Source organism: Callorhinchus milii, unplaced genomic scaffold (assembly GCF_018977255.1).
Source record: "Callorhinchus milii isolate IMCB2004 unplaced genomic scaffold, IMCB_Cmil_1.0 Scaffold3, whole genome shotgun sequence".
Taxonomy (NCBI): Eukaryota; Metazoa; Chordata; class Chondrichthyes; order Chimaeriformes; family Callorhinchidae; genus Callorhinchus; species Callorhinchus milii.
Window position 1 is genome coordinate 52,028,983 of NW_024704744.1, and position 67,925 is coordinate 52,096,907.

Sequence of the window (67,925 nt, forward strand, 5' to 3'; positions counted from 1 at the left end):
TGGTGGATCGCTTTACCAGGGGTAATAATTCCTTCAAATAAAATTGGTCACTCAATCCACGACTGTTTGTGGGACACTGCTGTGCGCAATTGGCTGCCAAAAATGCAAGGATTATTATTATTCTTTTATTATACTGAAATTGAAAACTCAGGTAAACTTACTGGGGCCTCCCTGCAAGGATAAATGCTTTGCGGTCACAACGATTTGTGATATCTCGGTTCTACTAAGATCTCGGATCAGAGCTCAGGTCCAGCAATCAGTATGATGCACAGGAAATTCCCATCAGATGGGACATCTCATCCGATGATCGATACCTCCAACAATGCAATGCATCACCAGGCCTGTATTGGAGTGTTAGCATGGACTGTATGGGTTCCAAATCCTGCGGTGAGAGGACTATCAACTGAGTGAATCTTTCACACAATGGCAAAATTGCCCCAAAGTTTCCATATCCCATCTGTTGAGCTATTGGAAGTGACAACAACAGTTGGCAATGGCAGAACAGGCATCCAATGCTGAAAGGGTTAAGTCACGGTCACCTCAAGGATGATCAGTACTTTTTTTTATTACAGTCAGACAAGGAGACCAAAAACAACTTTCATTTATACAGTTGTGGGAAAGAAAACTGCACGGTAAATGGCATGTCGATGCTGAAAAAAGCACCTTAAAATGCAAAGTACATCTTCTGCAGGGAGTCCATAGAAATGTACAACAACAACAATAACAACTTGGATTTATATAGCGCCCTCCACACCGGGCGGCGTCTCAGAGCGCTTCACAGTAACGGATCCCGGGACCGAGCCAGGGGGAGGGGGAGGAAGGTGACCAAAGGCGCGGTCGAAAAGAAAGGTCTTCAGCAGAGACCTGAAAATAGGAAGGGAGTCGAAGGCTTTTTTTTATGTCAGTCTTTACTCCTCCAAGAAGCATTCATCATAATCCAACTTCTGCTCTTTCCTGACATCCTCTACCCTCTACCAATACCCTTCCTTTGCATTTGCTTGTCCAATTTTATTTTAAATTCCCCAGTTGACTACTCTGACAGCCACCCCAGGCAAATTAATCCATATCATGACAAGCCTCTGAGAGTATAAGTTTTTTTCCAGACCTTACCGTTAACTCCTCTTGTCACAGTCTTAATTCAGGCCAATCTTAATTGACCTTCAAACCCCAGCAGAATGAGTTTTTCAAGATGAATTCTCGCAAACTCATTCACTTATCTCAAACCCTGCTGTCATTTCACCTCAATCTTTAATCAATTTACTGTGCCGTGATCGGCAATTTGTAATAGCAATTCATATTCAGTTGTAATTATAACAAACAAACCTCCTTGTACAGGGTCTTGACATTGCGCAGAAATTTGTTCAAGCAAGTCATAATCTGGGCACTATTAACAAGTATAAGAGAATAATTTTTCATTTTCATTTTTAATGTTTTCTCAAAGAGTATGTCATTTATCATAGAAAATCTACCAGCCAGACTATCTCCAGGGGGAACCCCAAAGGGAGTCAGTCAGGTTTTCATTAAAAAATAAATCGAGGGGATTAAAAATGTTTAATATTTTAAAAGCAGCGTTTACATGTTTACTTTACAAAAGTAAAGTATGTTATTCCACCCTTCCTTCCCCCCAAACATCTACATGCACATATTGGATTTTACATTCACATTATAATTTACATTTAAATAGCAGATTTCATGTCGGAAGGATGTCTCAGAGCAATTCACACCGCTGATTGGGAGCCAGAACTCAAGGGGAGGTGGATGGGGATGGAGCTGGGAGGTGTCTGAAAGCTCAATCAAAAAGATGGCAGAGAGAGCTGCTGGGCAGCAGGTCACAGAGTTAGGGTGGAATGACTTCGGGACCAAAACTGAAGATAATACTCTTAATATTCTAACAATTTATACAAGCATTGAATTCTTTGGTTTTATGTTCAGTGCCCCTATTTATAAAACATAGAATCCGATTAGCTTTCTTCACAATTTTGTTCATCTGATCACCTTAAGAAATGTTAATCCCAAGGTCTCCCCTCTTCTTTTTAAATTACCATTTAGCATATTCCTGCTCTCATTCTTCCTCTCAAAATGTATAACCTCACACTTATCTGCATATATTTCACCTCCCATCTCTGCCCAATCTACTCATCCATGTCCTCCTGTAGTTGCTGACAATCTTCTTAATTGTCAGCTTCACTCCCTACTTTGTGTCACCCTTTGAGCACCTCACCCTCTACTATCTCTCCTCTCTCTCCCTTACAATTCTCCTAGTTTACCGCCTCCCCAAACCTCCTGGCTACTTCCTCACTGATATCTACTCTCACCCCTGTCACTCTGCAGTGAATACCTGCTCATAATGAAAGATTTCAACCTCCACCTAAACTCCCCTTGCACCACCTCCTTGAATTTCACTGCCCTCCTCTCCTCCCTAAACCTCCATCCCATGTCCACTTCCATCCCACCCAGACTATCCACACCACCTTCTCCCTCCACCACGGCTCCTGCCACTCCCCCCTCCTTACACTCCTTTGCCCTCATTTCTCCCTCCTACCTCTCAACCACAATCACCTGCAGGAAGTTCACCACCCGATGCCTTGACACCCTCCCCACCCAACTGCTGGTACCCTCAACGCCCCCTCCTCGCCCCCCTGCTGGCCGACACAGTCAACCAGTTCTCTCTCTTCAGGCTCTGTTCCACTCCCACTGAAAACTACTGTTATCATGTCCCTCCTTACAAAAACCACCCTCAATCCCTCTAATCTCTCACACTACCATCCCATTTCCTGGAATACACTGTTGGACGTTAACTTCGGTCATGGTGTCCCTCCACTCCCTCGTTGAGCCTCTGCTGGTTTCCGCCCTGCCCACAGCACAGAGACAGCGCTTGTCAAAGTCACAAACGACGTCCTCTCTATCTGTGACCAGGGCAGCCAAAACCTTCGTGCATGCGTTTGTCACCTCCCGCCTGGATTACTCAAATGCACTCCTCGCCGGACTCCCCAGCTCCACCATTCAAAAAATTCAGTTCATTCAGTACTCTGCCGCTTGCATACTAACCCGGACCAAACCCTGTACCTGCATCTCACCAGTTCTGGCCAAGCTCCACTAGCTCCCCATCACCGAACAGATCGACTTCAAGATCCTCACACTTGTGTTCAAATCACTTCACTCTTTGTCACCTCCCAACCTCTCCGACCTCCTCACTTCCCAATCCAACGCCGGCACCTCTGCTCAACTGGCACCGGCCTCCTGCTTGTCCCTCGCACCCTCCGCTCTACCATTGGAGGCCACGCTTTCAGCCACTATGCTCTGAAACCTTGGGACACTCTCCCTCGATCCCTCCGCCTTTGCCTCTTCTCTCCCTTTTTCAAGTCTCACCTGAAAACCTTTGTTTTTGACCGTGTTTATGGTCACCTCTCCCCCCACCCCGTGAAGAGGGCGCTATATAAGTGCAAGTTGTTACTGTTGTCATCAGAAAACTATTTAAAAAAAACTTTAGCATATTTTTGAAAATTAACATTATCTGCCACACATGACTGTCTCCATTATAAATGCCATTCGCTTTGTTTGTGTACATTTAATAATAATAATCCTTGCATTTGATATAGCGCCTTATCACGTCATCGAGATGTCTCAAAGGGCTTCACAGAATGTAGTGTAAAGTGAATTGACGATATTTCGTGAGCGAAATGATACCAGTACGATCCTGGTGCCATTTCTTGAGCAGCTTGGGGTCGCCGCCGGACTGATTTACCAAACCCTTGTGTTGAGGTATGGTTTCTGGATCAATTCTCTTCGGCTGTGCCTTCTCAAATCACCTTCTGAAAACCTTCCTCTTTGACCGTGCTGACGGCACCTGACTTGGGGTCAGACTCCACCACTGTTACACACTCTGAGACACTACCATGAGTGGAGGGCGTTATATCAGTGCAAGTTGTTGTTAACGTTGTGCCAGTAGCACTGATTTTGTTGCCACTCAGTCACCACAGGGATGGGGTGAGGGAAACAGGTCGCCAACGGGTAGCAATCAGTGGTGGCCGACAGCTTTGGTTGCCCACAAAATAACTTAAATGTTTTCTGTTGGAACCTATGCTATTTTGTTGCTTCTTTGCTATTTTGTTGACCGTCACTGCCAGTGCCGGTCCCACACTGCGCTCTGGGAGTTGCAGTTTCTCAGGAGCGGCGGATGGACTACAAGACCCAGAGTGCACACACTGGATCTCCTCTCGTTTGCCGTTTCCTGTCGGGAAGCGGTACTCCTCGCAATGGGTTAGTCCGCGCGGGGCCCTCGCGAGTGCTACTATAGAGAGAGCGATAAGGAGGTCTTTATCAGTTTGTGGACGCCTCTGAGGGAATAGAGAGCAGGTGTCGGTGTAGGTGTCGGGGTCGGCCGGTGCCGGGGGGTACCTTGCAGGCATCTGAGTCTTCGCGGCTCCGTCCGGGCAGCAGCTGAGTGTCACTGGACTGGGCGGTGGGGGAAGGGTTGGGAGGTGAAGGTGGGGCTGACGAGGACATGTCCGTCGTTGACATTGTGTGGTATTTGGGGCTTTATTAAATTTAATTAAATGAAATTACAACGAGAAATCCTGAAGAGAGGCCCTCGAGTGCCAAAGGAAGCGGTAGTTGTGAGGTGTGTGGGCGCTGGTGTCCGGGCGGCCTCTCCCTGCGCGGCGCTGCGCGGCGCTGCTCTGCTCCGGCCTCGCGCCCTGTCCGTTAGGAGCAGTTGGAGCGCGGATTCCAGAAGCCCCGCGCGAGGCTCCTCCAACCGCCGTTCGAGAGCTGTGGCTCTGCCGCGGCAATGTGGTCAGGTTGGGCGGGTTCACGCCCGATGGGGCGGGTTTGTGCTGTGCGACGGAATATCGCTTTTTTTTTGGCAAACTTTTTAACTGTTTCATTTAAACCGCAAAACGTTTGTTGTCTTTCCCGTTTCTCATACAGTTTCAAAAGCATTAACTGAGTTGGCCACGTTGCTGCCCGCAAGCAGACGAGGCCTACTATTGGGCTACTTTGGGCTACAAACGTATTGCAGTCAGTCAGTCAGTCAGTCAGTCAACAACTTGCACTTCCATAGCGCCCTCCACTCAGTGTAGCGTCTCAGAGCGCCTAACAGTGCTGGAGCCTGACTCCGAGCCGGGGGGGAGGGGGGCGTAAGCCCGGCCCAACAGGAAAGTTTTCAGCCGGGACTTGAGAGAGGGGGCGCAAGGCGGGGGATTGAGGAGAGTGTCCCCGAGTTTCAGGGCGTAGTGGCTGAAAGCACAACCTCCGATGGTGGAGCAGATTGTGCTCTGAGGGACGAGCAGGAAGGCCGGTGCCAGTCCGGCAGAGGCGCTGGCAATGGTGGATTGGGGAGTGAGGAGGTAGGGAGGTGCCGGGAGTGAATGGATTTGAAACGGTCAGTCAGTTAGTCAGACTCGGTCTGTAGTGCTCTCGCCTCCGAGTCTCAATGTTTCAGGTTCAAGTATCCACAGTGTTGGGACTTTAAGTTCACGCAGTTTGGGCTGACACTCCAGTGTAGTGTCGGGAGGGGGAGAGAAAACACTGTTTGGTCACAGATGCCGTCCTTCCCATGAGACGTTAAACCGAGACCCCATCTGCCTGTTTCGAGTGAACAAGATCCCACGGCGCTACTCGAAACAGGAGTTTTCTCCCCCCGTGTCCTGGCTGACGATCCCTCCTTACATAAAAATGTCCTTCACTTCATGGCTGTTTGTGGGACATCGCAGTGTGCAAATTGTCTGACTTTGAGCTGTCCTTCCGACACGAAAGGCTCTATATTAAATGCAAGAATTATTATTATTATTGATAGGTAGAATAGGATTAAAATCTTTCTGGTTTGGAGTTCAATATAGAATCATTTGAGCCATAGACTGAAGGGCAGATACAAGACTGTATTGGAAATATAATGCAAAATTGTAATCCTAATAATTCTTGTATTTGATTTAGACTCTTTCACATCAGGAGGATGTCTCAAAAGTGCGTCACAGGATTTGCTATAAAGTGTAGTGAGCGTATACTTGACGGGCAAATACTGTCAAATACTTACTTTATTCCTCTTCACTGTGTTAGGGTCTCCTCTGAAATGCTGAATTAAAGCCAAGAGAAATTGGATGTATCGTTGCCAACATGCCATCAGTACGACAAGTTGTGAGCTGTATACAGAAACTTATTCTGTATGAAACCAGAGCAGTATGTATGACTTTACATGTTTGTTAATTTACTTGCATTCATGCGTCTTGTTTGCAATTTTCCAAAATTGGTTAATACTGTTTATTCATAGAGCAAATGATGAAGTTTTTCCATAAAAAGAATCCAAGCCTTTCACTTATATCACATCTGCAGCATTAGAGTTAAAATTGTCACATCTTTTTCAGCAAGGTGTTTGTAGCATTTGGGTACAGTAAAATAAATACTGTTGCTGGTATCATCTCTGGTACCTTGCTCAAGTGGTCATTCGTATTTTAGGGTGCAAAGGGTTAAGAGCTCAGTTTTTGTTTGGGTGAGTAAGGCTGCAGCAGCTCCTTTAACGGAGCACTTCCTTCTTGGTAAACCATTTCTTGCACAGAGTTTGTTCCTTTTGAGAATGCTTGATTGGGAATTATCTCTCTTTTAGAAGTGCCAAAGAGAGAACGTACAATACAGGAGACAGTGAGAGAACATTTTAATACAGAGTTTGAGAAGCAGCATGCAGGTAGTCTAGTGAGTTGAGTCCTGGTGATAGGAGCTAGATTGTACCTACAGATTTCAGCACATTGAGTTCTTAAGTTCAGCTGTGCCATTAAAGAGACGTACTTTCTTAAAGGAGAGATGGTAAATTCAAGGGTACTCTTTACCTCCTGCAAAGAATATGCCCTGTGTTCATCCCTCAGTATACCTTATGTTCTAATCTGAAGGTCTTTATGTACCATGGAACTGCACCATTACAAAATACTTAATATCAGAGTCAGAAAAGTGTCATTTGTGCTCTTTGTTTCTAATACTATCTTTCTCTCTTGCCCCTTCCCTACTTTTCTTCCATCACTATTGCTCCTACACGTTAGTACACCCTAAATATGGGCATTGTGGTGTCCTGCAGCTCAGTGGTTAGAGCATTCGCCTCGCAAGCAAGAGACCTGGGTTCGATTCCCGGCAGGGTAAAACGTTGTGCAAGTTTCCTTACTCCACACCCCTCTGTTTACCTAGCAGTCAGTAGGAACCCGGTTGATAAGTCGATTGGCAGATTGCTTTTTTGGGGGTGATAATTCCTTCAAAAAAATAATACTAATAAATTGGTCACTTCCATCCATGACTGTTTGTGGGACACTACTGTGTGCAATTGGCTGCACAAAATATACAGTCAATTCACTTTACAGTATATTCTGTGAAGCTCTTTGAGACATTTCGAAGATGTGAAAAGACGCTATATCAAATGCACTTATTATTATTATTGTGGGTCCTTGACTTGGTGGCATATTTGAGCCAGGAGTGTGAGTGAACCATGGCTGTTTTACTCAGGAAGAAAGATAAGGGGCAACCAATCAAAGTTTCTTCGCTGCATCTACAAGTGTTTTTCCTGGTGCAATATCTATCAGTAATTCTCATTTATCTTATGCAGTAGTGTTATAGCTGCACGCTTATGAGTTTAATTAAGTCACCAAACTGTTCTATTAGTTGAGTTCAGGTGTGTTCAAGCATCTGCATCTTATAAAAGTGTGTGTGATTCACAGTAAACATGATATTCCATATGTCATTATCGGAGAAGGGGTAGAGGAGGAGAAAGGAATTTTATTTTGAAGAAACAAATTACAATACAGTAGAGAAGTGACAATGTCTTTTCCTCGTGGTCACATTGTATAGGCAGCCATAATGTATATGAAGGAAAATGTCTTGTTAGACCCTCAACTATGCTTTCTACCCCACATCGGTGCCATGACCCGATCCGTGTTTTGCCATCTCCGCAACATAGCCCGGCTCCGCCATTGCCTCTCCCCTCAGGCCACCAAGACCATCATCCACACATTTATTACATCCAGGCTCGACTCCTCTAACTCTCTGTTTGTCAGCCTCCCAAACTCCTCCCTCCACAGGCTGCAGATCATCCAGAACTCTAGCGCCCGTGTCCTCCCGCACCATGGTCCGTGACCCTATCACCCCCATCCTCATCTGGCTCCACTGGCTCCCCATTCCTCAGAGGATAAATTTCAGAATCCTTGTCCTCGCCTTCAAAGCCCTACATGGCCTTGATCCTTCTTACCTCTGCGACCTGCTAACTCTACATCAACCTGTCCACTCCCTCTGCTCAGCAGGTTCCGGCCCACTCCATGTCCCCCGTGCCCTCAGTCACACTCCTATCCATACCCTCCCTGCCCCCCACTCCTCCTGATCCCAACCCCCTGCTCGGGTCCAAGTCCCTGACTGTCCAGCACCTTGGAACGTCCTCCCGACGTGAAAGGCGTGATACAGTTGTAATTTGCTGTGGTTTTCAAAGCTCCATTCATTCTCGTCTCCAGATATTGGATGATCAATACACTTTCTAACTGTGGTTTCCAATAAGTTACAGCCGGTGTTGAAAGACTTATTTTTTTAAAAAAAAGACAAGATCTTAAAAGGTTAAATACTTGAAGACAATTTGAGGTATGTTTGGGTGAATTGGAAATTAAATTCTAATTTTAAACTTATTTTTTCTTCATCAGCGATATTTCCTAGTTGGAAGCAATCATGCAGAAACCAAATATCGTGTTCTGAAAATAGACCGTACAGAGCCCAAGGACTTGGTGCTTATTGATGATGGAGTGAGTACAACAATAAGATGAATCTAGATTTTTTTATTATACAATTTATCTCACACTTGTTCATTGCTAAACTAGAATCACTTTCTGTAATTTTTTTTTATGACAGCTTTACGTATGCATTTGGTCTGATTGTGGAAAAGAGCTGAATTACAGTCTTAATGTCGAATCATTTAAATGCATAATTCAGCTTTGTGTAAATGTTATAGTGCCACTAAAAAATTAAATAATCACCCCTTTGATTTATAAATTTTCAAATCCTATTTAAATTCTCAATCTCTGCTAACCAACAATTTGGTCCAATGTAATATTGGTAAACAATGCCATGCATTACAAAGAAATTTCTAAAGAATGTACATCACGGAAACGGGCCACTGGTCCATGCCAGTGTTTATACTCCACACAACTTTTCACATATTCATTACTCCCTTCCATGCTTTCCTTTTCCCCTCTTTCTCATGTGAAGTTCTAGCTTTCTCATAACCATTCATTAATCCGTTCTGAAATGCAATTCTATGTTGTGCCATCAGTATACTGTACATGAGGAAATCCTGTGATTCTGAAAGAAGATGTGACTGACACTTTGTTTACTAATATAGACAGTCATAATGAAATGTAAGTTATGCTTAATGACATACTTTCCATTTATGATTCCAAGTGTGCAGTAAGCTATAGGAAATTAGCATTTGCTATTTTTGATCTGTAATGATTTGCATGCCACTTTCCTAACAAATAATAATCCGTATTTGATACAGTGCCTTATCACGTTGTTGAGATATATCAAAGCGCTTCATAGGGTCGGATCTGTATAAATCGTATATTCGCATAAGTCGTGCATGTGCCCAAGTCTCATTGAATTTCCTATTAAATCCACTTAAATTTATCTGCACTAGTGGTATAAACAATCGCGCAACTCATAACACGTCTACTGCACTTGCTGCTACCAAACTTACTGGCTGCTGGGTCAAAACTTTGTTTTGCTCAAATGGAACACCTCACGTGTGCACTCTAACCCTCTCTGCACTCTCCCTCTAGCAACCGTCACCACCGCAGAGTGGGGGGTTGGGGGAGCTGAGAGGAAAGAGTGTCACCTCATCACGTGGTGAAGGAACAACAACAACAAAATGACATTGTATAGCGCCTTTCATGTCGGGAGGACATCCCAAGTTGCTGGACAGACAGAGTTACAGACTCGAGCTGAGGGTGGGGGAGGGTGGAGGGCGGGAGATCGAAAGCACGGTCGAAGAGGAGGGTCTTGAAGGTGGCAAGGAAGGTGGCGAGACGGAGGGACTGCGGGTTGGAGTTCCAGAGTGCAGAGTGGCGGGAGGCCCGCCCGCCTATAGTGGGGCGAGCAAGGAAGTGGAGCAGGCCAGAACCCGCTGAGCGGAGGCAGCAAACAGGGTGGTAGGGGGTTAGGAGGTCGGAGAGGTAGGGGAGAGCAAGACCATGGAAGGCTTTGAAGGAGAGGTCCAGGATCTTGAACTGTATCCTCTGTGTGATGGGAAGTCAGTGGAGTTAGGCAAGGATATAATAATAATAATACTTGCATTTGATATAGCGCTTTTCATATCTTCTAGACGTCGCAAAGCGCTTCGCAGGATATACTGTGAGCGAAATGCAGCAGCCAAATTACGCACCGCAGTGTCCCACAAACAGTCATGGATTGAAGTGATCAATATAGTATTGTGTTTTTTTTCTTGAGGGATTATTATTACATTATAATATTATTATAATTTTTAATATAATATATAGTTATATTATAAGGATAGGGGTGATAGGGTTACAGAGCCTTGTTGTTGTTGTTCCTTCACCACATGATCAGGTGACACTCTTTCCTCTTGCTCCCCCAACCCCCCACCACTCTGCCGTGATGATGGTGATGTTACGGTCGTGAGAGGGAGGGCTCCCAACAGTTCGTGTCATGACTGGAGAATAGCCTCATAACTACAAGAGCAATGTTGTACTCGCTTTCCTCCATTCAGGTTTCCTCCAACTAACAACTGTGTAAGGTATAAGGCTACACATATCTCCCTTTACAACTGAAACAATCAAGTGGACTCTTACCATCCTCCTTAAATAATTCACACAGAAAAATACAATAAAATTGGGGAAGGCAACAGGAATATTCAAATAAAACATTTACAGATAATAAAAAAATAGGTTGAAAAATACATTAAAATTGTTGTTCCATGAAATGATGAGTCTGAAAATATTCATTTCTAAACTTTGCCTTAATGTCACCAGCCAGTTCAGTACAGTACAAGGGTATTTATGTATCATATTAAGTCATATAAAATCTGATTTTTGCATAACTTTGCATGTGTTGTATATGATTTGACGTATGCAAGTTTGACATAACTCATACTTTGTATAAGTCATATTAATTCTTAGGTCCCAACTGATATGACTTGTGTGCTGTGTACTGCACAGTGGATTGACTGTATTTTGGAGGTGAAACGTGGCACCCATTTTACACACAGCACTGTCCCACAAACAGCCATCGAGTGAGTGACCAAATTTATTTGGGAAATTGTTGTCCAAGACACCAGGAGAAACTCCCTTCTCTTTTCGAAGAGTGCCATGGGAATTTAAACGTCCACCTGAACAGACAGATGGGATCTCAGTTTAATGTCTCATCCGAAGTACGATACTTCTCAACAATGCAGCACACCCCCAGTGCTGTAAAATACCCAGCTATTCGTGCTTGGCTGAATCAATCCATATACTCATTTATAAATGAGTATAACCATTTTAAAATAGACTATTCTCTTGCCTCCAATTATTATAAGAATATTTCATATTTAATATTTCATGTAGATCAGCAAGCAAATGCTCAAATACCAAATTAATCTTGATGTTAAAAAATAAACTAATTATGAATATTATTTACTGGCTACTCTCAACCGCTTTCTGACTAGGTTATTGCATTGCGTGTGTAAATATATATATATATACTAAATTTAATGTATATACTATATACTACATATATACACTCTATGTAATGTAATTTATACTGCACCTTTATATTGATGCGGCATGTCTATTAAGAAACCCAAACTATCAATGCAGTGTATATCTCGATCTAGCAAAAGACTTGTGAACTTCAATGTTAGCTCATTCTTTCCTGAAATCCCTATAGCCTTGATGAGATGAATGACTGAGCACTAATTACTAGAATGCTGCATTACTTTTGGATGAAACACTTTTGTATAGGAAGTCAATCCATTTGTCACACCAAAACCAAAGTGTATTTTATGTGAATCTTATTCAGCAGCTATTTTAACTTGTTGATAATTGCTCATTTTGTTATGACACATTGTTTCATTATGAGGGTATGTTAGGTACAAATGTCAGCTACAATTAGACTAACCATTCTCTTGCTCTAACAAGTACATAATGTCAGGTGTAGCTACAAATTAGGTTCTAACATATGCATGTAATAATTAAATTGTATTTTGTAAACCATTTTAATTGTGAGTTCCAACATGATTCTTGTTAGCTATTTCATCTTTCTCTCTACTTGATGTTGACATTGAATGGAAGGATGTAAGAACATATTTTGGTTAAAAGTATTGTTTTATAATCCTTGCATACTGTTTATGAGTAATGCACATTTTTAAGGTAATATGACTGCAGGAATTGTCTTTCATGTTTTCAAATCTGTACGGTATATTGTGCATAATCCAGATGTCCATATTACCTGGTGTAATTGAGGTCCAGTTTTGCAGTTCTTATGGCTCATTCGATCAATGCTTAATGTGGTGCTAAGCCATAAAGATCAAGAAGACCTCAAGTTCAACCATTGCTTTGTGCTCAGCAAGAATTGTGTTACAATTGGGTTCACTGCTTCTTGAATAGGGAAATGGAAAAGAAGCAAGGGTTCCTGCTCCAGAAAATGTCAGCGGACCCATCTGTAAACTGCTTTGTGTGGATTTGATTTGGCTATGTTTCTTCTTGCTATGAAATTGCCTGCCAATACTGACTTAGTTATGCTGCTATATAAAGAATGATCATCATTTTCCTGTGCAACAGTATCTCAGCAAAAATCTATAAAAGTTTGTGTGTTTGGAATAAATACTGCCAATTTGTTTTGTTATAGTTGGACAGCTTTTTTTGTAAACTTTGGATTGCAAACAAATTCAGCATGATTCCTATTAACAAAGCTGGTTGCAAAGTGACAGTAAAATATTGCCATTACATTTTTTCTGCTTTAATTTGGTTCAGCATATATATAACCAGCAAGAGGTTCGGGATCTCTTGAGTCGCCTCGACATGGGAAATCGAACCAAGATTGGGCAGAAGGGATTATCTGGGCTTTCACGTGCTGTATCAGCTTTTGGCATTGTTGGTAAGAAGTTGGTCAGTTTTTCTAATAATTTTGCTTGCAAACTGCTCTATTACAGTTTGAGTTATAAATGTGAAACTTGCCAACAGAGCAATACGCCAACACAGTGATATCATCTCAGAGTCAGCAGAAGGCTTATTGTAATATGCCTAACATTTGTATTGGGCAAAGTTTTAGAAGCTATAATACAGGATAATATTAATAATCACTTGGAAAGACACTGTCTGGTTAAAGATGGTCAGCATGGATTTCTTAAATGCAAATCTTGCTCAACAAATCTAGTGGAGGTCTTTGACAAAATAATCTAGAGGAAAGAAGTAATACTGTGGTTATATATGGATTTTCAGAAGGATTTGATAAGGTGCCACGTGGAAGGCTTTTAAAAGACTACGGTGCATGTTATAATGGAAAGATAGCAGTTTGGATAGCAAGTTGATTAAAGGACAGGAAATGGAGGGTGGGAGTAAAGGTTTGTGACATTCTGATCATCTGTGATCAGGGCTCCCTCTGCCTCCTTTTCCTCCTCGACATCTCTGCCGCCTTCGACACTGTCAACCACTCCATCCTCATACACCGCCTCTCCTCTTTACTAATGTTCGTGGACCTGCCCTTGCCTGGTTCGATTCCTATCTCTCTCACTGCCTCTACTTTGTTGCTTCTAACGGTTTCTTTTCCAGCCCCCGCACTGTCACATCTGACATCCCCCAGGGCTCTGTCCTTGGCCCTCTCTTTAATATCTACACGCTCCCCCTTGATGACATCATCTGCAGACACGGGGTCAACTTCCATACGTATGCGGATGACACCCAACTCTATCTTTCTGCCTCCACCCTCAACTCCAGGACCACTGCTGTCCTGACAGACTGCCTGTCGGACATCAAGTCCTGGATGAGGGCAAACATCCTACAGTTGAATGTGAACAAGACTGAGGCCCTCCTGATTGGCTCACACCAGCGCCTCAGCACCTCAGGCTCCGGCAGCATCAACCTCCATGGTTGCACACTTCAACTCACCAACCAGTCAGGAACCAAGGTGTCTTGTTCCACCCTCAACTGTCTTTTCTTCCCCACATCCAAGCCATGACCTACTCTGCCTTCCCTCGCCTCCGTAACATCACCCGACTCCGCCATTACCTCACCCCTCAGGCCGCTGAAACTCTTGTTCATACCTTCATCACCTCCAGGCTCGACTGTGAAAATGCTCTGCTTGTCGGCCTTCCCAACTCCTCCCTCCACAGGCTGCAGATAATCCAGAATTCTGCAGCCCGTGTCCTCTCCCGCACCAAGCTCTGTGACCCCATTTCCCCCACTCTTGCCCGATTTCCATTGGCTCTCCATCCTTCAGAGGATCCAGTTCAAGATCCTGGTACTCACCTACAAAGCCCTCAATGGTCTCGTCCCCATTCTACCCCTGTGACCTCCTAACCCCCTACCAACCTGCTCACTCCCTCTGCTCAGCCGGCTCCGGCCTGCTCCACCATTGGCTGGAGAGCCTTCAGCCACTCTGCCCCCAACCTCTGGAACTTCATCCCCCAATCACTCTGCCTCTCCTCCTCCTTAGCCTCCTTCAAGTCCCGCCTCAAAACCCTCTTCTTCGACCATGCCATTGGTCACTTCCCATCCCCTCCCTTCTCCCCCCTGACCCCAGCTCGGGTCTGAAATGCTGTACACTGTCCAGTGCATTGGGACGTCCTCCCGACGTGAAAGGCGCTGTACAAATGTAATCTTATCGTTGTTCTTGTTGTTTTCTATTTGCTATGGAGAGATGTAAAACGTCGTGTCACCCAGGGATCTGTGTTGGAACTACTGCTTTTCTACACTACTTAGTTTGGATCAGCATAGAGCAGGAATTCAACTTGGAACTTTCTTGGTCTGTATAGTTTGGTACTGCACCAAGCCAACAAGGGCGTTCCAGTGAGCAAGTCCTTCACATGAATTTACTTTCTCTATTTTAAGTAAGTGTTGAATTCTCTCTCTTTCCACAGGGTTTGTAAGATTTTTAGAAGGTTACTATATAGTATTAATAACTAAGAGAAGAAAACTTGCAGATGTTGGTGGCCATTCAATCTACAAAATAGAAGATACCAACATCATTTACATTCCAAATGATTCTGTTCGAATTGCTCACCCAGATGAACCCAGGTAAGCAAATAATCTTTTTGTCCTAACTTGTAACATTATAAAATACATAATCTAAATTAGTTGCTTACCTTAAAAACTGAATCTGGACTATCAGAGCTCATGAATTCAGTGCACAAAGTCTTAAATTGTTCAGTCCAGTCATGTATCCTGTGGATTCAGACTCTGCTTCTGCACTGCCCACAGTACCGAGATTGCCTTGTACAATACTGTTGTCTCTCCTTTAAACTCCATATCCGTGCCTTGACCTGTTCAGCTTTCCCTCAACTCTGAAACATTGCTCGCCTCTGCCATTACCTCCTATTCGTGCTGCCGACACCGGTGTCCAGATTAGACTACGTCAACTCTCTGCTCACTTGACTTCCCAACCCTTTCACTCAACAAGTTGCGGATGAAGCAGAAATTGCAGGCCGATTCCAACCTTCAGCTCGGGTGTAAACCCTTAACTGTCAAGCTTCTTAGGTCATCCTACTGCCGTGAAAGATGCTATATAAATGTTAGGTTGCTGTTGTACACATCTATGAGATCCCCTCTTAGTCGTCTTCTCAAATGGTACAATTTGTTTAGAAATTCAGTTCAAATATTACAAATTTTACGGACCCGCAAAAACGTATTGACTGTATTAGTATTAAAAATTTAACTGTCAACTGTTCTAGGTATGTGAGAATCTTTCAGAGTGTGGATCTCTCCAGCAATTTTTATTTTAGGTAAGTGTTTACTTATACTAGTGTATGTTCAATAGTCTTTCTTAAACAATTAAGTATTACAAACAGTTCTGGAATTCCAATATCCTTCATGTTCCCAGAGGTAGGTTTATGTTTTGTCAACTGGACATGAGAACAATTTCTTTTCAGGATTTCTTAACTTTGGGAACACATTTGTTCCCCTTCCCACTCCATGTAAAGATTTTACTTATGTTTTTTTAAAAAAATTATACAAAAATCAGCTTGATTTGTAAATTCTTTGTTTCCTTGTTACCCAGTAATAGACCAAGGTACTGCTCTTGCAGCAGAGATGGATCTGATAACTGCTTGATGATCTGTCCCTTTTTCTGAAACTCTAGGATTCTATTTTACCATATCCAGTTTTGAAAAACAAAAACTGGAGTATACATTAGGATTATTAATCTTACTAAATTTAGAGAAAATTGAACCTGCTGTGAATCTCATTGCCATATAGAAGGTTACTTTGCTCTAGTAGTGGGTGTATGATTCTATATATAGCTCCAGAAGGTTTCTGTTGAATAAGAGAGCCTCAAATGAAAAGTCCATTAAGAACTTAAAGACTTTAACTCAAAAGTTCATTGAGATTTGTGGCAGAAACAAACTGCTTCCAGCAAACCTTACAACAATGATATAGGCAGAAATTATACCTGGGTCTAGATTTACAAATTGGCTGCTACGTTTGGCCACAAAAACACTTTACTTGCTTCATGTTCCTGTTCTGCCTGCCCTCCATCGATGGTGAGCTTTTCTGTCCCTATTCTCTGGAAGTCCATCCCAGAGTCCCTTCACCTTGCCGCTTCCTTCGCCTCCTTCAATGTCCGTCTCAAGACCTTTTTGACCACGTTTTCGGTCATCTTCCCACCACCATCTGTCCCGAATTTAACTGCCCCAGCTCCTGTTCAAACACTTGACTGTCCAGTGCCTCCAGATGTGCTCCCACTGTGAAAAGTGCTATATAAATGCAATTTATTGTTGTTGGATTTTTGGTGGTGGCTTCCTGTTATGAAAGGCACTGTACCAAATGTAAGAATTATTATAGATTATTATTACTAACTATTTAGTTTGTTTTTTAAAGCTTCCAGAATTTGGTAAATTGTTGAATTTGGTCTTAGCTTTGAAGCTGGTTTTCCATTCTTGAAAGAGCTTATATATTTCTTTGCATTTTTCAATGTAGGAATAATTTCTGCCTGTGAAGAGAAACTTTGATTTTCCTTTTCTTAGCTATAGCTATGACTTGACTCATTCCCTTCAATTCAATCTGAGGGTATTGAAGATGCCCAGTGAGAGGTTGAAAAGTGAAATCTTTCGGCAGGAGAGCTTTGATATCTTTGAAGATGAGGGCGTCACTACGCAGGATGGAACTAGTGAGCACTCAGTATATATTCTTGTAAATTTGTGATGCATTTATTTAGTCCATCAAAAGGCATTAGAAAATTATGGATCTGGTTGCGGTTCTTACAATGCGTTTTGCCCACAAAATATACAGTCAATTCGCTTCATCAAGATCTAGGACCAATAATTTACACTGGACTCTGTGCTGGGAGTTCCAAATGGAGCAATATGTTTGAGATGATGAAAGAGCTCATTTGAAAGGCCTTGGGAAAGTACATTTTGGGCTAAGAATATGTAATGGGATGCTCCTTTGGGCTACCAGAGAAAGACTAACCTTATTGCTACAATATACTATTTCAGCAAATACCATCAGTTCTCTTGAGTCTGGTCGAATCATTTTTTTAAAAAATGAAACAATAATATTAAGCCCATTAATAGTCATGTTATTCCATTTAAGACAGGTGTAAAATAACAGTGCTGGTGCAGTTTGAATTTCCCAAAATAAACGCAATAACATTGCCATTCTTATTGGCAAGTATAAATTATAACAAAGTGCATGGATTATGAAAAGAAACTGACCAATATCCTATTTTAAATCTTGCTGAGTACTTCAATAACGTGTTGCGTCTCTTAATACATTTTTAATATTTATCATTTCAGCTCCAAGTGTTCACTATGGCATTCGGAACGAGCCATACCTGAAATATGCTTGGAATGGTCACATCTTAGAAAATCTCAAAGACACCGTTCACCATGATTGGTTATTGTATATTATTCATGGCTTCTGTGGTCAATCAAGTATCCTTTGATGAGTACCTTGCATTACATTCATACAACCAAACTGATTTGAAAATATTTTGGATACTGGATTTGAAATGATATTCCTCTTTCATTTTTGGCCTCGTGGAAGCAAGGTTTCTCTAGAGTGGTCAACATGGTATTTCTAATTTATGTATAGGCAGTCATTCTGGTTAGAGTATAAAAACACCTCATTGTGATATATTTTGTCTTTGGACCATTCTAAGAACAATAACAGGTCAAAATTCAAGAGTTAGTATCATAGGATACTGCTATCACTTCTCTATGTTCAACCACAAAATACACAGATAGCACTTTATAATATATTCTGTGAAGAGCTATGAGACATCTCGACAGCATAATACGCTGTATGAAATGCAACGATTATATTATTTAAAGATCACATAAGGAAGTGATTAATTTAGCTTTAGAAGCAATGGCTCAACAAGTTGCTATTCTACAATATAATGTTAATAACTGTGTCACCTTAGCTCAGTTGGTTGGACTCTCACCCTTAAGTTTGTAGGTTCAAGCCCCATGTTAGGATTTTCAACTCAGTCTAGGCTGACACTCCAGTGTAGTTTTGGGGGAGCACAGTATTGTATTGTAATAAGGTCCTGTCCAATTAAGTTGGATGTTAAAGATCCCAGGATACCATTCAAAAAGAGAAGGGAGTTTCTCTTGGTAGCCAACAATCTTCTAAATAAATTAGTTATTCACTTCAAGGTTATTTAAAGGACCTGTTGTGTACAAATAGGTTGCCACATTTATACAGAGTTACATTTATACAGAGTTACTACACATGACTGAAAATATCTGTAAAGCTCTTTGACATGTTATAGGGTCATGAAATTCACAAATTATTATTATAAAACTAAAGATTAAAATATTCAAATTGTTTTTCTGCGACTTAACATGATCCGTCCTCCAGAACTGTTGATTTATGGTCGACCAGTTTACGTCACCTTGATAGCGAGAAGATCTAGCAAGTTTGCTGGAACCCGTTTCTTGAAGAGAGGTGCAAACTGTGAGGTAAATATTGGTTGTAGAAGTATTGTTTTACCACATGCAGGAAGTTGTGCCTTATGTACACTTCCAGTAATTGATTTGTGTGGAATTGTTTGTGCTGTAGCCCAACAGGTATCATCAGTACAAATCCACATGCAACCTCTTCATCTCCAAATAAGCTGCTGGATATAGGTAATAAAATTAAGACTGAATCCATGAACACGGTCCACTAAGTGACCAATTGAATTTGTGAGACATCACAATGCAGTTGTGAATAAAATGGGGCGGTATTGGATGGTCTTAATGTGAATATAGAGGTGGGGGAAAACAATCGAGGAAAAGGATCCAGTATACTAAGAAAATAAAAGCTTAAAAGTACTAGGGATTGGGTAATACAATTGGTTAAAGCAGGGTGGTCCAACTGGCAAACCAAGGGATGTTTTCATCAGCTCCACCCGCTCCCTCCCTGGCGAATCATCCTCATGGCAGCGGCAGGAGCAGGTGGTTGGGAGGATGCAGTTGGTACGGAGACCCAACTTTGCTTGCTTTCTCCTCAGCTTGGGAGGGGCTTCCTGACAGACTGCAGCAATGATCCAGCCTCATTATTTCCATTTCCCGTAGCTCAATGCACTGCAGTCTGTTAAGAATTCCTTCCTGAGCTGAGGGGAAGACAAGCGGCTCTCCGTATCATCTGTGTTCTTCCATCCACCAGTTCCTACCGCTACCAGATAGTGAGCTGGGCGGGTGATTGAGAGAAAGAGGGGAAGAGGGGGAGAAGCGAGAGTGTGATAGAAGGGAAGAGAGACCGTGACAGAGAGGGAGGAGAGAGAGAGTATGAGAGGGGAGTGTGAGAGAGGGGGAGTGAGAGTAATTGACAGAGAGAGTGTGTGTGAGAGGGGGAGGGAGAGTGATTGCAAGTGAGAGTACAACGGGGAGAGATGGAGAGAGACATCTGGCCCTCAGCAGCCAAAAGGTTGGACCACCCTGTGTTAAAGCATGCAGCCCTTCGCTCCTCGGACACAGTTTTGTTGCCAGCTCAGAGCGATGGCTAAACATTTCCTCTCTGTGCTTTATAAGACTTTGTTTGACAATTGAATCTTAATGAGGGCTTGAGAGGACAAATGATGAACTATTTCTGCTGGTAAGTGTTTTGAGGACAAGCGTGTATGAATTTAACATTGAAACTGGGTGCATGGAAGGGGAAGTTATCAACAATTTTAGTTACCCAGAAGGCTAACAGACAAGGGAGGGGGGTGAGGCGAAGGGATTCCAGGATGGAGTTCCAGAAGATGGGGGCAGAAAAGCTGAAGGCCCGACCACCAATGGTGGGGTGGGTATGGTGGGGACATGAAGCAGGCCAGTGCCCGCTGAGCGGAGGGAGTGGCCAGTTTGATATGGTGTTAATAGGTCGCAAGGAGGAGCAAGGCCGTGGGGGGTTTTAAAAGTGAGGACAAACTATTTTAGACTCGATCCTCCAAGGGATGGGGTGTCAGTGGAGCTGGGAGAGGATAGGGGTGATCGGTTCACGGAGCTTGGTACAGTAGAGACATAGGCTTCAGAGTTCTGCATTATCCGCAGCTTGTGGAGGGAAGATTTGGGAAGTCTTCCAAGTGGATAGTTAGTCTGGTCAAGCATGAACCTCAAGAATGAGGGTCTCCCCAGCCAGAGGTGGGGGAAGGCAGAATGGGTCATGGCACGGATGTGTGGTTTAAAGGACAGTTGAGCATCAAACAGGACACCAAGGTGGGTACAGACTCTGTGAGATATATAGTTTATAATTATATTATAAATGTAAACTAGCAAAAAATGAAATACATTGATCATACTTTTCACTCTGTTAGGGGGATGTGGCAAATGAAGTGGAGACTGAGCAGATAGTCCATGATGCCTCTATGACATCCTTTTCTGCTGGAAGCTACTCTTCCTACGTACAGGTTAGAGGTTCGGTCCCACTCTACTGGTCTCAGGACATTTCAACCATGATGCCCAAACCGCCTATTACATGTAAGATCTTAAGTAGGAAATTGTGTGTGTGTGTGTGTGTGTAGTAATAGTAATTGGAAACATAGTTCAAGCGGACGTAGTGAGTGCAACTACATTTTGTTTGTAAGTAATATCTATTTATCTCTATTTGGTTGTGTCAGCCTTGCTCATTGGATATCATTCTTACCTCTGACACAGAAGGTTGAGAGTTCAAGTCACAAATTTGAACCTCACTTGGGACTTGGAACTCATAACGTCTGGGTCAGGGAAGTCTCCCTCCCCCCAACTCCACCACTGTCAAGCGCTCTAGACGCTACTCTCCTTCCGACTCTCTCCCTCCCCTCTTTCAAAGCACACCAATACCTAATGCTTTGACCACACTTTCGGTGATTTTTTTCCCCTTTATAATAATAATAATCCTTGTATTTGATATAGCGCTTTTCATGACTTCTCGATGTCTCAGAGCGCTTCACAGAATAGACAAAAGTGAATTGACTATATATTTGTGGGCGAAACGCGGCAGCCAATTGCGCACAGCAGTGTCCCACAAACAGTCGTGGATTGAAAATGACCAATTTTATAAATGTTTTTTTTTGTTTTGGAGGGATTATAATCAGGTGTGTGGAGTAAGGAAACTTGCCCAAGGTTTGGTGCCCAGTGGGCAATATTGAGCGCTTTGAGACGTTCTTCCAACGAAAAAAAGGCGCTGTGCAATTTTCTGGAAGGGAAACACAAAACTGTATCTTATGCGGCCTCCGGCCCTCGGCACTCAAAAGTTGGACCACCCTGGTCTGGGCTGACATTCCAGTGCACTAGTGAGGGTATGCTGTTGTTGGAGATGCCGTCCTTCAGATGAGATGTTAAGCTATTGTCTGTCTGTTCAGATGGTCGTTAAACATCCCACAACACTATTCCTAAAGAGAAGGAAGTTTCTGCTGACGTGCAGGCAAACAGACCCCAAGAAAATTGGTAACAAAACATGTAGTCTCTCCACTTTACAATATATTCCATCAAGTGCTTTGAGATGCTCTCCCATCATGAAAGATGCTACACTAAATGCAAGGATTATTATTCTTTGTCTTGTATTACTGTCACTTCCTATCTCTATGCCTGTTCGTCTGTATGGCCTGAGTCTTGTAAATTCTCTTTCACTTGCCTTTTCCCATCTTTTCCTTTCTCTCTTGCACACTTTATAGCTCTGCTATTCCCCCTTCCGCGTGTTTGTGCTTTTAGCTCTCTTGCCTCAATCACAGTCACTCACACCTGTTTCCCACAGAACTATAACTTTAATTTTATCCTATAAAAAGTTTTGAGATTTTTCCTTTGCTGAAAGGCACTAGATAATCTAAGTTGGTTTTATGTTGCAGCAATTAAAAATAGGATGGCAAATAGTTAGCCACGAAATGATTTTATTGTTGACACCTTTTACTCTGCGTGGATACGCTTTAATCACAATAATTCACTGATTTAAACAACTTAACCTGTTATGTACAAACAGTAGATGATTATCATAAAAGACTATACAAATGCAAATTGTTGTTAATTATTATTATATTTCATACTTTACAATTAAGATGAGAATCTATTTCTTAGTCACCTTTTTCATTCTTGTGACTACAAAGCAGCAAAATCAAAGAGCAGAATGCTTCCGTACATAAATGCAAGTTGGTTTTATGTTGCAACTTAAATTGAACTGGTTTTACTTATATTAAGTAATGTTAATGAGCATCCCAGTATATCAGCGTATTTGTATCATTCTGTCCAATCATCCACCCTTAAGATACAGGTTTAGCGAGAAGAGTTTATTAGCTCGATATTTAACAAATGTCTTAGTTTTAACTGAGGAAGTTATAACTTCCCTAGATAGTAAGACGTAATTCACCAAGAGCATTCAGATATTCTTCATTGTTTGGATTAAATCTCAGGGCTTTTTCAAAGCATTCAACAGCCTCTTGCTTCTCCCCATCCAGCTGATGCATGGACCCAAGGAAACCAAAGGCAATGCTGTCTCTTGGATTTCTGGAGAGTCGTCTTTGCATTATCTTTTCCAAATTTTTGCAACATTTCTCTCTATCGTACGACTTGTATTGGACTTTCATTCCTTTCAAGAAAAAATCAGCAGCATTCAAATCATTTTTCTTGTGATGCATTTCAAATAAGCCAACCTTCAAAAACACCAATTGTTTATTTTCAGGACGGGTGTGTTCTAATTTAAGTAGGTTCATGTAGATGTCTTCAGCTTTGCGTTGTTCTTGATTCATTAAACACATTTCTGCGAAGTCCACTTGTGCAGGAATAAATGATTTTTTAGTAAAAATGCCTTTTCAAAATGGGACTTGCAGAGTTCAATCAATTCAGTTCTTGCTTCAAATTCAGCGTTCCTGATGCCTGGATATTTCATCAAATCAATTAACTTGACTCTATAACACAGACCTATCTGATGGTGGAGGAATGATGAGTCTGGTGTGATTGTCATTGCTCTCTTCAGGAGCTCCACAGCTTTATCTATGGCACGAGCTTTTCTTAAAAACTTTGCTGCATAGCGAATCACATATGGACGATTAGGAGAGATCTTCAGTGCCTTCTCAACTAATGTGAAGCCTTCATTTACTTCATTTACTTCTCTTAGTTTAAGAGCCAGTAGCACCATGGCTATGGAGTCATTTGGATCAAGTTCTAACACACGTCGTAATTGTGGTATTGCTTTACTCGGTGCGAGGTTCTCGGCAGTGCCAAGAAATGATTCCAGACGAAACAGAACAGTGGCATAACCCATGTTCCATTCAGTATCATCAGGATCTTCCTCCAGTGCCTTCAGAAAACATTCCTTTGCTTCTTCATAACATATTCCAGTACAATTTAGCAGTGCCCAGCCCTTCTCCCCATATATTTCAGGTGTCATTACTGAATGACGAGATGCATTAGGAAATAGTTTACAGATCCTCTCCAGCTTATCAAGATAGGTCTGGACATCTGTGAGCTGGTCCATGTAATAATATACCCAGGCATAGTTTCCATAGGTGATGATGCTTCTTCTTTCAAAATCATGTTCGTGATTCTTGCGCAGAATCTCTTCAGCTTTCTGTAAGGCTTCAAGCGCCTCTCCGTAATTGTCTTGGAGACAATTTATAAAAGCAAGATAGTTGTAAGGCATGGCTTGGTATTTTATGCCATCGATTATTAATTCTTCCAGTCTTTGCTTTGCATCGTCCAAGTCAAACATTTCCTTTTTAACAGACCATGTGAAGTGGCATTCAAGTTGAAGTAGTTTCTCTTTCAAAGAATCCTTCGATGTGTTGCTGGAAGAAAACAAAATATATCGAAATAATTGGATCTCTTTCACTTTACAATTCTGAGTAGTATTTTCCTGATGATCAGTTCAGTAAATAAACCTTCTGAGAGCTTTCGTTGGACTATATTGAGACTGAATATCACACATGAAAGAATAGTTTCCATTGTTTTTCAGTCTTGTTTTGGTCAACCAAGTGTCTCAAACATTCAAAAACTGATCACCTTGGTTCAGATCCTTCTGACAAAAATAGCTGGACAATTCCACATATGCATGCCACTTACTCATTATAAAATGTTTCTGGAATGGAATGCACTATCTCTCTCCCTGGAGGGACACATCCTGCTCATCTAATTCTGGAGAAGAGTGTATCTTGAGTCAGAAGATTGTGGCTTTGAGCCCCAGTCCCGGCTGCACTCCAGTGCAGGACAACGGGAGGGGGATCTGTCAGTTGGAAAACCAGGGACTTGTCGTAACAACTTGTGTTAACCAGTGCCAATCATGTAGGGTAATGTCTGAAAGCACATTACAGAGACATTGCCAGCAGGGAGACCGAGGGAAAGAAGAAGGTGATTGTAATCACAGATGAACAGGAAGGATTTCAGGAGAATTTAAAGGCTTGTCAGAAAATTTAAATTGGCAGCTCAATAAAACCAATGCCCCAGTGAGTTGTGTGCATTACACATGAACAAATTTGGTCTCTCATTGGAGGGTGCCTTGCTAAATAAATGGTTAGCACTTTAAATAGAATACATAGACTGTGGAACACCAAAACAGGCCATTTGCCCCAACTAGACCATCTTGGTGTTTATATTCCTCCACAGTCCACCTCTCCTAATCCTCTGTCCCTCTCCCATATACCCTTTGACCTTCTTCCTCATGTAATAATCCTTGCATGTGCCTTATCACATTGTCAATACATCTCAAGATGCTCCACAGGATATACAGTAAAATTCGCTTGAGGTGGGAAGATATTTTGTGCCAAACAAAGTAAATACATTTTATTGGATTCTGTGAGAGTAAAATATTTTAACTTTAACTACTCGGTTAGAATACTTGGTGTTCTGTTTGGTTAGTTAACATTGCTTCAAGTGAAACATCATTGTAACATATTATTTTACAGGGTCGACTGGACTCCCCTGCTGGGCGGTAACGGTATTTCAGTTAACCTTGGAAGCCTCTTAAGCCAAACAAAACGGCCATCCCTAATGTGTCCACCTTAATAGGTTCCACTGTAGTGTGAAGTGGATTTACTGTGTATTCTGCAGGCGAACAAGGCATATATATCAAGTTTTCTCTTACATGAATTGATGATGACAATAACAATTACATTTATATAGCGCCTTTCATGTCAGGAGGTTATCTCAAGGTGCTTGATAGTCCTCGTTTTAGATCCAGATTTTAGATAAAGATCTAGCAGCTCTAACTCGGTGATCTAAAATCAGCAGATATATAGATGTACACGAAACTTCAATGATTCAGTAATCATTCTCCCCAAATTTTGCAAACAAGGCATATATATCAAGGATATATATATCAAGTTCCCACAAACTCCACCATTTTCCACAAACAGCTTCTCCTCAAGCCCCCGCACAATCTCGTGCGGAGTTCCTCAGGGCTGTGTCCTTGGTCCCCTCCTTTTCAATATCTATAATCTTCTTGGTGACATCATCCGCAGACATGGGGTCAATTTCCACATTCATGCAGACGACACCCAACTCTATCTCTCCGCCTCCACATTTGACTCCAGGACCACTGCTGTCCTGACAGAATGTCTATCAGACATGAAATCCTGGATGAGAGTTAACATTCGACAGTTGAGCGGCAACAAGACCGAGGCTCTCCTGATTGACTCCCGTCAGCGCCTCCAAACCTCAGGCGCTGACAGCATCACCATTCAAGGATGCACACTCCACCGTACTAAGTCAGTCCGGAACCTTGGCATCTTGTTTGACCCTCAACTATCCTTTCTACCGCACATCTGTGCCATGAACTTCTCTGAATTCCCCCACCTCTGCAACATCGCCTGGCTTTGCTACTATCTCATGCCACAGGCCGCTGAGACCCTCAAACATGCATTGTAACATGCAGACTTGACTACGCAAACTCCCTGCATGTTGGCCTCCCCAACTCCTCCCTCCATGGGCTGCAGATCATCCAGAACTCTGCAGCTCATGTCCTCTCCCCCACAAGGCTCCGCGACCTTATCACCATCATCCTCAGTTATCAGTTATGATGACATTATCATCATCATCAGATACAGTTCAAGATCCTGGTCCTCACCTTCAACGTCCTCCATGGCCTTGCTCCCCCCTACCTCTGCAACCTCCTAACCCCCACCAACATGCCTGCTCCCCCTGCTCAGCGGTCCTGGCCTCCTTCACGTCACCTGCCCCACCATTGGCGGGCAGGCCTTCTGCCACTCTATCCCTACCCTCTGGACCTCCATCCCGCAGGAGCTCTGCCTCAATAGCTTCCTTCAAGACCCTTCTCAAGTCCCTCTTCTTTGACCCTGCCTTTGGTCACCTGCTTTCCCCCCCTGCCTCCAAATGTGGCAATTCAGCGTATCGTATCTGCGCTCGGTCTCAGAGGCAAGATGTATTTTCAATTCCATAACACTACCCTTTCCTGGTATTCCCTCAAGCTTCTAACCAGTTTACTTGCCTCTTCGTTCCATAAATAGTTTTGGATCTGTGAACATCATGTGTTTTCCCAGGAATTGAAAGTGAAACTGAGATCAGCTGAAACTGATGACACCGATGACTCAGGTCTAAATATCAGTGTCAGGGAGTGGCCTTTGTTAACAGTGATAAACAGTTTCTATTCCCAATTTACAGTTTAGTGTATCTCACTGAATCTCACGAACCTGCACACTATAGATATCTGTAATAGATATCTGTAATATAGAGTAATTGACTCTAGTGGCTTTTTTGAGCACAGAAAAAAATATTTAAATGCACATGAAACTTCAACGGTACATTTCTAGGAAAACAAAAAATTATGTTCACAGCAACAAATGCGGTCCCTCATTGTATGGTGCACTGCTAAATAAATGGTTAGCACTTTAAATAGAAATATATTGAGTGTAGAACACCAAACCAGGCCATTCATCTTAACTGAACCATGCAGGTGTTTATACTTCTCCACTGTCCATCTTGCCTAATCCTCTCGCCCTCTCGGTTTTCCCCCGTAATAATACTTGCATTTGGTATAGCGCCTTATCACATCGTCAAGACATCTCAAGGCACAGGATATCCTGTAAAGTGGATTGATGGACATACATTGTTTCCTCTTACATGAATTGATGATGACAGTAACATTTACACTTATATAATGCCTTTCATGTCAGGAGGATGTCTCAAGGTGCTTGGTAGTCCTGGTTTTAAATCCAGAATTTATAATAATAATGATAATTCTTGCATTTGATATAGTGCTTTATCACGTCTTCGAGATGTCTCAAACCGCTTTACAGAATATACTATAAAGTGAACTGACTGTATATTTTGTGGCCAAACGCGGCAGCTAATTGCACACAGCAGTGTCCCACAGGCAGTCGTGGATTGAAGTTTGAAGACTGGATTTCAGGGGAACAAGGAAATTGAAGGTTGAGAATAGACTTGTTTAGAAGCTTGATGGCTCAACTCTAGGATGACTGCTGTTTTGACTCTTGACACACTATATGTCAGACATTAGGTCCTCGATGATCCTTAACTTCCAACTAAATATCAACAAAACTAAAGCCATTTTACTCTCTCCTGCCAGCGCCTCCTGCAAATAACCCGAACAACGCACATACATCAAGTTTCCTCTTACATTAATTGATGATGACAGTAACATTTACAATTATATAATGCCTTTCACGTCAGGAGGATGTCTCAAGGTGCTTGTTAGTCCTGGTTTTAAATCCAGAATTTATAATAATAATGATAATTCTTACATTTGATATAGTGCTTTATCACGTCTTCGAGACATCTCAAACCGCTTTACAGAATATACTATAGAGTGAATTGACTGTATATTTGTGGGCAAAATTGCACACAGCAGTGTCCCACAAACAGTCGTGGATTGAAGTGACCAATTTTATTTATTTTTTTCTTGAGGGATTATTATCAGGCTTGTTACCAACACGTGGTAACGGTCTTCTGCATTTGTCCATCTTATCGAACCCTTTTATAATTGTAATCGTCTCTATATCAAGTATCAATTGCCTCAAATCAGATGGAAAAAGCTCTAACCTGTCCAGTCTATCTTGGTAGCTGCATCTTCTCATCACCAGTAACATTTTAGTGAAATTATGTTGAACTTTCTTCACTGCTACAATCTATATTCTGTCATATGGCAATTAAACTGCCGAAAGTACTCCAAATGTGGACTCGGTACTACACTCTGCAGATAACAAGTGCATGCTGTCCTGGCTACTTTTTCTGCCTTTTAACCAAATCTCAAGTGCATGCGACTAAGGAATCTCACCCACCTGCACACTGAGCACTACTGACAAATCTCATTTTCTGTGGATCTTTTTGACTTTGGTTCACAGGTATAAGGTATGTTTGTCCTCCCGTGATCATTCACCACCAAACAAGGAGCACAGTTGACAGAACTATTAAACATCGGTAATATAGAGTAATTGAACCTAGTGCTTTTTTGAGCGCAGAAAATATATAAATGCTCATGAACCTTCAGTGATAGCTTACCTCATTGTGCTGATATAGAGTTGTGAATGTGTGAATCCTTCTGCAACTTCAACGTGTGAATCCTTCTTCAACTATATGTTGAATTGTTTATCAAATAAGATGCGGTGATGTTTTCAGTCATAGGAATTTACAGAGCGGATGTGGCAATTCAGCTTATCGTATCTGCACTGGGTCTCAGAGCAAGGTGTACTTTCAACACTGTTCTTTCCCTGTATTCCCTCAAGCTTCTAACCAGTTTACTTGCCTCTTCCCTCCTTAAATAACTTGAGATCTGGCAGCATTACGTCATTTCCCAAGAATTGAAAGTGAAACTGAAACTGAGATCAGCTGGAACTGTTTACATCTATGGCTCAGATCTAAATATTGTTGTCAGAAATGCAGACAATGCTTCCAGTTGTGGAATTTATAGAGTACAGGTGGCAATTCAGCCTTTCATGTCTGCGCTGTGTCTCAGAGCAAGATATATTTTCAATCCCCCTTTAAATACTGTCCTTTAACTGTATCCCTTCAAGTTCTAAGCAGTTTACTTCGCTCTTAAATACTTTTAGATCTCAACATCATATGATTTCCCATAAAAGTGAAACTTAAATCAGCTGAACTGATCACATCTATGAAACTAAATATTGGTGTCAGAGAGTGGCATTTGTTTACTTTGAGAAAAATCAGCCACAGTTTCTATTCCCAATTTCCCTGGTGAGGGAATTCTATTAGTGGTTGAAAATTTCAATTGGATAGCTCGAGAAAATCATGTCTTACATGCGATCCAGGCACAGATATGGTCTCTCACTGTAGGTCCCACTGCTGAATAAATGGTTAGCACTTTAAACAGAATTACAGAATAGACCTCCGAAACAGGCCATTCAGCCCTGGTATGGGTGGAAATAATAGTACGTTAAAGATAAGATGAAGAAGGGATGAGAGAAAAGGTCAGACTACAAAAACTGCCGAAAGTACTCCAAATGTGCACTGTGTACTGCACTCTGCAGATAACAAGTGCATGCTGTCCCGACGTGAAAGGCGCTCTATAAATGGAATCTTGTTGTTGTTGTTGTATCTTGCCTGATCAAAGAACTAATGATGTAGCATAATACGCACAGTTCCTGATGTGTTGGGTTTGCTGGGTGTTTTTCTCTCACTTGTACTGTATGTGGAATCTGAAGCTTGAAGAATGAGGTGTAACACATTTAGGATTCATAATTCCTACTCAGTATAGCTTTTCACTGCTTTTTACAGAAAATAATATTTCTAATGCCTATGGAGAAGATGCGTACTTATTATTTCTGTTCTTTTCAGTGGATCAGGCAGACCCATTTGCCCATGTAGCTGCACTTCACTTTGACCAAATGCTCCAGAGGTTTGGCTCTCCTATTATAATACTCAATCTGGTCAAGGTAAGTCTGTCTTGTCAATTTTTAATGCACCCTTAAAGGCTTGCATTGCATTGTACAAAATAACACAATGAGTTTTGGTGCATAATTTTTTTAAATTTTGCTTATTGTACAGTAGTACCCGTTTACTTCTTTCATGAATGCTGATTTGCAGTGGGCTTTGGTTACATGGCACAATACACAGCGAAGCAGCAACTCAACTTAATGGTCTTGGACAGGTTATGGTAGACTTTTTAGTTGTGGAGATTAATAATAATCAGATTGAGAATAATAATAATCCTTGTATTTGATATAACGCCTTATCACGTCTTGTAGACGTCTCAAAGCGCTTCATTAGATTATATCATTATATCATTAAATATAATGGGAGGGAGAACTTCTTTAAAAGTTGTCTTTGCTTCAGTCTTTCACCAACTCCTCACCCCCCCCCCCCCTCCCCCCCCTTCGCCTCGGCTTCATAACGTCCAGGTAATGCAGTTAGGATACTTCAGGAATTTCTACACTAAAATCACATATTTGATCCCATCATTATGGACGATGCCAACACCATAGTAAATTTTTTGCTTAAAATTTTTATTATGGAGATTGGCAATCAAATAATACTGAATTTAACAGTGGTCAGTGAATGGCAAGTGAAATTTCAGCATTGGAGATTACAATGGTTATAAACGTAAACCTTTCTCGGTTGGATAATTGGGTCATTGTAGGTCATTGTGGAGTCCTGTAGCTCAGTGGTTAGAGCACTCGCTTTGCAAGCGAGAGACCTGAGTTCAATTCCAGGCAGAGGGCGAAACCTTGGGCAAGTTTCCTTACTCCTCACAGAGCCTAATAATAATCCCTCCAAAAAACAAAACAATAATAAATTGGTCATTTTCAATCTACGACTGTTTGTGGAACATTGCTGTGCGCAATTGGCTGCCGCGTTCGCCCACAAATATACAGTCAATTCACTTTACAGTGTGTTCTGTGAAGCGCTTTGGGACGTCCTCCCGACGTGAAAAGCGCTATATCAAATGCAAGGAATATTATTATTATTATTGTGATGTAATGGAAAGAGAACTGGAGACAAGAAATTATAAAGGGGTTGGTGTCAAACATTTAAACTATAATAGCTCTATCAATTTTCTTTATGTATTGTTCACAGCAGTCGATTGACTTTTCCATGTAACCAAATTGAGAGGATCTGACAACCCAGAACAATTAATTCCTTCTGGACTAACTCATATGATCACATAGTAGTTGAACACTCATATCTTTAGTTTTTCCATCCCAGGTTGTTTAGCAATAGTGTCCTTGCTCTTACTGTCCAAGAAAAAACTCCTATGCTCTGGAATTGGATTTGAGTGTTGAGCTGACAAGTGGGAAACAACTTAATATGGACAAATTCAAATGATGGGAGTGAAGTAGGAGGTTAAAGTAGAATTCTTGAAATTCATTTTGAGTTTGGAAGCCTGTTTTCTACATACTGCTTCTGCCATATGGAGTCCTGTAGCTCAGTGGTTAGCCTCGCAAAGCAAGAGGACCTGGGTTTGATTCCCAGGCAAGATGAAATGTTGGGCAAGTTTCCTTATTCCATACGCTTCTGTTTACTTAGCTGTAAGTAGGAACCCGGTTATTTGTCGATTGGCGTATCGCTTTTCTGGGGTAATAATCCCTTCAAAAATAAAAAAAATGAATATTTGGTCACTCAATCCACGACTGTTTGTGCGACACTGCTGTGCGCAATTGGCTGCCCGCGTTTTGCCCACAAAATATACAGTCAATTCACTTTACATATAAGTATATTTACATACAAAATATACAGTCAAGTTGCTTTCAGACATCTCAAAGATGTGATAAGGCGCTATATCAAATGAAAGGTAATTATTATTATTATCTGTCTCACTACTCTACTAGCATGTCTTATTATTTTGATAGTCTTTCCCAGCGCAGACTCTGGATCATTGGATATTCCTAGTCTGAGGATCTTCCTTTTATTCCTACTCTTTACTTTCTGTCCTCCAACCATCTCCCTATAATCTCACAGTCTGTAGCCACACTGCCCTAAACTCGACTATCTTTGCTGTACGTCTTTCAAACTCTGGGACGCTACCCAGAGTGAGGCACTACATAAATGCAAGTTGTTTTATTTTATCAAATGCTTTCTTGATTCTCAGAACCCCTAAAAAAATTGTGAAGAAAATACTTACTCAAACTACAATTGGTTTTGCGTTTTTGTATGTTAGTGCTCCGAAAATTGGAAGCAAAATTTTTAAGAGAGCTGATAACTTTTGTTAAAAATCAAAAATGTTATTTTAATACTTTTGATATCAATTCAAAATGTAATAAGTATTTACAAAGTATTGTTTTAATTTTTAGAAACGTGAAAAACGAAAGCATGAAAGGATATTGAGTGAGGAGCTATTTTCTGCTGTTACATACCTGAATCAGTTTCTTCCACCAGAGTATTACATTCAGTATATTGCCTGGGACATGGCCAAATACACTAAAAGGTAATTAGATTAATGTTTTCAAATCAAGTCTACAATTACCTTGAACGTTTTCTTAAAACAAAAATCCAGTCCTTTTTTTCTCCTGAGTTGTAAATCCTTGAAACCCTTGTAAACATATTTTGTCTCCCTGCCTAAGCTTTTGAAAAGTTTCTGCTTTACTTCAATTAGTTTTGAATATAATCTTATTCAAAATAGTTCCTTTGTAAACTCAAAATATATGTGATTAGCATTGTGGAATATCTGACTTTAACAGTATCCTTGATTCATTTGCCTTTTTTGGAACTCTGACATAATTTAGTCAGTGTATTTGGCCAAAAAGTTTGTTTTACAGTGGCTGGCATGGTGCAGAGTGGGTTTGAAATCCTGGTGAAGTTAGTTTCTTCCTGCTGTATTTCTTGAGATGCCCATGAATTGGTTTAGTAAGGACAATTGAATAGAGGCATCAACTGATCTGATGCAGCATGAAAGTTCTCTATTCTGTCCCAACCCTGTTTACAGCTGCTGTTTTCAAGCACAGAAAACAATTCTGTGACACTTGTGAATGTTCTACTCGTACTGAAAAAATGGGAAGTTCTTTCTTCTCTGAATCACTTAAGAGCACCTGATGTAGATAGTACCAGCGCCACTTATAATGAGAACGCCTGCCTCTTCCTCAACATTCAATCTAGATATCTGGACACTCACGTTCACGGCCACCCACTCGATTTGGTGATCACCCGGGGCCTCAGTGTTTCGGATATTACCATTACCATTACCGACAAGGCCGTCTCCGATCACCACTTCATCTCCTTCACCACCTCCAACCCCCTCCCTACCTCCACCAGACCCTCCACCATCTTCTACCGCCCCTGGAAGAAGTTACCCCCACAATCTCTTAACCGCTGCCTTGGAGTCCTCTGAACTCCTCTCCCTCTGGCCTTCATCCCTCACTGACCCCTCTTTTGCTCTCACCTCCTCCGCAACACCCTCTCCTCCACATTCAACACTCTTGACCCTATCACCTCCCGTACTGTCTCCTACTCTCGCTCCTCCCACTGGTTCACCGCCCACCTCCGCTCACTGAAGAGCCAGGATAATCCTGGAGGCGAAGAACAACCCCAGGCTTCTGTTCTCTACCACATCCCGACTCCTCCGTCCACCCCACACAGGTCATCTCCTCCAACCTTCATTGCAAGGAGATGTTGGATTTCCTTGAATCCAAAATCAAGGGAATCCGCTCCGCGGTCACTGCTACTCCAACTTCCACCCATCCCCCACCCCTTCCCTCTCACACTCCGACTCCTACCCATCCTCCCCTACACATCTTCGAACCCGTATCCCCACCCTCTGTCACCAATCTCATCCTGTCCTTGAAACCCACCACCTGCTCCTTGGACCCCATCCCCACTCTACTCCTTATCTCCCAGCTCCACCTCCTTGCCCCACTTCCCACAGACACCATTAACCTGTCCCTCTCCTCTGGCTCTGTTCCCATTCCTCTCAAAACTGCCACCATCACCCCCACACTGAAAAAACCCTCGATTGATGCATCGCAGCTATCAAGCTACCGGCCCATCTCCAACCTCCCCTTCTTGTCCAAGGTTCTCGAAAGAGTCGTCGCCTCCCAGTTGCGCTCTTTCCTCTCCACCCATTCACTTTTTGAACCCCTCCAGTCGGGTTTCCGTGTTGCCCATAACCCTGGTTAAGGTCACTAATGACATCTTGACCATCTGCGACCAGGGCTCCCTCTGCCTCCTCGTCCTCCTCAACCTATCGGCCACATTCGATACGGTCGACCACGTTATCCTCCTCCACCGCTTGTCCTCCCACCTCAACCTTCAAGACCCTGTCCTTGAGTGGTTTAGGTCCTACCTCTCCCACCGTCTTCATTTTGTTTCCACTAACGGCTTTTCCTCCAGTCCCCGCACTCTCGTGCAGCATCCCTCAGGGCTCTGTCCTCGGTCCCCTCCTCTTCACCCTCTATATGCTCCCCCTCGGTGACATCATCCGCAGACATGGGGTTAACTTAACTTGACACCCAACTCTACCTCTCCTCCTCTACCCTCAACTCCACGACCACCGATGTCCTGACAGCTGCCTGTCCGACATCGAGTCCTGTACGAGAGACAACTTTCATCAACTCAACGTGCGCAAAACCGAGGCCCTCCTGATTGGCTCACGTCAGCACCTCCGCACCTCAGGCGCTGACAGCATCAGCATCCAAGGCTGCACTCTCCATCTCTCAAAGCCAATCAGGAACCTCGGTGTTCTGTTCGACCCTGAGCTGTCCTTTCTTCCCCACATCCGCACCACAACTGGCACCGCCTTCCATCACCTCCGGAACATCGCCAGACTACAGCATTACCTCACCCCTCACGCTGCTGAAACTCTGGTCCACGCCTTTATCACCTCAAGGCTGGACTACGGGAACTCTCTTCGTTGGCCTTCCCGGCACCTCCCTCCACAAGCTGCAGGTCATTCAGAACTCTGCAGCTCGTGTACTGTCCCGCACCAGGCTTCGGGACCACATCACTCCCACCCTCGCTCGCCTCCAATGGCTCCCCATCCCCCAGAGGATCGAACTCAAGATCCTCATCCTCACCTACAAGGCCATTCACGGCCTTGCTTCCTCCTACCTCTCCGACCTACTATCCCCCTACTTACCTGCCCATACCCTCCGTTCCTTTGGCTCCGGTCTGCTCCACATCCCCCGCCCTAACCGCCCTACCATCGGTGGCCGGGCTTTCAGCCTCTCAGCCCCTAGGCTCTGGAACTCCATCCCCCAGTGCCTTCGCCGCTTCCTCCCTTTCCTCCTTCAAGGCCGGTCTCAAGACCTTTCTCTTCGCCCGTGCCTTCAGCTCCCCTCTCGACTCTCTACCCCCTCCTCGCTCCCTCCCTTCCCTCCCCTCACCCTGATCATTTCCCACCTGCTCGGGTCCTGACCCAACTGTCCAGTGCCTTGGGATGTCCTCCCGACGTGAAAGGCGCTCTATAAATGTAATCTTGTTGTTGTTGTTATTGGACAGGATTTTTACATCAAAGGACTTCTAGACTCCATCTGGTTAGGGCTACTTAAACCTAGTTTCCTCTTGTTAAGAGCTACCTCCAGCCTGCCTTGCTGCAAAAGCATTGGATGTTATAGAGTTAGACGTGCAGTCTGCTGGCCAGAAAATATTTTATTTCAGAATAATGTAATATTATTTGAATGCCTGCAACACTTAGCTGAAGTTTTCTGATCTTTCTGCAGATTTCCATTTCAAAATAGTAGAGGTCCCTGTTAACTGGTTAGGAAATCTGGTGGAGGTTGAAAAGTGGAATCTCAGGGTTAACCCCAGAATAATGCCAAAGGAAAGGCTTAGTTTTCAGAAGACATTTTTATACCTAAATGCCATGACTTTTAATTAAAAGAAACACCATTCTAATAACCTACCTGTTTCAGCACTTATATCAACTGTCTTTTCTTCCCCACATCCAAGCCATGACCCGCTCTGCCTTCCCTCACCTCCGTAACATCGCCCAACTCTGCCACTACCTCACCCTTCAGGCCGCTGAAACTCTTGTTCATGCCTTCATCACCTCCAGGCTCGACTATGCCAACGCCCTGCTTGTCGGCCTTCCCAACTCCTCCCTCCGCAGATTGCAGATAATCCAGAACTCTGCAGCCCGTGTCCTCTCCCGCACCAAATTCCATGACTCCATCTCCCCCATTCTCACCTGACTCCATTGGCTCCCTATCATTCAGAGGACCCAGTTTAAGAACCTGGTCCTCACCTACAAAGCCCCCCATGGCCTCGCCCCACCCTACCTCTGTGACCTCCTAACCCCCTATCAACCTGCCCGCTACCTCCGCTCAGCCGGCTCCGGCCTGCTCCATGTCCCCCGACCCACCCACCCCACCATTGGCAGGAAAGCCGTCAGCCACTCTGCCCCCAACCTCTGGAACTCCATCCCCCAATCAATCTGCCTCGCCCCCTCCTTAGCCTCCTTCACGTCCCGCCTCAAGACCCTCCTCTTCGACCGTGCCATTGGTCACCCCCCTTCCCCTCCCCTCCCTTCTCCCCCTTGACCCCAGCTCAGGTCTGAAATGCTGTACACTGTCCAGCGCCTTGGGACATCCTCCCGACGTGAAAGGCGCTATACAAATGTAATCTTGTTGTTGTAAATAGCACCTTGCACTTAAGTACAATGCATCCCTGTTATAATGCACTTTCGGAGTCCTGTAGCTCAGTGGTTAGAGCACTCGCTTTGCAAGTGAGAGACCTGAGTTCAATTCCAGGCAGGGCGAAACCTTGGGCAAGTTTCCTTACTCCACACGCCTAATAATAATCCCTCCAAAACCAAAAACAATAATAAATTGGTCATTTTCAATCTGCGACTGTTTGTGGAACATTGCTGTGCGCAATTGGCTGCCGCATTCGCCCACAAATATACAGTCAATTCACTTTACAGTGTGTTCTGTGAAGTGCTTTGGGACATCCTCCCGACGTGAAAAGCGCTATATCAAATGCAAGGATTATTATTATTATTATTATTTATAGTGGTGATGCGATTACACAGATATTTATGAGAAGTGGAGCAAATGAAAATTGGCAGTGCGTTTTCCCTACAAACTAAGTCAGCTTCTTTATGCAGAAACAGGCTAGTGGGCAGAGAGTGAACTGTCCAGCTGCACTGGTGTGTAGTGACACCAGCTAACACACTTCACTATAGATTTTATGAGATTTTATGGCTTCATATAGTCCCTCATTACAAAAACAAATACAGATTGCAAAATTATGTTCACCAATTTGGGAGTATATAAGTGGTTCCTTTTGTATTGATGTTTTTATAGATGTGTAACTTAAAATATTAAATCTCTTGCATGTCTATTTCCAGTAAACTTTGCAATGTCCTAGATCGTTTGAATGTAATTGCAGAAGATGTTGTGAAAAGAACTGGCTTCTTTGTAAATCGTCCTGATTTCTACTGTAGCAGTTTACGACCAGATGAAAGGTGAGTCTGAATGAGAACTAATTGGTGCTGGAATAGCTGCTGGTGTGATATCTTTGTGAAGATTATATGCACCCCATGCCCCTGAGTTCCCACCCCTAGTTTGAGTGCCAATCTAGCATTGACAAAGCTTTGAGACATCTTTTTCGACGTGAAAGTGCTATATAAATTATTATTGTAAATATGCGGAAAGAAAGAACATGGATCTTTACTGTATTTGGAAAGATCATTTCGATTTAAAAAAAAGTGTTAAGGTATTTATAGGAAGTGGAGGAAATGAAAAATGGCAGTGGATTTTCCCTGCAAACTAAGCTTGCTCCTGGCCAGTGTATGCAAAATGAAATGTAAACTCGTTCCAAAAGCAGATATTGGGCATAAAAGCTTTTAATTATCAGAAATATTGGATCTGATCAAAAACACAATTTTCTCAGAGAGGTGGAGATACGACATTGTGAAAGCACAGGAAGACCTCATTAAGATTATTCATTCTGGCACTATCACTGGAAGATGGGTATGAAGTGAAGGAGGTCCAACAGAATTGTGGTCCCAATATTGGAATTCACTCTCCTACTAATAGAATCTTAGAAACATTGGACATGTTGACCTGTACAGAAAATGAGATAGAGATTGACTTCTTCTGTACAACCCTTTCAATACAGATTACACTGATGTATTTAGCTGATAAAGGTGAATTTTAAAGTGGACCTTATGAGCATCTTAAATTGTCCTTTTAAGGAGATTACAGATTGATCTGTAAACACGAGTGGCAGACAAGTATCTCCCAATGCTCACCAGTGATATTTGTATTCATATCTACTCCAGACTTCCTTAATTCAGTGGATGTTCCAACATATTCATATTTTATTTCTCTCATAAATATGTGAGTTAGGAACACATCTAAACAGAGTTTAGGAGAAACCTCTTCATGTAGAGGGTAGTGAGAATGGGGAATTCACTGCCAAAATCAATGGTTGAAGCAAAAAGTATAACTGTATTTAAGAGGAAATTTTGTTTATGCATGAGGGAGAAAGGAATTGACGGTGAGGGAGAGAGAATTAGGAGCTCTGGGGCGCTACCCTGCGTGAGGGGAGCTGTATAAATGCAAGTTGTTGTTGAGGGGTGGAGGCTCATGTGACTAGTTAAACTGAATGGCCTCTTTTGGTGCTGTATCATTCTATGTAATTCATTTGAATTGAACATACAGGGAATCAATGTCATCAGTACAAGATTGCATTTGTATAGCGCCTTTCACGTCGGGAGGACGTCCCAAGGCTCTGGGGAATTGGCTATACAGAAAATCGGGAATTTGCTCGAGTGCCCCCTGTGAATGCTCCCCATTGCTTTCCACCCTAGAACCAGACACCTGTCACAAATGACAGTTTGGACCAGCCAATCATCACCTGAAAACAAAATGTTCACACCAGGCAAAACATTTTTAATTGAGTCAGCATAATTTATTTTTTTGAGCCAATGCATGAATATTCTGTCATATTGAGCCTTGTCCTAGTGTTTTGTTCATGGCTTCAAGCTGGTCTTATAGATAAATCATACAATATAGTGAATCTTTTGTTTTCCCTCTGTTACAGATGGAATGAACTTGGTGGATATATTCATGCCAATTGTCGCTTACAGGTAGTCCATTAAATGTACTCAAGTTACAGTATAAATAATTAAATCCTATGTGTCAGCTTAGTTGGTATCACTGTCTACTCTGGGTCAGAAGATTGTGTGTTCAAACCCCACCTCGGGACATTGAGCTCATAATTTAGGCTTTCACTGCTAAGCGAGAGAGTTATATTGCTCTCCTTCAGGTACCATCCTTCGGATGAGATGTTCAGGTAAACTGAGGTCCCATTTGCCCTTTCGGGTGAGTGTTAAGATCCCCTGACATTATTTGAAAAGAGAACAGTTTCTCTTAGTGACCTAGCCAAAACATTTCCAGATATTATTGGTCATTCATTTCATGGTTTGTGGAACATTGTGTGTAAATTGGCTGTCACATTTATCTGCAAGTACATTCATAGAAAATCCTTTTGAATTGCTTTGAGATATTTCAATGTTATAGGCACAGTATCAAATATAAGGATTATCATTATAAGCATTGCATAATATAGAATAAGCCTTAATAACTGAAAAACAGGCTTTATGATCAAGATTATATTAGTTTTTCTCTATTTAGTACTGTAATAAACAATTTGATTATGTTGCAACATAAAGTGGCGTTTAAACAGCTTAACAGGTAATTGGCTTGAATTGGGTTACACTGATATTGATGAAATATTCTGTTATACAACTCTGTGAATCTTAAACTTTGGAGATCTGCTCACTCATCTTCCTAAGGCCACTAGTAAATTCACCAGACAAAATCAATGATTTATTTTTTTGGTCAGCTGGATGTTGGACACATGCAGAAACCTTGGGCAAGTTTCCTTACTCCACACACCTAATAATAATCCCTCCAAAACAAAAACAATAATAAATTGTTCATTTTCAATCCATGACTGTTTGTGGGACATTGCTGTGCGCAATTGGCTGCCGCGTTCGCCCACAAATATACAGTCAATTCACTTTACATTATTATTATTATTATATTCTGTGAAGCGCTTTGGGACGTCCTCCCGACGTTAAAAGCACTATATCAAATGCAAGGATTATTATTATTATTATCGCGAAGTTTAATACACTAGAGATGCCATCCTACTTGATAGGTGCTATTGTGCAAGTTGATGTGCATGTTTCAATGGTGTTTTGGAATGACACATTGGTTGATAATTTAGATAACTAACTAAATTTGTTTTTCAGACTGGTGTTCTGAGAACAAATTGTGTTGACTGTTTGGATCGTACAAACACTGCACAATTTATGGTGGGAAAATGTGCCTTGGCGTATCAATTGTATGCTCTAGGTGTGATTGACAAACCAAGACTTCAATTTGACACTGATGCTGTAAGGTAAGAATATTATGCTACCTTTGGGGATAGAAGCCTTCTCCACCAAGGAGGATAAAATCGTTAAGTACTAACTCTTGATTTTGTTTTCAAACTCTTTTCCCTCACCTCTACACACTCACCCCTTTAATTTTATCACTGCATTTCTTCCCTATCCCCACTTCCACCAACGCGCAACTGCTCATCACAAATAATCCTTCCCTGTCTAGAAGGATGGAACTATTGGAGCATAGTCGTACATAAATAGTAATAATAATCCTTGCATTTGATAGTGTCTTATCACATCTTTGAGACTTCTCAAAGCGCTTCACAGTAAAGTACTGTAAAGTGAATTGACTGTATATTTTGTGGATGCATTGAATGTCATTCTGTGATTCAAAAGATACAATTCAAAGTGAACGCAAGATTCTCCATTATTTTCCTCCACTTCAGGTGAAACACGAGACACAATCCAAAAGCCCAGCTAAAATTGTATGGAAACTCATAATAAAAACTGAACACATTTGAGTAAGAGGCAATGGCACAATTCTGGTATTCTGTATTTTTTAAGTTTTACATTTATTTTGATTGATAGAAAGCTACAATATTTTGCATTAGAAATATGTTAGTTATTTTGCTTTCAGAGTCCTTGTTATCCCACTGAAAGGTGTTTCCATGGCAATGATGTCTTGATGAACAATATTGCCAGTGGGTGTCAGTATGTATTCTTGCTGTGCCAATTTTGACACCGACATCAATCTTGTTGCTACAGTTAATTTTGTAATCTTTTGTGCACCAACAAGTATGAAAATTTGAAATTAAACACTGAATTAAAAGTACTCATTAAAAATATTGTATGTATTCTTCTGAAAACATCAAATTCTTATGAGGACTATAAATTCGAGTTTTGTAAAGTTTGTAATCTCCTCAGGTGAATTTTTATTTAATTTTTTTAATAAAAACTGCTTCGGGCTAGCTCCCGGTAAATTAACAATTCACTCTTGTGTCAAGCCCTTTGTCAGGCTTGTGTTCGGTTATTGAAAATTGAAGAAATGTTCTGTGAAGCCTCCCGATTTAAATATACATTACGTTTGCACAGTGAATTTAGTTGTGCTAATTTTCTAAAATTAGATGAAAATATTCTCACACCAATTCTATACAAGTTATCTTAAATAGTCCAATACAGATGAAAAAAGATGTGCATCAACCTGAGTCCTGTACTATATTTACCTGTACAATAAATTATCGAAGTCTGCATAAACGCAAGAAGGCGTTATATCGAAAGCAAGGATTACTATTATTAAGTTCCTGCTGTGAACTGAACACAACAACAACATCTTGCATTTATATTCGTGCCCTTTACAAGGGCAGTGCCTCAGAGTACTTAACAGTGGTAGAGCCACTGAACCGGGAAGAGAGGGGAGGTGAGCATAGGCACGAAAAGGAAGGTCTTCAGAACATAAATGTGAACAGATGGATTTTTTTTGAACATCTGTTTATATGTGATGGATAATGTAAGACTTATTCTATAAATAAGATAAAAGGAATTTGTTTTCACCCTGTTTACCCAAACCCTTCATTGTTTTAGCTCATAATTATTGTTGTATTTTTTTCAGGAGGTGGGAACAAGCGAAAGAGCTTTAGGTGCACATTACCAACAACAAATTGAATTTATATAGCGTCTTTCACATCGGGAGATCGTCCCAAGGTTCTGGACAGTCCAGGGTTTACATCCCAGCTGGGGAGTTGGAGTTAGGACATGTGGAGGGCAAGGGGTGGGTGGAGTCAGGATGGTGACCAAAGGCACGGTCAAAGAAGAATGTTGTGAGACAGACCTTGAAGGACTGAGGCGAGAGGACTCAGGATTGGTGTTCCAGAGGGTGGGGACAAAAAGGCTGAGAGTCTGATCGCCAATAGTGGGATGGGCAGGATGGGAGACATGGAGCAGGCCAGTGCCCGCTGAGCTACAGTAGTAGGCAGGTTGGTAACATTTTAGTGGGTTGCGAGGTGGGGAGGAACAAGACCGTGGAGAGCTTTAAAATGAGGATGAGGATCTTAAACACAATCTTCTGGGGGATGCGGACACAATTAAGCCAGGTGAGGATGGGGGTGATCAGCTTATGGAGCTTGGTGCTGGAGAGGACACGAGTTCTGAATAATCCGCAGCTTGTGGAGGGAAAAATTGGAAGTCCGGCGAGTAGGGAGTTAGCATAGTCAAGGCTGGATGTGATGAAAACATAAATGAGAGTCTCGGCGGCCTGAAGGCAGAGGCAGTGGCGTAGGCAGACAATGTTGAGGAGGTAGAGTGGGGGCAGACCCTGTTCATTTCTATGATACAAAGATGAAAAATTGAGGATTAAATGTAATCTCCTACTTGTGTCACAGTATTCTTGCTGTCCACTGTTACAGTTATTTTTCACTTTTTAATAGGTTATTTGAAGAGCTGTATGAAGATCATGGTGATACATTGTCTTTACAATATGGTGGTTCTCAGCTGGTGCATCGGGTGAAAACCTACAGAAAGATTGCACCCTGGACACAGCATTCCAAAGACATCATGCAAACCCTTTCTAGATACTACAGTAATGCATTTTCAGGTAAAGTGTAATTTATATTAATTTCTTCAATCAATATTAATGCTGTTAATCATCTTATTGTGATTTATCCTGTTGAAGATGTTACTTATCAATCACTTCTCGCAGCTAAAATGATTAAGAGTGGAATAAGCATGATTTATACTTCCCGCTGGACAATGCCATTGGCCAGGGTCCAAGAAGAGATCTGCCTAAACACAAAGCTATACAAAATAATGGTTAACTAATGTTATTAAAGAACTTATTGGACTGTCTCACAAAACTTTTAAAGTAATACAATTAATTTTGTTAAATTTAAAGAGAAATACGGTCAGGGATCAATTGAGTTAGTGGTTTTAGGAGTAAGATTTGAAATCAACAACAACTTGCATTTATATAGCGGCCTTCACACGGGGTAGAGCCACGGAGAGACTTGAAATCAAAGTTAATAGTTGAAGTTTAGTGTCTAACCGAGACACAATTTGTGCCTAATCAACACTAAACCTGCTGGATAAATGCATATAAACTTCCCAAGGAAATTTTTAAAGCATTCATTTAAAAAACACATCCAATTGTTTGTAACAGATTCATTAAATAACCTGTGTAATGCAGAAACTTGACTTCTTATGTTAAAAGATTCACTTTATACAATATTCAAGTTTTTGTTTAAATTAAGAAACCTTGACGAGGAGCTTTGGACCATGTTGCGGGATGTTATCAAGGTAAAAAGAGTAAGAAAGAAGATTTAAAAAAAATTTTTAAATCAAGAAATGTTTGTAACTGAGCACTTTAAAAATGGCAAGTTTGGGGGGAGGGGTTTACACTGGTTGTGTAATACAGCCGTATACAGTTCACAGCAAATTTTACTGAATGCAGCCAACAGAAGATTCCTGTAAAAAATCTTTGGAATTTTTTGGTTGCCTTTTATCAATAGCTATTGCTTATTTTGCAGATGCGGACAGACAAGATTCCATAAATCTGTTTCTTGGAGTTTTCCAGCCTACAGATGGTAAACCTCATCTTTGGGAGCTTCCCACAGATTATTACCTACATCGCAAGAACACAATGGCACTCCTGTCTCCAAAGAGAAGGTACTATGCTCTAGTTTCTTATATTTAAAATTATCGTCTCATTCAACATTCATTAATTTGAAAGTTCTTTACCGGCTGGGTATACAGGCTAGTCAACGCTTACACAATCTCCTCTATGATTGTTATGCTTCTAAACAGAATTTATAAAATGCTCATTGGGTTTGGATGGGTGGGTATACTGTATGTATTTGACATTTTATAGGTAAAATTACCATATCACCCTATTTCAGATATTCTCCATACACGTTTTTTTTATTTGTTTTAGCTATACGCATTGGTGGACCCCAGAGATTATAATTAATCTTCCTTTGCCTTACGACGAAGGTAGGAATCTTTTGCAAAATGCATATTATGCTGCTACCCAATATATCACTACATAATAGAGTTTTAAAATAGTTCAGTGTAGAATTGGGAATCAATTCTAAAATTTGGTTCATGGTGCTCAAACATAGTGCACTTTCACTTCAAACATACACTCTTTTATACAAAAAAAATTACTTTAATATGTGTGTAACATTTGCATAAGATCCAGCTTTCATGGAGATGAGAAGGGTTTACTAGTTTGGGCAGCAAAGCTGTTTAAACAAACTGATTTGAGAGTCTTTGGTTCAATTTTAAAAATATGCAGTGATTATAGGATTGCTATTCACAATTCAGGAATAAGTGTATCATGGAGATTTGACTTCCCATTTGAAAGATGTCAAAATTGAGCCTTTTTAATTTTTCCTCCCAATTTTGTTTGTAAATCTGAAATAACAAACGCCTTTTCAATTCTTCACGTTAAGTCATTTTTTTCATAACAACTTGCATTTATATAGCGCCCCTCACAGAGTAGCATCCCAGAGTGCTTTACAGTGGCGGAGCATGACTCCGAGCTGGGGTGGGTGGGTAGTTGGGAGGATATGACCGTAGGCATGGTCGAAATAGGAGACTCTTCAGGCACAGCCTGTAAAGGGGAAGGAAGGAGCGAGGCAGAGGGATAGAGGAAGAGTGTTCCAGAGTTTCAGGGTTTAGTGGCTGAAAGCACAGCTACCAATGGTGGAATAGAGGGCATGAGGGACGTGCAGAAGGCCGGAGCCAGTCAAGCGGAGGCAACGGGTTGTGGGTTAGGTAAACAGGTCAGGGAGGAGATGCCAGAGCATGAAGGGATTTGAAAACGAGTGTGAGGAACTTGAAATCAATACGTTTGTTGATGGGGAGCCAATGGAGCCTGGTTAGAACTGGTGTGATGAGGGTACTGAGTTTAGTACGGGTGAGTATGCGGACGTTGGAGCTTTGGATCAGTTAGATCCTGGGCATAGTGGAGCTGGGGAGACCAGCAAAGAGAGAATTCCAGTAAGGAGGTGACGAAACCATTGACGAATGTTTCGGCTGTGCCCGGAGTAAGGTACGGTCAGAGGCGGGCAATGTGGCAGAGGTGGAGGAAGGTGATCCTGGTCAGTGACCTGATGTGAAAAAGGAAGGACAGCTGTGGGTTGATCCTGATGTCTAGTTTGCGCACTGGTTTGGATAGCCCGCAGAGGTTGAGGAGGTCAGAGACGCAGGATAGAAGATGTTGACGGGAGCCAATGAGTATGACTTCCGTCTTGAGAACATTGAGTTTTAGGAAGTTTTCGCTCATCCAGGCCCCGATGTCCACCAGCCAAGCCAAGAGAACATCGACGGACCTGGAGTCGCAGCTGGAGGAGAAGTAGATTTGTGTGACATCTGCATACAGGTGGAAGTTTACCCCATGTCTGCAGATGACATCGCCAAGAGGGAACATATAGATGAGGAAGAGGAACAGAACCTGAGGAAAGCAACTGGGGAGATGAGAGGGAGTTGGGTGACCAGCAACTTGGTGTGGAGGGGCTTGAGGCAGCAGGTGGTGGGCTTCATCTGGGATATGGTGGTTGAGAGGGAAGCGGGAGTAATCAGGGAAAAGTAGTGTAGGAAGGAGGTGTGGTAGGGGCTGTGGCAGAAAGATGGAGTCATGTAGACGTTCTGGGGAGTATGAAAGGGGGGCGTAGAGGAGGAGGTGCAGCCAAGCAGATGTTTTCGATCTTTGACATGCAGAAATGTTGGACCTCGCCACATTTGGCGTTACAAGTGAGGATGGAGGCAGGATGGTGGGGGTGCGCAGAGAAGGTGGTGGATGGTGCCTTTGGGTTGTTTTTGGTCTCCAAAATGGTTTTGGAGTAAAAGGCAGTTTTTGCCTGTGAAGGAGGAGGTGGTGGCAAAGACCCCTCGAGTCACAGCTGGCAGAATTGTGAGGCTGGATTTCTGCCATCTGTGTTCGAGAATCCGGATTTTAGTTTTGAGGGAGCAGAGGTGACTGTTATACCAGAGGGAGCGGGTAGATTTGGAGACAGACCTGGATTTCAGGGGAGCAAGGTAGTTGAGGGTTGCAGAGAGGTGATCTTTAGCAGTTTGATGGCTGCATCAGGATTGCTGCAGGTGGAAGGCTAAGGGGCAAACAGATCCAAGGAAGCGAGGGTGTTTGTGAGGAACTTGGGTGGAAGCTTTTTCCAAGTTTTCGAAGAGGGGAGGGGGATCCAGGAGGAGAGGGAAATAAGGAAATGGTCAGAGATGGCCTTGTCTGTGATGGACAGGTCGGAGATGTCAAGGCTGTGAGTGATGAAGAGGTTGAGGGGGTGGCCACGGTTGTGGATCGTGAAGTTTATGTGGAGTTTATGTTTACTGTTGTTTACTAATTACTGATTTGCTTATGTTTCGATCTTGAAGTAAATCGTTTTCCTAAAGGAATATTCCCTGATTCTATCTATATACACCCAGATCTGATGTTTAAACTTTTTGTAACGTGACAAGAGATTAATGTACGTCTCCAGGTTGATAATTATAATCAATAAGCAAGTTTATTGATTACTTTAACGTTTCCAAGTTTAAAAGATTGACTATTTAAAAATGTGCTATTATATATTTAAAGTTGATGTGAAATCAGTCTTCAAATACTGGAATTATACATCTATTGAAATACCTTCCTTAGTTATATATTGAGCAATAGAAGGTACTTTGGGATCATTTTCCTATTGCACATATGGCAGTAAATTATCACTAAATGTGCTGTGTTAATGTGTAGAACCATTTGCTTGGGGTAGGTGGTTTGACGATATGAGCTTCGAGACTGGTACAAATCACCCTGGACTCACTCAGGCATCTTTTTTAATGTTGAAAGCCAATCACACAATTTAATAACATGTTTTTAAAAAACACAATTTTGTTTTCCTGTACGTATGTCAAGGTGCAAAATGTGAATGTATGAGAATGTAAGAGACACCTGGTTCTCCGTAACCACAGAATTTTATAATCAAATTGTAGCTTTGAAACCAAGTGCAAAACATTTATAAGATAAATTTGCTCTTTGAAGTTAATGCTTCGGTTTATGGATATTTTATGGCAGCCTGTTCCTATTGATGATCTTAATTAACACTGCAGGGGCATGGATTATTGATTATTTTTGATAGTTGTACTACAAGTATTGAAAAATGCACTGTGACATTTCTTCCTCTGCTGTCACCCTTTTAGTTTCTTGCACTGAAAACCTTAAAAAGGTGACTATTGTGAAGAAGACTGACAAATATGATGAAGAGATCGATATATACACTGAATTTTTCAGGCCATATGAACTGAGCTGCTTTGACGATACGTTTTGCCTGCAAATGACAAATTCAGCTAAGTATGTAATGTGATCCATCTGTTTACTGCTCTTTGCTAATCACTGCTTTGCTTATATTTGAATCTTCATGCAAATCATTTTTCTCAAGGAATAATCCCTGATCCTATTTATATGCATCCAGTTCTGATGTTTACACTTTTTGTAACATGTTACAAGAGATTAATGTACATCTCCAGGTTGATAATTATACACTACTTGTGCTTCACTTTTGTTTTTTATTGTCAACTCAACTTCTTGATGTGTTATTTTAAAATGCATTACCGATTGTATAATTTCTATATTTTTTGTGATTAGCTGAATAACCACATTTTTGTACACTATTTCAGATCTATTTAACACTTGATTTTAATATCAAATTTAGCAATTTTTTAATACATTTATAATATGTTTCACCCACAAAATACATAGTCAATTCACTATAGTATATTCTGTGAAGCACTTTGAGTCGTCTTGAAGACGTGATAAGGCGTTACATTAAATGCAAAGATTCTTATTATATGCGTAGTTGACCATTTTAAAGTTCTTGCTTCTTAAATTTTTTTACAGTGCATCCATCTTATTCTTGGTGGGGCAACTGACATTTCTATTTTAGTTTATACGTGCTTTATTTATACTGTCAGTTTGCCTCATAAATACTATGAAGAGACTATTATTTAACAACTAATAAATAATGCCATGTGCCATATTATTTCGATCAGTCACATTAGTGATTTCTGATTGATTCATCACTCAGCCTGGACCTAAAAATAGCTTGAATATAACTATTGATAACACCTTTCGCTTGCTTTTAGCACTTTCCTCAATCCAGTAGGAGAAGCGGGTATTCTTAATAAGAATTATTGAGCAATATAAGCTGGCCTGAAACTGTATGAAAGCACATGGCATGATAGTTACATCAATTCTGTAAATATACAAAAACAAGGAAGGGGAAGGGAAGAAGAGACATTAGAGCAAGTGGCAGACATCAAAATTATCATGAACTAAACAAAGTAAACACTGGGCATGATTGGGTGATACCTGCTTCCCACTCGATCAAAGCAGATAAGCCTTGGTCACCAACTATGCACAGATTTTGTACAAAGTTTCAACTAGCGGATTTATACATTCAGAGAGGGTTTTTTAAAATTGTGCAGAATGCATGTAAATCCACCTATTCTATTTAAGCATGTCCTGTATACATATGATTTAAAAAATATATATGTGTTATTAGGTTATTTGCTTGCAGTATATTTAGCTGTATTTGCATTAAAGGGACTTCATGCCAAAGAATGTTGGAATTGACCCAAGTCCTTTCACAGTTCGCAAGCCAGAAGAAACTGGCAAATCCGTGCTGAGGTAAGGAACTGATAGCAAAGTTTATTTTCACTGAGTATAGACAAAACTTTTGATATGTTGTATTACTTCTTAAAATTACCAACTGTGCTTCAGTTATATTCTGAGGAACTAGAATAAGTAATATAATTTATGCTGTCCTGTGTGTTCCTATTTCTAATTCTGTATATTTGCATTTTTTAAAGTAAAATGTTACTATTTTTGTTTAAACATTCAGTAACAAGAGCAATAAAGAAGAAGCTGTTCTTCAGCGTAAGACTGTTGCTAGTGCTCCACCACCACCTTCAGAGGAGGCAGTTTCAAGTAGCTCTGAGGATGATTCAGGCACTGACAAAGAGGAAGAAGGTCCTATCTCACAGCGATCTACACCAGTAAAAATGACTGACTCAGGGGATAGTACCAAAGTGCCCGAAGTAAGAAACATTACAATTTGACATGATTTCATTGATACATTTTACTACAGAATGGTAGACTATTTGAACTGGTGAGACACTTCTTCAAATTAGAGGATAAAAATGAAAGGGAAAATCAACCTACAACTAAAGTAACTTGCATTTATACAACACCCTTTGCATCTTGGAGAGTGCACAGTGTTGGGGATGGATGTCAAGCAAGGGAGAAGGGGAAGTGAACTATAAGCACAGACAAAAAGGTGGTATTTAAAGATAGATGAAGAAGGGGAGAGTGCAGTGCACATCTCTAAGCATCCAGTTTCTGAGCAGCAGAAATGGCAGAGGTCACAAATCAATCAGCCTTTGTCAAGACAAATGCTGGAAAGACCATGAAGGGAGTTAGGGAAAACTACAGATGTGGAGAAGAGAAATATCATTTGACAACAGACTAAACATACGTTTTTAGTTTTATTAAGAAAGTGAATGTGTAATCTTGTCCTGTGCATTTGGTTGGCTCTTTCAACATCCTGTATAACCAGATGAGAGAGAATAGAACTTGCTATTATTGATTATGAAAGCAAAGGACCAAAATTGGGGTTTGCTTCTAACACCACCAAGAATTTCCTCAGATATTCACAGAAATATAGAATAATTGGTGATACTGTGATCTTGTTTTTTGTTGTCACTCTATTGATAAGCAATCCATTCAAGGAGCTTGTACTGTGTCAAAAGCACTGTTAATTCAAAGTAGCAGTACCATTGAGAATGATTAATACAATGTTTCAAGTGGTACTGGTTGTTGTGAACCTTTGAATAATTTTAGATTTAACCATTTGGAGAGAAATCTGTTGAAGCTTGTCTGACACATTATCCACATATGATTTATAGTAAATCCCATTGCTTTATGTATCCACATTGTTTTTTTCTGGTCATCTCATATTACTAATTTCAACCTCATTTTATCTGAGGTAGTTTAACTGTGCCATTCATAACAACAACAATAAAATTACAGTTGTATAGTGCCTTTCGCGTCGGGAGGACGTCCCAAGGCGCTGGACAGAGTTACGGATCTGAGCTGGGGGTAGGGGTGGGGGGAAGCAGGGAGATTGAAAGCATGATCGAAGAGGAGGATCTTGAAGTAATAATTACAAGTTCAATATATTGCTGTAAGCAATAAGCAACATCATGCACTGGTTCCAATTGTTTCAGTGATAAACATCAGACACTCAATTCTCCAAATACCGTCCATATTCCATTTCTCAAACTTAAATGCTAATATTTCAATGCCTTGATTATGTGCTGATCCAATAGAAAAGTGTTGAAATGTTTGCTGAAAAATGCGGGGAAATGTGTGCAGGCTAGTGGGGAAACTTGACACCCTTTTCCGGAAATTTGACAAATTTTGCGGGAAATTGTGGGGAGTTGGTTGGTGCTATTGAGATACGTTTTACACCCTCATTTTTTCACTTTAATGATATAACCTAAACATGAGGAAATAACACACTAGATAGTTGCAAAAAAAAATTAATTTCTTCTTCAACAAAAACAAAGTGACCCATTAGGGGGAGGACACCAGCTCAGGCCCAAAGGGCCTGGAATACGCCAAAATACAGACACTCAGGACCGGTGTCCTGACTGCGGGGTTACAAGAGTTCATCTCCTCCTGCCTCTCAGGGCCCGGCATCACACACAGACGCAGAGAGAGGCACACACACTCAGAGACGCAGAGAGAGGCACACTCACTTAGGGACGCAGAGAGAGGCACACTCAGGGACGCAGAGAGAGGCACACTCAGGGACGCAGAGAGAGACACACACACTCAGCGACACACACGCACTCGGAGACACACACGCACTCGGAGACACACACACACTCAAGAGACACACACACTCGGAGACACAGAGAGACACACACATCCACAGACTCTGAGAAATACACACACTCTTAATCACAAAGAGACACACCTACAGACAAGAGAAGAGAGACACTCTCACACACACACACACACACATAGAGAGAGAGGGAGACGCACTCACACAGACACTCAGAAACACATACAGAGGAGAGAGACACATTTACATAGAGACACTCACAAACACAGATAGAGAGACACACAATCTCAACAGTGGAGCCTCTTGAGTCGAGTGAAGCCCATTGCCCGCTTGCTTCACCCCGGACATTCGTGTCCAGAGCCGTTCCGCCCACAGTTGCATCGGATAAACAGCAGGCAGAGAGACCCATGTACGAGAAACATAATTTTTTGTGGTTTTATAGAGGAGAGCGCAGTTTATATTTTTGTGTAATATTATAGGATTCCAACCAGTCTCCAAGAGAATTACATATGATGAATCTTTCAGAGAATCCATCCGGGGAAGATCTTGTAATATATAAAAGGTAAGATTAAGTACAAAATAAAATTCATTCGTATATTTCAAGCCAAGGCTGTAATTGAGTATTTCACATACCTTCTTAAACAACCAGTTCAATGCTTAGATTGTTTACACACATTATTTGAAACCTGGGGTTACTTTACAATTTGATTTTGATTTTTCAAACCGAACTCTCAAACTTTCAGTGGCGCATTAATGGGCAATATGATAATTCTTGCATTTGATATAGCAGCTTTCATGTCGGGAGGACGTCTCAACAACAACTTGCATTTATATAGCGCCCCTCACGCATGGTAGTCTCCTAGAGCGCTTGTGCTTCATTCGATTTATTGTAAAGTGTAGTGGCTGTGTATTTTGTGAGTTAAATGTATATATTTGTACTTGAGTCATGTGCTAATTTTTATGCAATTAACTCAATAATCATTTGTTTAAAAAACATGTACAATTTAAAATTCTTGGCGTCAAATGTACAATTGGAGTAACAGTAAAATGTTCCCATTTCATTGCATCATCAAAGATTTCTGAGCAGACCTCAAACAGCATAGAACAGGCAGGGCGTTCTACATCCTAACAACGACATCAACAACTTGCATTTGTATAACATCCCTTGTCCAATCCCTTGAGACGTTTTCCCAACATGAATGGCACTATATAAAATAATAATAATTGCATTTGATATAGCAATGTGTTGTCCCTTCAGGCAGGGTAGCATCATGGAAAGCTTAGCAGTGGTAGGGCTTGATGCCGAGAGGGGGGAGGTGAACGTAGGCATGATCAAAAAGGAAGCTCTTCAGGTATCATCTGAAGACTGTTAAGGAGAAAGATAGGAGGAGGGATTAAGGCAGAGAGTTCCCTAGTTTTAGGATGTAGTGGCTGAAGGCACAGCCACTGATGGCAGGACAAGGGGCATGCAGGAAGCCAGAGTCAGCTGAACAAAGGTTGAGAAGTGGGGTGTAAAAAATACTCTGTATAAAAGAAAACTTCTAATCTTCCCCCTTTGCTTCATAATTATTTTAAACTGATGCCCTCTAGTCACTGACTTAGTAACTAGTCTCCCCTTCTACTCTCTAAGACCCCTCATAATTCTAAGGATCTTAATCTGATCTCACTCAACATTTTCAGTTCCACCTATAAATTCCACTGAAAATAGGCCCAGTTCCTCCAGTCTCTGCTCAAACATCAAATCGCTCATTTAGTTAATGATACAAAAAGAGCTTGATATGATATGCAAATGTGCTGACGACTGACAAGTAAAGTTTAATATAGATAAATGTAACATACTAAATATAGAGTCCTGTAGCTCAGTGGTTAGAGCACTTGCCTCACACGCGAGAGGGTCCTGGTTCAATTCCCGGCAGGGCAAAACTATGGCAAGTTTTCTTACTCCACACGCCTCTGTTCACCTAGCAGTAAGTAGGAACCCGGTTGTTAGTCGATTGGCAGATTACTTTTCCGGGGGTAATAATCCCTTCCAAAAAAATAATTTTAGAAATAGTAATTTGGTCACTCAATCCACAACTGTTTGTGGGACACTGCTGTGCACAATTGGCTGCCGCGTTTTGCCCACAAAATATACAGCCAATTCACTTTATAGTATATCCCGTCATGCCCTGGCACCTCCCTACCTCTTCGATCTGCTCACCCCCACAACCCACTTCGCTCGACTGGCTATGGCCTTCTGCAACTCTCATGCCCTCTATTCCAACATTGGTGGCTGTACTTTCAGCAACTACGCTCCGAAACTCCGGAACACCCTTCCTCTACCCCTCTGCTTTGCCGCATTTTCAGTTCATGCCTGAAGGCCTTCCTATTTGACCGTGCAAGTTGTTGTTATATTCTTTGAAGCGCTTGGAAACATCTCAAAGACGTGATGAGGTGCAATATCAAATGCAAGGATTATAGAAAGAATAAGAAATGCAAGTACTCCAAGATGGAATAGAACTTTACAAGGGGGATATTGAAAGAGAACTAGGGGTGTTAGTTGACTCATCATTCACGATGTCAAAACAGTACGAGTTAGCAATAAACAAGGCAAACAAGATGTTGGGCAATATTGTTAAATCAGTTGAGTTTGGATTACCAGACGTCATACTCAGGCTGTATAGTGCTCTGGTCAGGCCTCACCTAGAGTACTCCATACTGTGATACAAGGGAGCTGCCCAGAGCCTAGAGATGATACAGAAGAGAGCATCGAGGATGATCCCCAGTGCGAGAGGAATAAAGGTATGAGCAACAACTCGACAAGCTAGGGATCTTCAGTCTTGAGAGAAGATGACTCAGAGGGGACCTCAGAGGTGTGTAAAATTTTAAATGGGATTGAAAAAGTAACAATACTTTACGATGCACCAAGACAGTAGAACAAAAGGATACAGGTTTGGAGTTACAAAAGGAAATTTCAGGAGCAACGTCAGGAAATATTTCTTTCTCAGAGGATAATTAACCACTGAAACAGGTTGCCAGGAAGTGTAGTTTAGCCTAGTACACTGGACTCGTTTAAAAAGCAGATTGATGCTGTGATGGTGTGTATTCTGGAGGGATGAGATCAGAAGGGCCTTCTTCATGCAAACAAATCTTGTGATAACTTAAAGCTTTTGCACTACAAAATACTAATGAAATACGATACTCCTAATGAAAAATATTTAACTTCAGAATCTGTTGAGAATTGTTTTGATGTACAAATTTGAATATAATCTATCTGATTATAACCAAATTGCCACTTAATAAATATCCTGAAGGGGATGGGAGGCAAACGGGATCCCTTTGGAGTTGATCTGACTCCAAGTGACATGCTCAGCAACAGTATGTTGGAATCACGCAGCCCTCTGGTGATCTCAATAGTGCAGTTCCTGAGCCAAGTGGGTCTGCAGTACGTCAGACCACTGCTGATGCCAGACCAGCCAGCGAGCTCATCGCGAGGACTTGGAGGGACAGACCAATCACTGACAGCACGAATTCTTCCTAATTGACTCTTGTTAACCCTGGATTGCCAAAGTCATAATGGTCAGGGTGGTCCTAGCTGAGAAAGCAGCAGGATCCTTGCTAAATTGCTATACAGTTCTCTCAATGGCAAGCTATGCAGTTTTAGCTGGTTAGATTCCAGCAGTCACCAAGCCTTGACTCCTGCCATCTTGTACCGAATACTCTGGAATTACATAAGCAGAGTGAGACTGCCACAGAATAGGGAAATTTCTGACCGAAAAAAATGATAGGTTTGTAATTTCTCATTTGACTCCTAATTTAATGTCCTGTGTTTTTTACAATAGGTTTGTTCATTTAGGACAAAGTCAACGTAAGCTTGATGTACATAACCAACAAACGAGTACAAAGCGTCTGGACAATATGATTAACATCCTGTAAGTATCTGGGGGCAAGTGCACTGGTATGGATTTTTTTATTTTCACATTGACTAAACCATACATCTTTTTTGTATATCAACAAGAGTAGCTTAACAAACCAGTAAATTAGTCAGGGAAATCGCACAAATAAAACTTACCAAATATGGCAAATTAATTTTTATTTTTATTCGCTGTAAAATGTAGTTATTTTCAAAAGTTCTTGACTTCGGTATAATTTTTGTGGTTCCTTGGATTTGTATAATGATGTTACACTTAATCATGGTAACTGTTGAAATCGACTGATGAAAGTGAATACAAAACTATTGAAGTAGAAACCTCCTAGGGGCAAAGGTCAATACCCACAGATGTGTCCAATTATTTTTAAACACTGATCATATTTTCAGTTCTTTGTATTTGTAATGATCTTTCATTTTATCAGTAAGCAAACAGTGCAGGGACCAAGGTGACATGCTCTACTAATATTAGCCTCGGCGATCACATTTCTTGTCATGCTTATTATGTATTCAGGCTATTTGCTAACTCCTATTTTTTTCTGCAGAATATTTTCTAAAATATAGTTTGCATTTAAGGGTTTATAAATGTGAATATTTTAAAAATGCACATGTAGAATTTAAAATCTATACAGTAAATTTCAAAGTGGAGTCATGTAGCTCAGTGGTTAGAGCACTTGCCTCACAAGCAAGGACCTTGGTTCGATTCCCAGGCAGAGCAAAACTTTCGGCACATTTTCTTACTCCACATGCCTCTGTTTACCTAGCAGTAAGTAGGAACCCAGTTGTTAGTCAATTGGCGGATCGGTTTTCTGGGGATAATAATCCCTTAAAAAAAATTGGTGAATCAATCCATGACTTTTTGTGGTTTCACCCATAAATGTACAGTCAATTCACTTTACAGTATATTCCTTGAAGCACTTTCAGACGTCTTGAATACGTGAAAAGGCGTTATATCAAATGCAATGATTATTATTATTAAGTATTTAACATTCATAATATTTTTTACAGCGTAAAAAGCTCAATGCAACGGAAACATATTAAAATCATTCTGTTAAATAACTTTTTTGAACCAATAAACAATAATAATATAATAATAATCCTTACATTTGATATAGTGCTTTTCACGTCTTCTCAACGTCTCAAAGCGCTTCACAGAATATGCTGTAAAGTGAATTGACTGTATATTTGTGGGCGAAATGCAGCAGCCAATTGTGCACAGCAGTGTCCCAGTCCACAAACAATATGTAGTTACAAATACTTAAACCCAGCTTCAAACTTGGAACCTTCACTAATTCTGGTTTTATAGTGCCCAAACCCATAGTTAGTGAAAATTTCTGCAGAATGGAGGAATTGTAGAAATTTACACAACTTTTATCTGAAAATAGATTTTTGTCATAATCTTCATTCTTTCCTTTGTAAGATTTTCCTTTTGTAGTTATTCTGTTGTTGCAGAGAAGCAGCCTCACTCCATAAAAGCCTTTGAGCAAAAACCTTATGAAAGCTCTTGCACTATATTGTCATGGAAACATGCCTACTTTGATAGTATGTTAATGCTGACCTGACATCTATCCTAATTCCTTTCATTTTAAAAGTATGTCTTAAATTATTTCTATTTTAAAAATATTGCTGTTGACCAGTATTTAAGTAGAATTGTTTCTCCTTTTTTGTTAGAAATCTTACTGTAGAGTGGTATCCACATGAATTGTAAATGCCATTTCTACTGACAATAAAACTAGAATGCGATTAGAAATGGGAAGTTTCCCTGTATAAAACATATGCCCTCTGGATCACAAGCAATTAAATCTAATGTGGTGCAGCATGAATCCTATTTTAGTAAGAAGAATCTGAGTGCTTTAGAACCTTCTACCTTGACTTTTGTATCTATTTCAAATGCTTCCAATTTGCATCCTCAAAACTGCCTTTAAAAATCTAGACTGAGTTTGCTTTATGTGGATGCATTAGTACCTGAGGGTGAGATTTAAATACCTCAGTTTCCAAAAGACAGGGGAGGTGCATTTTTACCAAACTACCTACTTTATTATTGGCTGCACAGGTCTGTCCCACATATTAAGAGGAGCCATGTGATCTGCAGTGGAACTGGTTGCTGTTCTTCCTTAACCTAATCTAACCTCGCATTTATTCACTGCTCTACTGTTATGATTTGAGCTGGATTATGGTCATTGCTCTGAATTTGCTTGTGTGTTACTACAGTACTTCAATTTACTCTTTATCTCCAAGGAGCTTTGACTATATTCATTGTGGGAGGAAAGGGCAAGTAAATCCGAAAGTTTGATTTGTGGGCAAGGTCAGGTACCATATAACTAGGCTGAGTAGCACAATTTACCTTGGCTTTGACAACTCTAAAGAAGCTTCCCACTTTTTGCCCATCCAAAAGTGGATGTATTGCTTTCCTCAACTCCTATTTTATCTCCATTAATCTGGCATTTACCTCAATGTAAAGTAACCCAAGGTTACCAATAGAGAAATTTACATAAGGTAATTTATTGATAAAGTATTTGGCATGGTATCATCCTGTGATCTCTGCTGTAAGAAAACTTGGGTGCATATCATTTATTTTCCTCATTGGTAGCAGTTTGGCAATCTCACAATGTGCATTCACTTGTTTTTCTAATGTTGATTAAATTAGAATTCAAATATTTAACCGACATGTTTGAAATATTATATGAAATGTTCCCGAGCCTCTATGATCTAGATGATCACTCCCAAGTGTCTACTCTGTCTCTCCTCTTGCTATGAGAGGAAATTCTTGGCACTGACTGGTACCAACAAATGGAAAACCTGTATGACCCAAGACCCAACCACTCCCAAGAGAAAAAGCGGTTTGACTCTTTCTTCTGAGAACCATAGTGGTAGGAGTTTCAGAGGAACACGAAAAGATTTATTCTTGTAACTTTGTGATCAATTCTTTCTTCACAGCAGGAGTTGTTCCTATCCCTGTGTGATGGAAAAATTTCAAATTAACACAAGGCATGTAATGTAAAATAGAAACAAAATCCCAGGCATTTATTAGCCTGTGATGTTTGATATTTTTAAGTATTTTCAATTAAAATTTGCTTCTTGTACTGTTGGTGCTTCCCAGTGTGGCTTTTTGCTTGCAGAGAGAAATTGTTCTTCATTGGGATCTGGCATAATTGCTGGCTAGTTCCCTCTTATGCAATGTGCAACTGCAGTCTGGAACTTGAATTTAGTAATATCAATCTGTACTGATGTCACAGTCAAATTTGCACAAAGATACCAAAAAGCAAGTTGTTTATACGTATTTGTCAAAATGGATGGGGGTTAAATGAAATGAATTAAAGATGGTTGAGAGGAAACTCTTGGCAAAAAGACAAGTACATTCAAACCTTATTCATATGTAAATACAACCATTGCTTCAGGTAATTTTTGTTAATGTACAGACAACTGAAAGTCGAGGTTACAAAATGTGGACTATAACTTAACAACAAGCACCCCTAACGGCTTGTGTTTGTACAACATTCCATTACATGCACAAGAGAAAAATTACAATCTCCAGAAAAGCAGGAAAATGAATTTGCAATGTTTATTACTGTAACATTACTATTTAAATAACTGGCAGAATAAATTCCTATTTGAAAAGGTCACAGTCAATCTACACATAGCCAGTGCAAAATCTTGTGCCTTGTTGAACCTCCAACTATCCTTCAAATCCTACATCCAGGCTCTCACAAGATTTGCCTCTGCCACTACCTCTCCTTCCAGGTTACTGAGACCCTCATCATCCTTGCCTCCAGACTCAATTACTTGTGTCACATAAGAAGCCTAATCAGCATAAAGGGTTTTGTCGTTGTAGGATTTTTTATTTTGGGGGTGGGGTCTCATCCGAAAGAGAAGAAAAAAGTAATAATTTCTACAAGGTTTTCCATTTTGCTTTTCAGGAACCCGGTGTCTTCATTTCCTCCAGACAGCATTTATGAGGTGCATCTGACTGAATTGGATAGAAAATCAGTAGAAATCTTTACTGCCCACATCCAGGCTGGCAGAGGTATGATGCAGCCCATGTTCAAGGATGACATGATTGTCTACAGAGAATACATCAAAAACAGATACATGTGAGAAGGGTAGCAAGATTTCCTTGATGCAACCGGCAAATGTGACCGGTTAGAATGCCATTTTTGTCCAGCAGAGCCCATTACTGTAGACAACTGCCTTAAAACATGGGAAAAACAATTTAGGAACATAATTCTAATCATATGTTCCATGATTCATTCATGAAACAGAACTCATAAAGTTTTGAATGCTTTGAAATTTGCTAAGATGCTGAAAATATGTATTATATCACGTCAGCTGTTAATTGTTTGGTTCAGGACTACCTTATGTTGTGGCGCATGGGGTGGGACAATGTTAGTGTATTTAAAATCTGCAGCATTGTTTGGTTATTGGGAACTAAATATTGATGTTAATGTTTGAAACCTCAAAACTATGTAGGGACACAAGAGCTAATACTGATGTTAATCATATGGAATTTACTCTTCTCCTTTTGTAAATATTAAAACAAATCTTAACACAACTTGTTTTTTAAGGATTTTTATTTGTACACATTACTGAAATATTAACTTCAGTTTCAGCGCTTTGGGACAGCCTCCCAACATGAAAGGCGCTATATAGATGCGATTTGTTGTCATGATGCAACTTTTTCACTTTGCTAATAACCTGGGCCAATAGTAAAGTGTGACTGCAATTTTTCTGCGAAATCCACTACAAACCACACTCTTCGCAAAAAACCTGCAACAAATGAAGTTTCCTCGATGCCCAAGCCTCTGCGCAACTGTTTACCTGACACTACTGTGGGCCGAGGGTTCTAGATGCGAGCGGAAATGGGCTTCGCTCACTCCGAGGCCCTGTGGTTGAGATTGTCTGTGTGGTTGTGAGTATCTCTGTGTTAGTGTATCTTGTTGTGAGTGTCTCTGTGTGTGAGTGTTTATAAGTCTGTGTGTGTGTGCATGTATCTGTGTGTGTGTGTTTCTGTCTGAGTGTGCATCTCTGAGTGTGTGTGTCTCTGTGTCTCTCTATGTGCGTGTGTGTCTCTGTGTGTGTGTGTGGTGACGGGCCCCGAATGGTAGGAGATCGTGACCTCCTGTAGCCCTGCAGTCAGTACACTGGCGAGCTTGGGGAGCAATGCTGTTTTTCGGCGGATCTCCAGGCTCTTCGGGCCTGCGCTGGTGGTCCTCCCCAGCCCCGTACCACTTCCAAGTTGGGCCACCCAGTTTTTGTTAAAGAAAGCATTCATTTTTTTTGTGTAACACTCTTAATATCTGTTATTTCTTCCTGTTTAGTTTTTAATCAATAACGTGAAAAAATGTAAGTTGGAAGTAAAATGTACCTCAATAGCATCAACATCCCCCCACCCCCAGAAATTTCCTGCAAAATTTGAAAGTTCCCCAGAATTGCTGGCAAAATCTGTCAAATTTCAAATATTTTGGCAATTTTTTATTGGCCCTTTAATAACTACAATTCCATCAAACTACGTTAGTTCCTTTCACTTTTTTTTAATTGCTGGAATGAAAGTGAGGCAGATTAGCTGGCACATGCAGAGAGAAACACCAGACAAATTTGGTAGGCCAATTGCTCTGTACCATTCTGTGATTGAATGTTGATTTGACTTTTTGTTGCCTCCCAACTGCATGAAACGTACTAATTGTTGCTGATCAAGATTATGAATATATAAAATGTTCTCTGCTAGTCTTTTTATGCAATACAATTTACATTTATATAGTGCCCTTCACATCAGGAGGATGATAATCTTTGCATGATATAGCACCTTATCACATTTTCTAGACATCTCAAAGCACTTCACAGAATATGTGGAGTCCTGTAGCTCAGTGGTTAGAGCACTCGCTTTGCAAGCGAGAAACCTGAGTTCAATTCCAGGCAGGGCGAAACCTTGGGCAAGTTTCCTTACTCCACACAGAGCCTAATAATAATCCCTCCAAAAAACAAAAACAATAATTAAATTGGTCATTTTCAATCTACGACTGTTTGTGGGACATTGCTGTGCGCAATTGGCTGCCGCGTTCGCCCACAAATATACAGTCAACTCACTTTACAGTATATTCTGTGAAGCGCTTTGGGACGTCCTCCCGACGTGAAAAGCGCTATATCAAATGCAAGGATTATTATTATTATTATTATTATACTGATGTCTCAAAGTGTCCAACACTGCTAGCTGGGCACCTCGACCGGGGTGGAAACCAAATTGGACTTCATGGATGGGACTTGCCAAGGAGGAAGCTGAAAGAGATCAAGGGTATTAGCTGACTTGTTGCTCACTATTTCAAAACCGTGTGAGGCAGCAGTGAACAAGGCCAACAGGATGCTGGACTGTATTGCTAAATCAGTTGGGTTTAGTTTGCCAAATATCACACTCAGGCTATACAATGCTCTGTCAGGTTGCACCTAGAGTACTGCATACATTTCTAGTCACCACCGCATGAGATGGTAGTACTGAGGAGAGCCATGAGGATGATCTCCAGTGCTAGAGGAATGAGCAATGAGGAACAATTTGGTAAGCTAGGGATCTTCAGTGTTGAGAGAATTAGTCTCAGAGGGAAACTTATAGCGGTGTATACATGATTTAATGGGATTGAATAATACTTCAGGATGCACCAAGACAATAGAACAAAAGGACATTAGTTTAAAGTTGCAAATAGCAGTTTCAAGTCCGACACCAGAGCATTTTTCTGCATCCAGGGGGTAAATGCAAGTAGTTGCAATTGACGACTGGAACAGGTTGCCAGAAAGTCTGGTTGAGGCCAGGACATTGCACTTGTTTCTAAAAACAGCTTGATGTTATGATAAGATGGTAAAGTAAGTGTTTTGGGAGATGCATTTTAGTATCTCTGCTTTCACTTTATGAGGGTAGATCAAACTGCTCAAATCAGTACTGTAATAGTACTGCAATATCAATCCCAACCAACAGAGGGACAAAATGCATAGCTATTGCCAGGAACCCGATCCTTCCCACAATGTTACATTACAAATAATAAACCTTGCATTTGATATAGTACCTTATCACATCGTTCAGACATCTCAAAGCGCTTCGCAAAATACACTGGAAAGTTTAGTGACTGTATTTTGTGGGTAAAATGCAGCAGTCAATTGTGCACAGCAGTGTCCCACAAATTGTCGTGGATTGAGTGACAAATTATCTTTTGGGGGGGAATTATTACCCCTGGAAAGCAATCTGCCAATTGACTAACAAGCGGGTTCCTACTTACTGCTAGATAAGCAAAGGCGTGTTTTCAACATTCCACAAGCAAATCTGCACAGGAGAATTTTTCTGGCAGTTGCCAGCTCAAGGAATAACTGATAAAAACAGAAATTACATTTGATTTTAGCCCAAAGACAGAGCTCATATTTTAGGCTGGCAAGGCACTGAGTGCGTGGAATGATGCAAGTACAAGTACATTTCGTTGGAAACCCTCAAAGGTAAATGCATATTCGATCAAGTGGTGCTGAATGGCACAACAATTTTTGGGACATGTATTCTGACCAACTTAATAGTTTAGTGTACTTATATTATCTCGTAGAACAATTTTTTTTTACGACTGGAGACCAACACATCCACAACTTCACAAAAAAATCAAATGATCAAACAATATTTTAAAATACAACAATAATCAGACTAGCAACTGCTGAAACTGTAATTAGAGCTAATTGTGAAAATACAGAAGAAAACCTTTTGTTAGATGTCTCAGTGTCACTTACAGGCAGTTGAAAAAGGATAACCTTGCATTTCAACAAGGCCTTATACACAATAAAATAATAATAATCCTTGCATTTGAGAATAGCACCTTATCACGTCGATGAGATGTCTCAAAGTGCTTCACATGATATCACCTACAAAATATACAGTCAAATCACTTTATAGTATATTCTGTGATGCGCTTATGCTTTGAGACATCTTGAAGGTGTGATAAGGCACTATATCAAATGCAAGGATTATTATTATAAAATGGATTGACTGTATTTGGGGAGGTAAAACATGGAGCCAGTTTGCGCACAGCAATGTCTCACAAACAACAATAACAAAATTACATTTGTAAAGTGCCTTTCACGTTGGGAGGACGTCCAAAGACGCTGGACTGTCAGAGTTGCTGACCTGAGCTGGGGGTTGGTGTCAAGAGCCATGGAGTGAGTCAAACAGCCATGGAATGAGTGATCAATTTTATTTTGGAGATTGTTGGCCAGGACACCTGGAGAAACTCCCTTCTCTTCAAATAGTGCCATGGGATCTTTAATGTCCACCTAAACAGGCAGATGGGATCCTGGTGTAATGTCTCATTCAAAGGACAGTATCTCAGACAATGCAACACCCCCCAGCACTGTACCGGAGTATCAGTTTGGAAAGCAAACTCAGATTCAACAACAAATGGAAATTTCCATGTGTCTCGAATGGATTGTGCACTCTCCCGCTGGAGGGATGCACCCTGCTTATCTAATTCCAGAGAGTTTTAGGTGCAGGTTGGCAAGATCCAAGGCTTGGACACTCCAGAGTTTAGCTAACTAAAACCGCATAGCTTGCCATCGAGAGCACTATCTGATAAGCTTCCTGCTGCTTGTCCAGCTAGGACAGGGCAGACTGACTCCCTAAAAGAGCTTGGGATTGTCAGGTGAAATGAGGGTGCCAATTCATGGGGGAGCATCGATTTGTGTGGGGGAGGGGGGTCAAAAAGCATCATCCACACATTTAAAAACTTTGTCAGGGTTAAGTGGAACTTCTGAACTAGGCTGCACAGGATGGTAAGCATCGGGAACCATTCACAGGGCAGACAGGAAATTTCCCACATAACCAGTCCGCCACTGAGCTAGGAACACCCTTCGCATTAAGGCTTTGATTTGCAGCATTAACAGAAGCTGATTGAGAAGAAACCCTGCCTCTAGGACCCCTCAGGAGACATGACTAGAATGTCCAGCAGGACTGTAGTAATCTGAGACTCACTTGGTGGTTAAGCAGCCTGTAAGACTCAATAGTGGAACTGAAGGTGTAAACATCTCCTGAGGCTCTATCAATAACATTGCAAAACAGTGTAGCTGGATAAGAACTGTGTCTCAGTTACAATTATTTGTGGGTGCGTTTCGCCCACAAAATGTACAGTCAATTCACTTTGCAGCATATTTTGTAAAGCGCTTTGAGACGCCTCAAAGGCATGATAAGATGCTATATCAAATATAAGCATTATTATTATTTATAGGATATAGGAATATTCAGACATTCAAAAAATTTAGAGTCAGACTCAATTGTGGTTAAAAAAAATGCAAACCTATGTTCATATAATTAGCACGAAAAAAGCCAAACAGCACTTCCGGTATTGAAATAGGTTTGCAACCTGAGTCATACTTTGTGGGTATAAGTCAGTATCCACGTATTTGACAGCTCATCTTATTCTAATTGTAAATGTAGAAAAGGGGAACGTTTGGGAGGACATGACTTGACGTCTAAAATTGTTTGAATGGATCTTGAACGTTTGCAGGGAAGTTACAATGTGATTTCTATTGCTTTTCACGCAGGCAGGCAAGCAGGCAGGAATGTGGGTAACTTGAGCTCCAAGGGTTTGTAGGGTGATGTCAGTGAAATGCTGCTCAAATGAGCTTTTGAAATATTCCCCACGTAGTTCACCAGCATTGCGATGTTATGGAAAATGAAGCGATCGCTTAACAGTGTCTGTCAACGGAAACTCAGCATTAACCAGGCTCCGCCTCTGTTAATGAATAGAACGACTTGTAGGTAAACTGTTGGTATTTGTTAGCTCGCAGTGTGTGTAAGAGGAAATGATCACTCGTCAGGTCTGGGAAACCTCACGTGGATTTTATCATCGTCCCGTACTTGGGGCTGAACCATAACACATATCCCACAGAAAAGCCTGTATACACCATGTTCTGCGATAAGAAAGCAGAACCTTGTCCTTTTGCAAATAATAAGCACATTGTAAAAAAATAAAATTGTGATCGGGAATAAAATCAGTTACAGGCAATAAAAACGATTCTTCTCAGGACATTGTTTATTTTGGCGCATTGTATATTGTATAAACCACAAAGCAATAAAAGCTTTGCCACATCTAGCTGTGGCTGCTCCTTATAATGCTGGGTGCTACACACAATCCAATTGCTGTGAGGAGATAAGGAATCCCACACTAATTCTCACCTAGATCATCAGGAACCTCCTTCCGGTTAACCATCTACATTCAGGAATGTTAGCACTGCTGAAACCCATCATCCACAAAATATACCCCTGGTCATTAGTTCCGGGGGTAATAATCCCTTTAAAATAATAATAATAAGGTCACTCAATCCACGATTGTTTGTGGGACACTGTGTCGCAATTGGCTGCCACATTTCGTCCACAAAATATACAATCAATTCACTCTACAATATAATCTGTGTGCTCTTTGAGACATCTCAACGATGTAATAAGGCACTATATCAAATGCAAGGATTATTATTATAATTATTATCTGAATTATATTCTGCCTGTGAGAACGAGATTGATTTTCAGCCACGTAAAATACATCAAAACCAGTTTTGGTCTCCTTGTTCAGTTTTGGTCTCCTTATTTAAGGAAGGATGTACTTGCCTTGGAGGGGGTGCAGCGTAGATTTACTAGGTTAGTACCAGGGCTGAAGGGGATGAGTTACGAGGATAGGCTGACCGATTTGGGCCTATATTCTCTAGAATATAGAAGAATTAGAGGGGATCTTATAGAAACCTATAAGATCATCAAAGGGCATGATAGAGTAGATAGTGGGAGATTGTTTCCCCTGGTTGGAGAAACTAAAACCAGGGGTCACAACCTTAAAATCAGAGGCCAGCCCTTTCGCACTGAGTTGAGGAAGAACTTCTTCACTCAAAGGGTGGTGAATGTATGGAACTCACTACCCCAAAGGGCTGTTGACGCTCAGTCCTTGAACATATTCAAGACTGAGATAGATAGATTACTTATTGCAAAAGGGATTAAGGGATATGGGGATAAGGCAGGGTCAGGTTATTAGTTGGAGTTAGATTAAAAGATCAGCCATGATTGAATGGGGGGACAGGCTCGAAGGGCTGAATGGCCTACTCCTGCTCCTACATGTTATGTTATGTTAGGAAGCATAATTATGAATAATTAATGGCTTCCTTACCCCCTGCCCCCTCCTCAGATCCTACCCCAAGTCTGCTAGGGCTGCTTCTCACAAACCACCACCTTACATAGGCACATCAAAGTGTTCCACACTGTGCTCCAACCTTATCCCACAGAAACACCCCTCGCCAACTATAAACAATCACCATTGTATACAGGATAATGTAGAGGCCTTGATATATGTCTGCACATACATACCTGCAAATACCATGTGTCAGGGCTCGCGATGACGTGAAAAATTTCATGAAAGAGTTACAAATGATAAAGGGAAACATATTCAGGATTAAGCAGGGTATGATAGTCCGACTGGATATGTGTTCAGTTGATTTAATTTTCCACGTACAGTGATGGCATTATGTTGCAATTTATATCGCCAATTGTAAAATGTTACATCAAACAGCATTAAGAAAGCTGTTTTTTTATTTGCTTTGTTATTAATCGGACTGGGATTGCATTATAGGAATGGGCAAATACATTTGAATATTAAAAGAAGTCACAAGTATTTACTTGCCTGAGCTATCAGAGAAAAATGTGGAGGGCTTAAATCTCTCTGAAGTAGGGTGTTGTTTTGCAAATCATTCATAAATAATAAAATAATAATCTTTGCATTTTGATCATAATAATCCTTGCATTTGATATAGCACCTTAACATTATTGGATATACTACATAGGTAGTTCGGGACATATGTGTATGCAACCGCCAGGAAGATGGAAGGTGAACTAGAGGAACCTAGGTTTTTTTTCCCGCCTCGCATTTATGTTCTTATGTTGTTGAGACGTCTCAAAACGCTTCACAGGATATACTTTAAAGTGGATTGACTGCATATTTTGTGGGCGAAACGGGCAACCAATTTTACACCCAGCTGTGTCCCACAAGCAGGCATGGAGTGAGTGATTAATTTTGGGGGGGAATTGTTGGCCAGGACAGGTCACCAGGAGGGAGAAACTTCCTTATCTTTTCGACTAGTGCCCTGGGACCCTTAACATCCAGTGATTAACAGATGAAGTATAATCCCAGATTTCACTGGAGATGGTGTTAGGAAGGTTTTCCAGCAGTGATGACCTGGTCTTAATGTGTTTTGAGGGCTCCTGAGAGACAGAGCAATGATCCTACTGGTGAC

General features: G+C 41.2%; 2 protein-coding genes across 3 annotated transcripts; one reads left to right on the plus strand and one right to left on the minus strand.

The window, feature by feature from the left end:
- Window positions 1-4,235: 4,235 nt before the first annotated feature.
- Window positions 4,236-60,195, plus strand: fig4a (FIG4 phosphoinositide 5-phosphatase a). 2 transcript variants are annotated; one of them, XM_042333507.1, is made up of 24 exons: window positions 4,236-4,260; window positions 6,058-6,177; window positions 8,661-8,759; window positions 12,981-13,104; window positions 15,086-15,242; window positions 15,896-15,946; window positions 17,186-17,328; window positions 17,957-18,094; window positions 19,026-19,126; window positions 20,944-21,106; window positions 30,362-30,459; window positions 32,815-32,948; window positions 37,803-37,919; window positions 39,503-39,548; window positions 40,719-40,867; window positions 43,274-43,440; window positions 44,369-44,507; window positions 44,773-44,831; window positions 48,033-48,183; window positions 49,435-49,518; window positions 49,733-49,928; window positions 52,219-52,301; window positions 55,561-55,650; window positions 59,564-60,195. In XM_042333507.1, the coding sequence occupies exons 2-24, from the start codon at window positions 6,115-6,117 to the stop codon at window positions 59,739-59,741; spliced, it is 2,730 nt and encodes a 909-aa protein (XP_042189441.1). In that variant the 5' UTR covers window positions 4,236-4,260; window positions 6,058-6,114; the 3' UTR covers window positions 59,742-60,195. The 2 variants fall into 2 exon arrangements, with proteins under 2 accessions (XP_042189441.1, XP_007891065.1); XM_007892874.2 differs by lacking the exon at window positions 4,236-4,260 and adding an exon at window positions 4,275-4,621.
- LOC103174131 (interferon-induced protein with tetratricopeptide repeats 1B-like) lies at window positions 22,684-29,338 on the minus strand. The gene is made up of 2 exons (XM_042333508.1): window positions 29,069-29,338; window positions 22,684-24,384 (listed from the first exon to the last, which is right to left on the minus strand). Exons 1-2 carry the CDS (start codon window positions 29,071-29,073, stop codon window positions 23,346-23,348), a joined length of 1,044 nt encoding a protein of 347 aa, XP_042189442.1. The 5' UTR covers window positions 29,074-29,338; the 3' UTR covers window positions 22,684-23,345.
- Window positions 60,196-67,925: the final 7,730 nt, after the last annotated feature.

Coding starts and splice junctions, on each gene's coding strand:
- fig4a (XM_042333507.1), top strand. CDS start 6,115: ATGCCATCAGTACGACAAGTTGTGAGCTGTATACAGAAACTTATTCTG. Junction 15,947..17,185: donor TCCAGCAATTTTTATTTTAG/GTAAGTGTTTAC, acceptor TCCTTTTCTTAG/CTATAGCTATGACTTGACTC. Junction 18,095..19,025: donor TGGCTTCTGTGGTCAATCAA/GTATCCTTTGAT, acceptor TCCGTCCTCCAG/AACTGTTGATTTATGGTCGA.